Source organism: Puma concolor, chromosome B4 (assembly GCF_028749965.1).
Source record: "Puma concolor isolate L17-30 chromosome B4, mPumCon1.1.hap2, whole genome shotgun sequence".
NCBI lineage: Eukaryota > Metazoa > Chordata > Mammalia > Carnivora > Felidae > Puma > Puma concolor.
Window position 1 is genome coordinate 137,010,666 of NC_141673.1, and position 71,808 is coordinate 137,082,473.

The 71,808-nt window shown below is 47.0% G+C and overlaps 2 long non-coding RNA genes across 2 annotated transcripts; both read left to right on the top strand.

Annotated features, from left to right (window-relative positions):
- The first annotated feature begins 41,458 nt into the window (after window positions 1-41,458).
- On the top strand, window positions 41,459-45,039 carry LOC147579540 (uncharacterized). The gene is made up of 3 exons (XR_015253187.1): window positions 41,459-41,871; window positions 42,064-42,499; window positions 44,748-45,039. It is a non-coding gene; the product is annotated as an uncharacterized LOC147579540 (long non-coding RNA).
- A 10,455-nt stretch (window positions 45,040-55,494) lies between these two features.
- LOC147579541 (uncharacterized) lies at window positions 55,495-60,253 on the top strand. The gene is made up of 2 exons (XR_015254058.1): window positions 55,495-59,024; window positions 59,750-60,253. It is a non-coding gene; the product is annotated as an uncharacterized LOC147579541 (long non-coding RNA).
- The last annotated feature ends 11,555 nt before the right edge of the window (window positions 60,254-71,808 follow it).

Sequence of the window (71,808 nt, forward strand, 5' to 3'; positions counted from 1 at the left end):
GAAAAGGAGGGCTGGCCAGGATAGCCCAGGGTAGTATAAACTATATATATTAAACTATAGTATAGTTTCCGTTTTGTAAGATGAAAAGTTATAGAGTTCTATTGCACAGCAAGATGCATACGGTTACCACGACTGCTGTACCGTACCCTTAAACATGGTTAAGATGAGAAATTATGTTTTATGGGTTTTTTTTATCACACACACAAAAAAAACCAGATTTGGCCTTTTCCTTCCCAATCGTTACTTATCTTTACAGTTTCAGCCCAGATGTTCCCAGATCGCTCCCACCCGCCATGTTCTTTCTCCTCCCCAGACTCTTACTACATCTTATTCTTGGACATCCAGTGCCTCACCGAATTTTGCCCCACTCGTTTTATGAATTTGGATAACTTTCCCCAGGGAGACGCCCGCCTCAGGCCCTGTGTTTTTGTAATCTGAGCCGCGTAGACACCAACTGGGTTGTTACGTAACGATCTTTGATGGATGATAATCTGGGATAGATGCAATCCGGTCAGTGGTAATTCTCTTTTAAGATCTTTGGACAGAGTACATTTGTAACCATCCTGGATGGTCCTCACCTGTAGTGACTCTGCTTAATATTTCATTGGTCCTTAACTTTAGTAGCAAGTTGTTATAGAAACCAACCTTTGCTTTCCCTTCTATATATCTCTAAGCGCCCTTTGCACTCACTACTATTTTTTAAAATCCTTACAAATATTTGGACACTTCTGTGCAAACACCCATTTAGAAATCAACCTCTTGAACTTGAGGAGATTTTGACATTAACAAAATTAAATGATGTTTTCCTGAACTCTCGCTGCTCTTCTGTTCTCTTTCGACAATTCTATTCTAAACACAAATAATGTCACTTCAGGAAAGAGGCACTGACATTTTCCTGACCGAGGCACCTTTAATAATTTATTACCACCAAATATCCTGATATTGTTGAACTGAAAGATCAGAACATTTAGGGATATGTTTAGAGCTAACTCCTCGGTGAAATGAATCATTTATATTTTGTGCCATTTTCGAGAGAGAGAAGAAATGGCCCAAAGTCACAGCATAGGTATATGTATATTTCATATTTTTGCTGCACGCACATTAAAAATCATCAATATTTATTCCTCAGAAAACAAGGAGAAGTTAAGAGTTGATTGGCTGGTACTGAGGAAAATCACCTGTCTTTGGAGGGGTAAAGCAACCACAGACGGTGAATTCTATGTTGTTGGGAAGGTGGTAAATGAGGGTTTTCTCATGAATGTTTCTCCTGCTCACCAAGGTCACTGCCGCCACCTTGTACGTTTTATCAGACACTTTACATTACTTCCAGGATAGAAACTTTGGTTTTGCAACATTAAAACCCTCAGATAATGGTGGAAAACACTATACCCACAAGCCATACGTCTTGTGAACACAAGTGGACAAAATGTTTCAATATCTGGATCTCCTTTCCAACTTGCAAAATACCTTTCTGATCTGTAATTCTATATAGTGTGAGTTGGCTTAGGCTGCATCATCCCATGAGGTCTTTAAGGCTTTTGTTGATATTTTCATTGGCCTTAAGGTTTTAAATCCCAGCTCGAGGGGATCCCTCTTGGACACTGTCACCCATCTGGACTGATCATGACCCAGCTGAGGAAGCCACGGGTCTTTCAGAGACACCACACCAATGTCTCAGGTCGACCAGGAGAAGGAAAAAAAAAAATCCAAGTTTATGGTCCCGTTAGAAAAAAAGACTTTAAAATAGATGTATATGTTAAAACTCTATGTTGCAGATGAAAATGCTGCCAGTCAGAGTTGTGTGGTTTTTGCAATGCCGTGTGTGTGTGTGTGTGTGTGTGTGTGTGTGTGTGGTGAGAAGGAGTTGGTAGAATGATAGGCAGGCGCTCTTACAAAAATATCATAGAGAGATGGACAGACGTCAGCAAAATGGACCCCAGGACACGAGAAACTTTCGGCATCTCAAAAAAATCCATCCTGCTCTCCGGTGAGCTGCTGATCATTTAATGATATAATTGGTCATCCTTTGAGCTCTGGATGACTTTGCCTTGCCTAGTTCTAGTTGTGCAAAAAGAAACATTTACTGGGATCTAATGTGCATCTGGCACTGTCCTGGGTCCGAGACCACGTTGCCTACGGTAATGGAGTTTCTGCTCTCAAGGTGGCAGGTGAGGAAATAGATTCACTGCGCTGTGTGTTCTGTTTCCTCCTCCCAACCAAAACCACACGTATGAAAAATATTTTCCCCAAGTCTTTTGATGGATTTTTAGTTTTGTTTATGGCCCTTAGGTTTTTAAAAATTTATTAGCACCAAATCTCAGAAGCTGGTTCTACAACTGGGAGGCGTATATTCCTTCCCTCTTTGATCACGCGATTTGATTGTTCCTTAAAGGATTTCCTTTCCATCCTTAAGAGCTTTTTCTTAATTTTTTTGTTCTGAGAGATGCCGATTCTATTGTGTATCTCAGATCTAAGAGAGAGTGAAGTGACATTCAGATTCCCAGTCCACTGGGGATTGTCTTCCTGCCATGGCCCAGTCTCCATGCATGCTTCCCACAGAATTACCACATCTGGACTCCCCTGTGCTCTTGATTTTTCTTCGGGTTTTTTGATTTGCTCATGACTTTGTCAGTTTACCAACCTCTGATTCTTTTCGTGGGGACTCTGTTCTGCCCTGTCCCTTGTAGCGATTGTTTAGGATTTATTCACCAATGGCGGCTACGTCATCATGACCACAGACTTCCCTTAGCACCCTTAATTCACCCGTTTTATAGGTGGAGTAAACTCAGTCCCAAAGCCTTCAGCGAGCACATAGGGGTCTTTATGCAGATTAAATTAAACAATATTTGTGCAACATCGAGCGCTATGTTAGTCCTTTATATCGTCTTTATATGACATGTTTCTGAATTCCAAGTCAACTTGGACCCCATGCTCAAAAGCATTCTCATGGGCCCCCTAAACTAGGGTCAAGGGATCTGTACTCACTGATAGGAAGAATTAAAGCATCAGGTTGTCTTTCTGGGATCTCAGTCTGGCTCCATCACTAAATAGATTTGTGACCTTGAGAAAGTTACTTAAAAAAAAAAAAATCTCTCCGTGCCTCAGTTTCCCTGTCTGTAACTCCTGAGAGTAACTGCTCAGCAAGGATAGTTTATAGAAACCTCTTTGCCAAGTGGCTGCCACACAATAAATGCCCAGTGTATTTTCACTCCACATCTAATAAGCAGGGTGATGGTATCGTGGATGGAAACGTTGCTTAAAAGTGAGGTTGTCAAACATTTGCAAGAGGCCTACAATGTGCAAGAGGTAAGCTTCTAGAAAAGTGAAAGCGCACCGGTCAGTCTCCCTTTCCATAAGCAGTTTCCCATTTATTTGGGGGAACAGTTCGATGACAACGTAAGAAACAATACAAAGCAGGCCAGGAAGGGGACCAGATCGTTGGCCGTATTAGTGCCGGATTACCATGTAAATGCGGGAGTAAGAGAGTCTTCTGGATAGAAGCTTCTCACTACATGGATTTTTCTGGTTTCTCTCTCGCCCGCTGTGTTTTTCCAACAAGAGATCATTTGAGGATCAATTGGTAGCCTTTCCCAAGAACCTCAAAGTGACCATACCATGTCCAAGCCGAGGGGCGTGTGGTATATTCTAAAATGGTGGAGAGTTTTTTTTTTTTGGGGGGGGGGAGCTTTTTGGTTTTTAGTATTTTAATGAAGAAAATGTTGAAACACACAAAATGAAGGCAATAGAAAAATGAATTCCCGCAAATGCACCAGATTCAACCGTCATCGTGACGGCACCACATCTGTGTCATCTCTCTCCCTCTTCTGGCCTTAGCTGAGGGATTTTAGAACAAAGTCTCCCTGGCATCATGCCGTCTCATTCTTACACACCTTGCCCTGCAAGAGGGCCTCTAGTCCCACACCCATCCTGGGCACGCCCCCAGCCTGTGTTACCGGGAGTCATATGGCTGGGCCTGGGAGGAGGCGGGGACACCGGGTTCCTCTAAATAATGAGAAATACATCCAGAAAACGCCAAGCCCAGGAATGATGCTGGAGTGCACGCAGGGACCGGGGACGGGCCTCACCTGGAGCGAGTGCCGGGTCACCCCCAACACCCGGCTTTTCCACGGCCGATCAGCCCGCTCCCTGAGCCAAGCTCATCAGGGCCCCCAACATGGAGAAGGAAATGAGTCCAGATTCGGTTCTCATTGTGTCTCTGACAAATGAGGGCATTGTTCGAACCACAATCCTTGGTATTATCTAATGCCCTGTCTGTGATCAAATCCTCCAGTTAGGCATCTTTTCAGCTGGGCGTTTGACTCGTTGGGGGCCATGAAATCAATGTAGTGAATCAATGTCAGATTAAAAGAGAGATATAAAATATCAGAGTGCCTCGGGAGCCTGGGTGGCTCAGTTGGTTGAGCGTCCAACTTCGGCTCAGGTCGCGATCTCGTGGTTCGCGAGTTTCGAACCTCGCCATCAGGCTGACGGCTGTCAGCACAGAGCCCGTTTCGGATCCTCTGTCCTTTTCCCTCTCTGCCCCTCCCCTGCTTGCACTCTCTCAAAAATAAAATTAAATTAAAATATCAGAGTGCTATGCAAATGCAAAGGGGATTTTTTTCCCCCCAAAATACTGTTTCAATTACATATGTAAGTGTACCAGGCTTGAGAAACAGCAGTCTAGGGAATGTTGACACTAGTCCCTCTGCCCCTACTTTTCTATATCCTGTGTTGACAACTCCTACTACAATTCCGTCTTTTAGCATAATGAAAGGGTACTGACCCTTACCTAAAAGCCCTCGAGACTTGGTGTCCTCAAAGAAAAGTTCCTTCATGAGATCCATAGTTGATAAAGTGATAAAGGTCATGAGTCAAGAGGGCCCTGTCATGGCACATTTGGTCTCAACTTTGAAGGATTACTATGTTAACATTCACTGCTTTCTAGTTCACCTGGAAGGTCGGTGTTGGGAGGGGGGAAAAGCCTGGCCTTTAGCCACTCAAGCTTCTAGTCTTGGAGAGGGAATCTAGGACAATATGGAAGGTGAAAGGTCAGGGTTCAACAGCTACTCTAATTTTGGATTCCCACAGACGGAGATCGCAGAATAATTCCATATTCAGAAAGAACCCAGCCCGTGTTCACAGTATGACCCATATGTCCACTGAAGTTAAGAATTGCCTTCCTCGGGCAATTTTCTGGAATCCAAACCTGAAGACGAGTTTGCCGTATTAGCGTCATGGGGCTGCTGTAACAGAGTACCGCAAAAGGGGTGGCTTAACGCAACAGAAACTTCTTCTTCCGCAGGTAGGGAGGTTATCAGTCCAGAACCAAGGTGCCCACAAGGCCATGCTCCCTCCAGAGGGAGAAGCTTTTTCGCCTCTTCCAGGTCTGGTGACCTCAGGCATTGCTTGGCTTGTGACCGTTTCATTCAATCCCTGCATCTGACTCCAGTGGCCTTCTTCTCTCTGTGAGTCTGAGTGTCTCTCTGTGTCCCCCGTTGTTCGTTTAAGGACATTAGTCTTTGCATTTAGGCCCGCCCCGTCCATATGAGCTCATAGCAATCCCTGACTAATTACGTCTATAAAGACCCCATTTTCAAATAAGGTCCCATTCTGAAGTTCTTCATGGATATGAATTCAGGAGAGGGGAACACTGTTCAACCCACTACAGTCACAGATGGAAAATTTGACAGCTCTTCAGATGATTCTCACATAAGTCAACGTTGAGAATCACTGGGTTTTTTTCAGGTGCCTTTCAACAGAGTTTGGGGGTCTAAGATCTTTTCGTATATGTTGGTCCAATTCAATGAGAATTGAATGTCTCCTGCCTGGGTTTTTAAACTCTTACTTAGTCTCTCGTAAAGTAGAACATCTTCAGTCTTTCTCATTCCATCTCTCCATCTGCGTAGGACTTGGGACAATAGATCCAGAAGCCAGTCATAATATCCCAAAATTAGAAGTGAAGCAAAAATAAAGATAATGGTTAAAGAATGGTTCCATTTTTTTAAGACTGGCTTTCACTACAAAATGTTTGTCAGACTGAACCGCATCATAAAACAATGTTCACATTTTCATGAAGAACTTTTTGACAAGTTGTTAATCCTCACCGTGATATTTATGAAACGGTAGGGACCTAGTTTGCAGGGACAACTTTCTCTGCTTCTGAATGTGGAAAAAACCCCAACTCATGCGGAAGTAAGTGGAGAAAAGAATCCTTGAGCTGTTTGAAAAACACGTACAATATCTTCATTGGCAAAATGTTCTTTTAAGCGTCGAATTTATAGCTAACCTCATTGTGTGGACACATTTCATTGAGGTTAAAGATTATCGTTTTAAATGACTGCACATGATCTGATTTAGTCCACTGAAAGGAAATTTGGGATGTTGTATCTATTTAGAGGTGCAGAAACGAGGGCTGAGACAGCAGGTGGGTGCGAGAGCGAACCACGGAGCGAGATTGTTCTTGAAGGCCAGCCGCTCTGGTTCTGTTCTCCTGGCTCTAGAATGCCTCCCACTGTGTGGATTACAAGGACTTGGAAATATATTGTAAATGGCCCCAATACTGCAAAAGCTGGTGTGGTTAAGGAACGAAGAAGAGCCTGCCTGCCCAGGGCACCATACAAGGAGTCTGAAAAAGTCTGGATTTGGATCTAGGCACTGAAAGTTCAGTGGTTCTACAAATTGGCTCCAGGACTTCATAAACCTTGGGAGACACAGATGTGTCTTTATGTTAGCTCTTCAGACAATCTGCTGTGCTTTGAAGACTTCGTCCACTTTCTTTTTTTTTTTTAATTTTTTTAAAACGTTTATTTATTTTTGAGAAGAGAGAGAGCATAAGCGGGGGAGGAGAGAGGAAGAGGGAGACACAGAATCCGAAGCAGGCTCCAGGCTCCGAGCTGTCAGCACAGAGCCCGACGCGGGGCTTGAACCCACGGACCACGAGATCATGACCTGAGCCGAAGTCGGACGCTTCGCCGAAGGAGCCACCCAGGCGCCCCCCCCCTTTCTTTATTTGTCATTTGCATTCATCGTATGTTTAGATCACAATGACTTTCGTGTCTACGGATATTATCACTGCTGTGAAAGCTCGTTCCTGGTCACGAAGAATAAACCGCTAAACGTCTTCCTTTATGTTCCGTCTGGGTTCTTGCACACTGGTCGGCGCATGGAAATGCCGTCCACCTGCAGCCTGCTCCTTGCGGGCTCCATTCCACGGTGCCGCTTGCTTCACAGCTCTGCTCTTGGAAGCCCCTGAAACTTCCCCAAGCAGGGGATCCTAATTTTAATGTATGAGCTTGGCTCTCTTCACCTGTAAGGAGCCGTCGTGCAGGTTAATCTTTGCAGAGAAAAAAAAGCTTTGCTGGTTCGGTCATGTTGGAGCGGTGGGGAAAGACGGACATCCCAGCGTAGGGTCCTGACATACCTTAGTTTACTCAACATCCTTCCGTTAGACGCCACGAGACCCCTGACAGCAAGAGGCGTTTCACTGGACCCAGTGTCCAGGCGGAGGAAGACCAGGTGAACAAATGATTTCTTCCCGCCTGTGTCATAGCCGGAAGACGGCAGGTGCAAGAAACCGTGGCTGCTTTCATCCAGGAGCAAGCAGAAAATGCACCTGACTTAGGACGCAGTCTAGCCCCTGAAACAAATCCAGGGACTTGATTCTCCTCAGCCTCTGCAGCTCAATTTGGAGAAAATACTTTACCTTAGAAACAGGGTGTCAAGAATGAAAGGAAATACTGGATTTAGAATTCAGGCTGCGAGCAAGAAAAATGACTTTCCGGTTATCTTCGCCATTTTCCCCAGTAGTGCTGGTTGCTATATGAATTCAGTTCACGGCTGAGGGCATTGAGGATATTATATTTCTTAAACACCGAGGACCGTGCCGTGCTTGTGTTAACCACGATTTTACGTGAGCAACCAGAGGAGGATTTTAAATTCTTTGACTCCAGCGAAAAGAACGCAGAAAGCGGGGACCGGTGCATCCCCTGGTGGACTTTGTTTGGGAATCGTGTGCGAGGGAAATAGGTCTCTTGCAGGTCTGAGCGGCTCTGTGTCGTGATCCCTACCCCAGCCAGGTACTTCAAAATGAACAGTACTGATTTGTAGCCGGACCAGAGTCATCGGGATAGTTTTCAGGGCTCAGTAGCTAAAGCCAACCATCCAAGTAACCAACCAAGCTACCAATCAATCCGAACTCTTCTGTTCTCTGCTGTTGGGAGAGTCATTACGGATGATGGCTGCCATTATGGAAGCATCGTTGGAAGCCAAAACACAGTGACCTAACATGTAAGTAAAGGACAGAGTGCCGGTTGACTGACTTGACTCCATGAGCCCAGCACGACAACTGGTTACATGTGGGTCGCATGAGTCCCAAGGATTAGTGGACTTATTAAGGAATGGAGATGGGGAAATGCCTGAATGTATAGCTTTCCTTTTGGTAATAAGTTAATGTAATAACCTTCCTTATATTTACGTTTTCGTCTCTAAGTATGGAGGCATAAGAGGAAGTGGAATTAAGGGAGATTGCACAGGTGAGGTGAGGTGAGGTGAGGGTTTTGGGAAACCAGAAACCAGATGGGGAGCTGGACCGTAAGCCAAGAAAGAGGAAGGTGCGACTCAGGACAACCCGTAGAAGTGCTTCGCACCCAAAGTCCTGCATATAATTAGAACAATTTGCAGAACAGACCCTCAGGTTGATAAGTCTTGAAAAGCGATGAGCAGGTGGCAAGGTTTGTTTTAGTAAACAGAAGCCAGAAAGGGGATTAGATCAGCTTGAGGGGGTAGCTAGGTAGGGGGGCATCAGGATATCTGGACTGATTTTATTGGGGTTAGGAAGGAGTAGGATGATAAGACCTAAGTTCCCGGTTTTGGAAGACGGTCTGATGGAAACTACACCCAAGGTCTCTGTGCCTGAACGAATCAGTTCCAGGATTTACATGCCTGGCTGGTTCTCCTGCTACTATGGTCACACAGTGTGGCACGTGTCCAGTGGGGCCATGCCTTTACCAAGGGCTCCTTGAACCATTTCCCAACAGGCAGGTTGGATTAAACATTCCACAGCCAGTTCCTTAGACCAGGATTGGGGCTTGAGAGACCTCGGGAAATAATACGCCTCTTCCCCACGTGAGTTCTCCACAATTGAGAAAGAAGACAGAAGACTCAGGCAGATGCAGGTTCCCGAAGTGACTTTTATTACTAAGAAAGTTAATAATATTGGAGAATGTGGCTTCTATGCGCAGGTCAGTGGGTTTCCTCACATTAACCCTGTTGGAATAGATTTCTCCAGAGTCCTGCACACCTCCCACTGCGAGAAGGTATGCTGTCTGCGGCGGCTTCCTCCCACGAGAGGGATGTTTCTCTTTCCGGACTCCCAGACTCTTACCCTCCTTCGCCGAAAATGAGTGAGGTGTTAGGGGAAGGCCAGAGCGTTGCGTGAGTGGTGCCTCTCCGCGTGGATCGGGGAAGGCCCGGGGAGGAACACTGCCTCTGCCATCAACACCTGCTAGCTTTTGAAATTGAGCAAAAATACATGATTTAATTTTTAAAAATATTTATTGTTTTAGAGAAGGGATAGAGACAGAGCATGAGCGGGGGAGGGGCAGAGAGCGCGGGAGACACAGAATCCAAAGCAGGCTCCAGGCTCCCAGCTGTCAGCGCAGAGCCCCACGCGGGGCTCGAACCCACCAACCGCGAGCTCATGACCTGAGCCGAAGTCAGGTGCTTAACCGGCTGAGCCACCCGGGAGCCCCTAATTTAATTCTTAGTTTTCTAGAGTTGATTCACGGAAAACTTACCTCGGAAGCCTCACTGCCTCCCTTGAAGAATCGTAAGGAGCGCATAGACTGGACTGGATTATTTGAACCTGCAAAAATTAGAGTATCAGCAGGTGGGGGACAAGGTGAGCTGGGTGATGTCAGCAGAAGACCCCCAGGTATTCTTGTCAGTTGTGCCTCTGTTCGTTGTTGACATTTTATTTGTATAATGCCACTCACAGAATAGTTCTTTGAGACCAAAGACCTAGCAGAAAAAATGTAAGCACGTCAGAGGGCCTATGAACTTCACAAAGTGATTTGCAAAGTTTTGCCAGTGTTATTCTGGGGGAAGAGGTGTAGTGTGTCCATCTGATTCTTTTCTTTAAATTTGTTTACGTTTATTTATTTTGAGCGAGACGTAGACATTGTGAGCAGGGGAGGGGCAGAGAGAGAGAGAGGGAGAGAGAGAATCCCAAGCAGGCTCCGTGCTGCCAGCACAGAGCCCAGTGTGGGACTTGAACCCACGAAACTGGGAGATCGTGACCTGAGACAAGATGGAGAGTCGACGCTCAACCGACTGAGCCGCCCAGGCGCCCCTGTCCGTCTGATTCTTTTTTTTTATTTTTTTATTTTTTTATTTTTTTTATCTTTTTTTTCTTTTCGTCCGTCTGATTCTCAAGTGACCTAACGTGTCCATGCAGAACTGAGACACCACTGAGAAGAGGAGAAAACAAAACCCTCAAGACTGAGAGGCGAAGAGGTGATGTCTGCAGAGAGGGATGCTCCAGACCAAGGCAAGGGGCAGGCCCCACGGTCTTGTAGACGCTGCACCCCGAGTCCGAAGAGCGCCGTCTACACGGTTCTGACCACATTTACATACGTGCTTGTTACGTTTGGCAGGTTGTGTGTATGCGTCTCTTGAACGTGAGATCCCAGGACCGGCCTCCTTCGTTTGCCCTGGGAATTTCCATAACTATTCTTCCAGAATTGCTTGGCCCGGGTGGTGACTTGGAAGGTAGCGACGGTGACTTTCTGGGATTTGTGCGGCGGCCCTTGTTTAACAGTGGGATTCGAGGACCCACTTACCTCCCAAAGCCCCACCTCCCACACCATCACATCAGAGGTCGGGGCTTCAACATATGAATCGGGGAGGGGGGGATGTAGGCATTCAGTCTATAACAAGAGTGACAGCCACGGGGGCTGTTGTTGATGGTATTGACATCCTTGTCCGGTGTCAGACACTGTTCTGGGTACCGAGGACATACCAAGGAACAAGCAGACTGACTCCCTGGCCTCTGGGGGTTTACAAACTACTGGGCGTATGTGTGTGTGTGACTGTGTGTGTGCGTGTGGAGTTTAATTTACACGTGGATCAAGGGGTGAATGAACTCTGTGAGTAGTGACATTGTAATGTCCCTTACCTGGGGACACTGATAGAAACAACCCAAGGGGAGTGTTTGGCAGGCTGACCGTTGGGCCTGGGAAGCTCTGATGGGAGCTGCAGACAGAGCTGTTTGGACTGGTCACTTGCTAAGCGATGAAATCCTAGGTTGGTGCAGCCAATCCTGACTTCCCTTCGGACCGCTTCTGGCATGGTGCCCAGGGGACCCGTCCAACCACACACTCACAGACCCAATCCCGCCCCCATCGAGCCATCTACCCGACGGCAGCTCAGCTTGGTGCTCCGCACAGATGCTTCCAGTTCATTTTTACAGCAACCCCGCAAGGTAGGTATCGTTGTTGCCGTCTTGTAGACGGGAGCACCGGGAACTCAGGAGGTAACTGGCTGGTCCCAGAGGACACTGCCAACGATCGGCGATGACGGTTTCCTAACCCAGGTCTCCCGACTTGAGCGCCGTGTGCTTCTCAGTGTACCGTGTTTAAGGTTTTAGGAATATTTTAAACCATCAGCCCTGTAGGAGGGCTCACTCCCGTGCCGGCTCACCCCTTGATTCTCTGCTCGCGTGTGCCAAGGCCGCCTGAACGCTAATCTTGTTAGAATGATAGTTGGCAGGAATGCGCTGAGAGTCTTCCAAAAGATAAACGTCCTCATCGTAGGAGGATCTTTGCTGAGACCTAGGAGAGCGCAAAGCCCTAAAGAGTGCGTGTGCAGGAAGCCTGGGTGGCTCAGTTGGTTAAGTGTCTGACTCTTGGTTTCGGCTTAGGTCATGACCTCGCAATGCATGGGTTGAAGCCCTGCATTGGGCTCTGTACTGATAGCAAGGAGCCTGCCTGGGATTCTCTCTTCCCTCTCTCTCTCTCTGACCCTCCCCTGCTTGTGCTCTGTCTCTCTCTCGAAATAAATAAGCATGTTTTTTTTTTCAATATATGAAGTTTATTGTCAAACTGGTTTCCATACAACACCCAGTGCTCATCCCAAAATGTGCCCTCCTCAATACCCATCGTCTCCCCTCCCCTCCCTCCCACCCCCCATCAACCCTCAGTTTGTTCTCAGTTTTGAAGAGTCTCTTAAGTAAGCATGTTTTAAAAGAAGAGTGTGGGGGGTGGGCGACACCTGGGTGGCCCAGTCGGTTAAGCTTCTGACTTCGGCTCAAGTCACGATCGTGCAGTTCGTGGGTTCGATCCCCTTGTCGGGCTCTGTGCTGACAGCTCGGATCCTGGTCCTGCTTCTGATTCTGTGTCTCCCTCTCTCTCTGCCTCTCCCTGTTCGTGCTGTGTGTGTGTGTGTATCTCTCTCTCTCCCCAAAATAAATAAACATTAAAAAAATTAAAAGAGGGGTGCCTGGGTGGCTCAGTTGGTTGAGCGTCCAACTTCAGCTTGAGTCACGGTCTCGCAGTTTGTGAGTTCGAGCCCCACGTCAGGCTCTCTGCTGACAGCTCAGAGCTTGGGGCCTGCTTCGGATGCTGTGACTCCCTCTCTCTGCCCCTCCCCTGCTCACCCTCTCTCACACATGCACGTGCACACGTATGACATACACACAGGGCCTCATAGAGACAGAAAACGCATCTGATTGCTAGATGGTCTCTGGGGATGGGTCAATAGATGATTCTTGGAAGCAGAAGGAAAGGGACGGGGGTCAGCAGGCTCTGGACACCTGCCTGCCGACACCAGTGTTGGGTCCTGCTGGGTGGGCACCGCCGGTGAACGGTCACAGCGGACGCAGGAAGGGACTCCTGCTGGCTCCTTGCTGGGACTCTGTGCTGAGTCGGTACCTGCTGCAGCCCTCCAGGGTGGTGACAGCCGACTCTTGGGTTCTCTGATGGCCAAAAATCCTCCCAGAGCAGCCCCGGTGAAGGGAAGGTCAGCAGAGTCACGGGCATTGTCACTAGGATCAGATCGTACGTGTTTGCTACGTTCCCTTAAGCCACACGTTTAAAAATCTCATGGATAGAAATTTCTCTGGAAGGAACTCAGTACCCGGGTTTGGAAGGCGAGGCCAGCTTAGGGCAGTGAAATGTCTGGACGTGCCTGTAAGAGAGCGAAAAGTGGTCTAGAATTGAGGACCCTACCTCCTCTCTGTCCATGGTCTTTTGTCCAGCAGTGCACTTCTCAACGCGGGAGCCCCATGGCAGTGTTTAGGAAGTGGCGGGGGGGGGGCGGTGTCTCTTGTCTCCGTCTCCAGCATCTGCCTGGATCGGGGGTTCCTTCAGCTCTACGGGGAGCAAGGCAGCATATGTGGACATCGTCCTAAATGCGTTTTTAGAATATGAAGCAGGGGCGCCTTGGTGGCCCAGTCGGTTAAGCATCCAACTTCACCTCAGGTCATGATCTCACAGTTCGGGAGTTTGAGACCCGCGTCGGGCTCTGTGCTGACTGCTCAGAGCCTGGAGCCTGCTTCAGATTCTGTCTCCCTCTCTCTCTGCCCCTCCCCTGCTCGAGCTGTCCCTCTCTCTCTCTCTCTCTCTCAAAAATAAATAAATACTTTTTTTAATTTTTAATAAAAAAATTAAAAAATTTTTAAATAAAAAAAAAGCAAATGGCAGAGTGGAGCCCAGTGCTCAAGGCTCCGCTGGAGTGCCCTTTGAGGCCGTTCCTTAAAGCACATGGATGGCTCACCTCCTTCAGACCCAGGTCTGTTTGGCCCACGCAGCTAAAAAGAACTTGCTCCTTGGCAGGTGTACTGGGTCGGAGAGCGTCCCCCCAAATTTGTGTCCACCCCAAACCTCAGGATGTGACCTTATTTGGAAATGGGGTCTTTGCCGACATAATTAGTCGAGTTCAGATGCGGTAGGAGAGACACTGTGGTGTGGGCTTATTGAGGACGAGGGACAGAATAGATAGTGTGAAGGGAGAAGGGACCTAGAAAGGGGCACCTGTTCCAGAATCATGTCCAGGGTTAGAGCTTTCTTACTCCTGTCCTGAGAGTGTTATTTAGTTCACAGATGTGCCAAATAGACCGTGAGGAATTTGTGATGAACCTGGGGTCAGTGAAGAACTGGAATTCCTAGAGAAACGATGTACGGGGGCATCTGGGTGGCTCAGTCTGTTGAGCATGTGACGCTTGATTTCGGCTCAAGTCATGATCCCAGGGTCATGGGATCGAGCCCTATGTTGGGCTCTGCACTGAGTGTGGAGTCTGCTCGGGATTCTCTCTCCTTCTCTCTCTGACCGTCCCCCCAACCTTTCTGGTAAAAAAAAAAAAAATAAAGAAAGAAAGGATGTCATAAAGGATGGTGGCAGCCATGGGGAACATGACACTTTAGACATGCCCAAGTGATGGTGACCCATCCCATCAAGGCTTGGGGAGGATGGCAGAGATGGCTGAGTCCCCCTTGGCCACCTCTGGGCACTGCCACCAAATCCAGAAATCCTCGAAGGTAGCACCCCCTTGAACTTCAGCACCACGGGAGTCTCTTAAATCAGTGTAGCCACATGGGCTGGGATGCATGGGAAGCATGCTGCCTGGCAATGAATCGTGTGGCCTGGCTTTGGGGGAAGGATACGGAGGGAACAAGTGATTCATCAACAGATCTCAGACAGTTTGGTCCCGTCAGGAAGCCCGAAAAGAAAATAGAACAAACACAAGGGGGAAATGCACAGGGAGGCTGGGCCTTCCTCCCAGAAAGCTACGATCTTTAATAAGAAATGGGGAAATGGATTGGAAATGGGGATAAATCATCTTCAATGGCAGTCCAAGGAAATTGGTTTGTAGTTGCTCAGGGGAAACAACTACAATAAAGTCTCCGATGTAAGAAATGTGTTCCCCTTGTGTGTGTGCATGTAGATTTTGAACCTCGAATGCTGACGAAGAGTTAGTCAAGGCTATACGATGTCTGATACAGGGGCTGACGCTAGATCGCAAGGGCACTAGCCCTTTGGGACTCATTACGTTCAGAGAATTCTTTTAGGATTCCAAAAGGCAAGGACTGACATCTTGAACCATTCTGTCTTACCTACGGTCCATCCATAGCTGAGCTGATGTCTGCATGAACTGGAGACAAAGACGCTTTCTCTAGCCCCAAACTAATTAATTATCCTCCTGTTCAGGCCTTTCTCTCTCTCTCTGTCTCTCTCCCCCTCCCTCTCTCTCTCTCCCCCCTTCTCTCTCTCTCTCTCTCTCCATTTGCCCTCACATCATGGAGGCATCCTGTCACCTTTAAGATGACAGGTCATTTTGAGAGTAAGTTTCCCGTGTCAGGGAACATTTAAAGATCACCAAATCTAGCTTCTGAGAATTTCTAATTATCTTTGATCATTTTGGAGGGAGGACAGAATATCTTAGTTTCTGAATATCACAGAGCAACCACTAGGAGGCATTTATCAAACTGTCTCAGCAAATTAATTTATCAAATTAGCTTTCCACCATTTTTAAAACAAACTTTTCACTGAAATATCCTACAGAACAATGTGTAAATTGTTTATAGGCAGTTTGTGGAATTTTCACAAAGTCAACAGCTCCAATGTGCCCAGATCAGAGGATTCAGTAGTTAACAGTACGCCAGAGTCCGCTCTGTCCCCCCAGGTGACATGCTGCCTTTCCCCTGTCCCCCCCCCCCACTTGCTGCCTTTTTTTTTTTAATTTTTATGGAGAGCAGGGGAGAGGGGCAGAGGGAGAGAGAGAGAGAGAGAGAGGATCTCAAGCAGTCTCCATGCTCAGCACAGAGCCTGACACAGGGTTCGATCCCATGACCCTGGGATCGTGACCTGAGCCAAAATCAAGAGTCAGACGCTCAACGGACTGAGCCACCCAGGCGCCCCCAAAAAAAGTCTCCTGATTCTTATCACCTGCAAATATTTTTGCTGAATTTTAAACTTTATATGGATGGGTTCACAAAGTGGGTGGCTTCTTTCCTTCCAACTTCCTATTTGTGAGATTCTTTCCAAGTTGTTGCATTTATCTGAAATGGTTCATTTTTTTTTTTAATATCAGTCCCTTTTATGACTATCCTATTTATTCAGTTCTACTGTTGATGAACATGCAGGTTGTTTCCACTTTGGGGCTGCTGTGAATAATGTTTCCGAGAACCTTCTCAAGCAGGTCTTTGGGGGAACAAATTTACATTTGTATTCATAGGAGAGGGGTTGCTGGATCTAAGCATAGGTAGAACTTTATTAATAATGACAAACAGGTGTCCAGTGTGGCTCTATCATTTTCCACTCCCATTGGCAGTGCTGGAGAGTTCCAGGGCGACGTGTTGTCACTAAAACTGTTGTATTGTTTTGTTATGTTAAATGTAGCAATTCTAGTGAATGTGTATCTCATTGTGGGTTTCATTTGCATTTCCTTGAGGACAAATTGTGTTGACAGCCTTTTAAATACACTTATTGGGTCTCTGCTTTGTAAAATGTCTTTTCAAGCTTTTTGCCCTTTAGTAAAAAATTGAGATAACTGTTTTATGTATTTATTTGTAGGAATTACTTTGTATATTCTAGGCACAGGTCTTCGGTTAAATATATGTATTGCAAATATATTTTCCCACTCTGCGGCTTGCCTTTTAACACTCCTAAAGTCTTTTGATGAGTAGACTTTCTTAATTTTAATGAGGTTCAATATATCAATCTTTTCTTTATCCCCAGGGCTGTCATATAATATAATAAAGAGCAGTTAAACTCTTTGCCCTCATTCCTCCCAAATCCACCGCTCTGGAAAACATAGGAAAGTCCCTTTTCCAAATTCTTAGTTGTATATATGACTCTCTTTTTGCTGAAGGGGGGATCAATCTATGCCAAGCAAAGCTATTAAGTAGAAATGAAAACGAGCATCATTTTGCTGCAGTAAAGGATGCAACATGATAGCATCAGAGGGAAACAGGGGCCAGATACTTAATCAAATGGGTTCTATGCCTTTTGAAAAGCATTAACATTTTGCATAGATGAGAATGGATAGGAAGGGTAGCCCAGAAGACAAAATGGAAACAGTTCAAGGGTAAGGTGGCGGTGAAGGGTACGGAATGAGTTTGCAAAGTGTCCTCTTTTGCCTTGAGAGAGAACTGTTTACCTGTGTGTGAGTCACTGTCTGTTCACCTGCATATCTGGGTCCTTGGGCACACAGTCTGACTTGGGAGACAGCCACAGCATGGTGGAGGGGCCATTTCACCGTCGCCAGGGTCCAGCACTGGCTCGAGCTAGTATTCAATTTGCCTGAGTCTCGTTGGCTGTGTTCTAATACTTCTTTCTACTTCCGTCTACACGTATGCCTTCCCACACACAGGTGCCCACCCCCCACCCCCTGCCCAGAATGGATTTACATGAACTGAATTACTCCTCCGTGCTTCACACACAGCAGGTCCATGATATTTATGTGGAGGTGTTCTGTGCGGCCCTACCCGTGTTGATGAACCTTGGTGTCCTATTCAATAGAGTTCGGTCAACAGTCAGCAAGTTCTTCCAGTGTGGAAGGTCCTACGGTGGTGAGACAAGGTCCCTGAGTTAAGGCAGTTGATGCTGACATTTGAACTTTTCCCCATTGCATTGAAGTTTGGAAGTACTGTAGTAGCTGTTGCAATTTATGGACAAAAACCAAAAACAAAGGAAAGATGAGCAAGGCGAAACAACACATAACGACTCAACGGCAGAGTTGTGATCAGAGATGAAGTTTTCTTACCCGACACCCTTATTTCTGCTGCTATTCCCCTGACGACCCAGTGCTATGTTGTGCCAACCTGATGGTGGTCATTCTCGGTTCCAACATCATCTTCCCTTCTAGGACAGATGTGCTCCATATCTTTCTTCTTGCTTCGCATCGTGTACCTACTCTTGGTTCATCTTGCCTTTTGTGAATGAGAATCTTCTCTCATAAAATACTATCAGATATAGTTGTTGGGCTTTATGCTTTTATTCAATATTTTCTGAATTATGTGCTTTTCTTGGGAGAGCGGGGAGGAGAAAACCCCCATGGCCACACTTAGCGTCTCCGGAGCATCTGATGGGGAATGCAGGCGCCAATCTAATGTTGCACATTTCGGGTTTTGAGAGCCCCGCTTCCACACCACGTGCAAATCTGCCACTTGCATTTTCAGTATGTTCAATGACCATGACTGTTTGTGCGCTAGACCAACGGTCTCCAAACTGGAGTTCACAGGTAGTTTGGTAGATTAGGAAATAAAAATTTACAATGAGGAAGGAGCCGTTGGGTCGTGCTTCTTTTGCAGATGGAGCGATGGCCAGTCACATTCTCTTGGGTAAAGGGTCCTCCAAATATTTTAACATGTTTTTTGTGGGGGTGTGATAAACAACTTTGTATTGAGGTTACATAAAAAACTCTTCAACTCAATAAGGAGAAGACAAATAACCCAAGTTAAACCTGGGCAAACACTGGAATAGCTTGTTCACCAAAGAAGACATACAAATGGCCAACAAGCGCATGAAAAGATGCTAACATCATTAGTCATTACGAAAATGCAAAGTGAAACCGTGTTGAGATGTCACTTCACACCCACAGAATAACTAGGATCAAAAAGAGACAATTACAAATGTTTATAAATTATAAGCATATGAAACTCAGACTCTCATATATTTATAGGGGAAATGTAACACGTTTCTAATGCACATCCACGCATCTATGTGTCTTTATTCAACACTGTTAGCACATAACCACTGGCGTTTCCAGGGGCCGGATCTATACCAGTTAAAGTCAATCCCCAGCTCCAAGCATAATTTTCTTTGAAGTCCACGCAGAGTCGGTGAGCGTCGCCACGCTCCTCGGTTCTTGTCCCCAGAGTGCCGGATGCTTGTGCTAATGCGCCTAATGAAAATCCGCACACTGGCCAAAGCACCTGGTGCTCCGTGACCGGGCCAGCATCGCACAAATAAACACCCCCGTTCTCCACAGGTCCTCTGAGATCCACCCAAGTAACACAAACTTAAAAGCTCCCATTGGAAAAATCAGGAAGACTGCCTTTTCCTTTGCAGTGACTAATCTGGCCATTTTTAGCCACCAGGCTTCAGTGCCAGGTTCTCAGGGGTCCTATCCCCTTGGGCTCCCAGCCCCATCTTTCTGAGCGCCGATGTTGACACTTAGATTAGATCAAATCAAGACGAGATAAGCTGTTATACAGGATGTTATACAGCACGGATAACCTAGATGGAGTGGCATCTACGAAAGGAAGAGGTCATTTAGTAATGAATTGTCAGTAATGTACTCGGGGTATAGAGCAATGTGGTGAAATTTCAGTCTCCACACTGCAAAACAGGTAGAGAGAATTCAAGATAAAGTTGGCCACATGCTAGATTCTTAGGTAATACAATCCTGATCATCGTGTACCCGCCAGACGATTTTCGGGTCTTTCAATTTTGCCGAGGGGTAAGTGATCAAAGGCCTGTTGATTGGGAAATAAAACCCACTTTGATCGCCCCAAAGGGACGTGTGTGTGGACACAGCATTTCCATCAGCGCTCTCGGGGTCTTTGCCACTCAAGACACGTTGTTGCCCCCAGATGCATATTTTGTCTGAAATTTCACACCAGAAGACGCATCCCTTCACATTAGAGTTTCTTTTAGAGACTACAGAAGGGTAAAACGGACCTATGCATACACGCTAGGAAGCCACTGGGGAAGCCAGCCATGAAGATCCCTGACAACATACCCCCGGATAACACCCGTCTGGTGTGGTGCTGCCCAGCAGGTGCAGGAGGCAGACGACCTGGGTTCAAATCCCCACTCTCACACCTGCCAGCTCTGTGACCCCGAGGGAGAGCCTGGACCTTTCTGTGCCTCCGTTGCCTCGTCTATAAAGAGACAAAACCGCCTTCCCCGTGGAGGTGATTTGAGGATTGAATCAGTTAATGTGCACCAAGTGCTGAGATCATTCCTGGACGTGATAAGTGCCGTGTTCATCCTGGTATTGTTAACGTTAGCTATTGAAACAGAGCTGAAAAAGATTCTGAGGCAGAAGGAGGGGACGGTGATTTTTGCCCTACTTGGCGGTGACAGTGAACTATTGGGTTGGTTTCTTCCCATCACCTGAAAGGTAACAATTACAGGGTGAATCCGGAGAGGGTGTCGAGGCCCCGTGCACGTTCGTGGTGAGGGAGAGCCGCGAGGGTGCGCACGACGTGTGGTTTCTTCTTTGACTTTTGTTCCTGAGGTTAATTGTTTTCCTAACTCAACTTCACTGCTCGTCATGATGTCCAGAAAGGAGGGTGACTGTTAGGTCGCCATCTTTTTGAATTTCACGAGCCTACTGAGTCACCCAAGAAGGGTGTCCGAGGAGATGTAAAAAAAAAAAAATTGTAAATGAATTTCTTCATTTTACATGAAATCTTACATAAAAATAACCCTGGCAAGTAAGAAAATGGACAGTCCCAGGGGCATGTTCAACAGTTTGGGCCTCACGAGTTTGGATGTAAGCTCTTAGCTTTGGCTATAGCTGCAGAGGCCATAGCGTGACTTTGTGTAAGAGGCCACCGCACAGAAATCTGCAATCCAGGAAGATGTTGACGTCTCCCACATCCAAATACCCTTATCAGCAACCTCCCTTTGTACCGTCACCTGTAGATTTTCCCCTGAAGTACACAACCGTAGCACAAGACTCTTGTCTTTAGGGACATGTCCCCAAACTCTTTGTCAGCAGAACCCAAATGTCGAGGAAAAAGCTTGTGTTGCAGACTCCGATGGACCATCATCCATATTTCGTACCCTAAGTGTCACATCTTGTTCACCTCTGTTTGGGATCAGTTCACGCAGCTTCTGAGGAATTTCCCTCTGGTCACACGTCGGTAGCTCGCGAAACGTGTGCTTACTCCTGGTTGTCATTTAAAATGACAATGATACAAATATTGTCACGTGGGTTTTAATGGAGACATTATCTCTGTGTGCAGCCTTCGATTCACAGCTCTGTTGCCCTTAATATCTTCCTTCCTTAATTTGCTCATCCGTCAAAAGTTTCCCCCCTGCGACTTCCGTCTGCCACGAGCAATTTACGGATAGCTCTGGGTGTCGAAAAGAAAAGGCTGATAGCTAAATACGACCATGTGATGCATGTGTTAGGATCCTAAGATGTGAGCTGTTTGTGTACATTATGTAATATGCTTTATAAGATCAAGAAGAGAAATTATAGTTTCATGGGGCGCCTGGGTCGCTCAGTCAGTTGAGCACCTGACTTTGGCTCAGGTCAGGATCTCGAGGTTCAAGCCCTGCATTGGGCTCTGTGCTGACATCTCAGAGCCTGCTTCTGATCCTCTGTCTCCCTCTCTCTCTGCCCCACCCCCGTCTCAAAAATAAATAAATATTTTTGTGAAAAGAAGAGGAAGCTATAGTTTCACAGTGTGTTAGATTAGCAAACAATAAAAATTCATAGCTTCTGTGCCTGGATTCCCAATGGCTTGACTCCTTGGTCCAAGAAACCGTCAGCAAAAATCCAAGTGGACTATTATCCCGTCATGAGGGCTTATTGTGGAATTTCCTGCCCTCTCCCTTGCTGTCTCCTGCAGTATGGAATGGGGAGGAAGAATGACCACTGGAAATCCCAAATCTGCCAACTCCCCGGAGCTAATATAATTCTGTTGCCCAAAGTCTTGGCAGAATGGTATCAGGGATTATATAATTGTTATACTTTGATAATCTATCCTGTAAGGGATACAGAGGATCCCAGTGAGACGCTGAACCCCAGAATGGTGACGAATTTAAAGCTGGAATAAGTTTCAGAGGTCAGTTACATTGTGAATGGAAGGCTGAGACCCAGGATGTAGGTGACCTCGGCAAGGTCGTTCAGTAAATTAGTGAGAAAATCAGGAGACAGAACTGATACCCCTGAATCGTGGCTCACTCCACAAAGTTGCCTCTTTGCCCAACGCGTTTATTCTTTTTATAGTCTTTAACCATTTTTAATAAACCTTCAGACATGTCAGCAGCTGTGCAGGGTGGCGGGGCATGGGTTTGGTGGCCAGAGACAGGGTTCTGGAACTGGGCAAACTGAGCTACAGTTTTGGTCCCACGACTTCTAATTTTTTTTTTCATCGTGTATTCATTTTTGAGAGACAGAGACAGAGAGTGAGCAGGGGAGGGGCAGAGAGAGAGGGAGACACAGAATCTGAAATAGGCTCCAGGTTCTGAGCTGTCGGCACAGAGCCGGACGTGGGGCTCCAACCCACGAACCGTGAGATCATGACCCGAGCCGAAGTCGGACGCTTAACCGACTGATCCACCCAGGCGCCTCAGTCCCATGACTTCTTAGCTCTGTGACTTACAGTCACTTAAAATCTTTACTTGAGGGCCTCTGGGAGGCTCAGTCGGTTAAGCTACGAACTCTTGGTTTTGGCTCAAGACATGATCTCTCGGTTTGTGAGTTCGAGCCCCTGTCAAACCTGCATCTGGCTCTGCGTTTAGGATTATCTCTCTGTCTGCCCCTCCCTTGCTCTCTCTCTCTTTCTCTCTGTCTCAAAATAAACATTTAAAAATAAAAAAAATAAAATAAAATCTTTATACATATTTTATCCGTAAAACGAGGACTCTGAATTCCAAGTGGTTTTATGCACGCCCAACACCATGCCTGGGACATCTGATTTTTTTTCTTTTTAAGCTAGAATTTGTAGATGGCATCCGATGCAGAAGAAAAGATCTTTACAAAACACCTGCTTTGAACAGACACAGCATCTAGTGAGCCTTTCCCTTCCCAGCTGGGTTGTGCAGGGAGATGCTGAATATCACTCCCTGGCCTCAGGTGTTGTCTGGAAACATCTAAAGCCCGGATGTTTCAAGTTCTAGTTCTTTGCATGTCTACAAGTACCAGTGTTCTTGCATGTTACCTACTTCTGTGAATGCCCCCGTGCGACAGAGTTTGAGACACAGGTGGGACCCCTGTGGCTATCTACATGGGAGGCATAATGGTTGAAGACATATTTTGAAATGAGACGGTCTGCTTTTCATGTCTCACCTCTGCCGATTGCTACCAGTGCGGCCTAGAACATGTTACTTAAACTCTTAACCCTGGGGCGCCTGGGTGGCTCAGTCGGTTGAGCGTCTGACTTCAGCTCAGGTAACGATCTCGCGGTCCGTGGGTTCGAGCCCCGCGTCGGGCTCTGGGCTGATGGCTCAGAGCCTGGAGCCTGTTTCCGATTCTGTGTCTCCCTCTCTCTCTGCCCCTCCCCCGTTCATGCTCTGTCTCTCTCTGTCCCAAAAATAAATAAACGTTAAAAAAAAAAAAATTAAAAAAAACAAAAACAAACTCTTAACCCTCAGGTTCCCCGTGTAAAATAATGCAGCTAATAACAGAACCCACCTTACGGGGTTATGACAATAATGAAATGAATTGGTACATATAAAACCTATTCCTCGGCAGCTGGGATACACTGCCCCAAATGGGAACCGTCAGTATTCATGTCCCAACTCCTTGATCCTTCAGATATTGTAACCATGGCCCAGAGACCGTCAGCAGCTTGCCAAAGATCACACAGCCAGTTAGTAGTAAAACCAGAGGCATAACCCAGATTTCCCGTATATGAATAGGAGATTTAGCCTTGCTTCTGGCCAGAAAAAAAAGTCAGCTGAAGAATACGATATAATTAACCAGTGTTCTCGAACAGCGATGATATCTCTTGATTCTAAAGAGCGCCACAAAATGTAGGCGTGGTTACGGGTAGCACATTTTTTTCTCAAACTCACGTAAGGCCGGAAGAACTCTGCTCGAAGGCTTCAACCTCGCAAATTAGAGAACTAGGCCCCAGGGAGTCCCGAACATAGTAAATAACATTATAGTGTCACGGTCCCCTCGGAGGAATCTTGGCCATAAAAAGGAACAAGGCATCTCTTGATAAGAAGACGGAGCTTCAAGAGAGAAACGGCAGTTGGGTTCCGTGCGGCCAAGCCTTACGGATTCTTCGTTACAGAGGGTTTCTGAAGAGTGGAGGAGAAACAGCTTTCTGTTTCTTGTACATCAAAATAGCGGTTGTCCCTAAAATCACAAGGTTACATGACTCGTGACCCTGCCACCAGACAGAGTTTAAAAAAAAAAAAAAAAAGCCTTTTCTTGATTGATGCGACTCTTCTCGAATTCATGTTCAGTGACATCATGTCGGCCGCTGGAAACCAGCCATGGGGGCAGAATTTGGCCAATGCTACAGATCAGAGGCTTTTCCCTCACACCACTGAGGTTATTTTTATTGCTGTCTGTGTTGAAACCATCCTAATCAGGTGGGGGGGGGGGGACAGGGAGAAAGAGAGAAGGAGAGAGAGAGAGAGAGAGAAGTCTTGATAGGTGGCCTGGTGCTATTCATGTGTTGTAATTTAGAGATGGCTTTTTAAAAAAGTGTGCTCCCTGAAACGAATTCTGAAAAATCCTTTCAAAGTTGAATTCTCCGTGGTTTATTAATCTTCTCGAAAACAAAACAACCCAACACCAGAGGGAACCCCTACGTGGGAAAGAAATGCTAGCTGGTAAAGCACAAAAAGCTCAGATAAGGAAGTGGGAGAGGGAAGGAGCTGTCTCGGGGGGGTGTTCTGGCTCTCTGCCTTCTGGGACCCCCAGCCTCTGGTGGGGGGCACGGTGGGGAGGAGACCCACAGCCTCGTCACTTAAACTACAGATGCCCAAATGCGTTTAAAAGAAGCTCAGTAAATAACACATCATGCCCCATGCTCACGGAGAATGTACCAGGCAGGGTCCCAGGGGCCATGCGGGTGGAGAATAGTGTGCCTGCTTCATGACTGACACAAGGCAAGGGAAGAACACTGTTGCTTCTGCTAATTGGCTGAGCTCGATTCTTCTGCGCTGGGACAGCGTGGGCCCCCCCCCCACCAAGCACAGAGCCACAGGAAAGAACCATTGCTTCCTGCAGACCACTGGGTCCCCGCAAAGAGGGAAGAGCTGAGCCCACAGGCAGGCCGGTGCCTTCTCCCCAACTCTGATCCAACAGGCGTGCCATTAAGCTCTTCTTAGAGAGACAGTAGGGACAGGAAGAGGGTGTTACCTTAATGGAGGATCCCTCTCTATGAGACGACACATGAGAAGTGGGGCATAAATGTCCCCCCACCTCCAGTGTCCACTGGGAGGAAATACGTTATGAGCCCTACGATCACAGGTTCTGGAGAAAGAAGGAGAGACCCGGGTTCAAATCCTGCTCCCTGACTTCCTCTTTATTGGCCACACGTGGGTTGCACAGGCTCTCTGGGCCTCAGTTTCCCCAGCTGGTTATAACGCATACCGCCTTGGGATGAGACTGGGGGTAACCCAGCTAGTGGTGGAGGCAGTTTGTTCAGGGAAGGCCTCACTCTTGTCCAAAGGAGAGGTTGCAGACCACACTTTAAGTCTGAATCCGGGGTCACGAATCCCGTGACAAACCAGGGAAAAACTAGCAAGCAGTGTTGTTTTCTGTGGGGCCCACAGCCTTTGAGTTGGAGGATGTTACATTCTCTCCAGGGTCTGCATGTCATCGATGCCCGATTTGAGGAGAAGGTGGAGATTCAGCAAGGCGGATTGTTCTAGAGCCTCACGTCCTGCCTATGGAACCCTCCTACGGCTCTGCACCGAGCCGGCAGACAACTGAGACTTCGTTCCTTGGAGCTCATTGGGGTCAAATGTAATTATTTTTTAAACGTTAATGTTATGGACCTGACTTACCCCCACATGATTTCAAGCTGGAGAAATATGGGCTCCCGGCGCCACTTACGCATGTGTGACTGTGGGTGCGTCGCCCTGTCTGAGGCCGGATGTTCGCTCCGTAACCCGGGACAGTGGCCTCTCCTGCAGGGGCCAGAGGGTCCCTTGAGCAGGTGTATGGGAAAGCATTGGACACCTGCACCAGGAGGTAGGAAGCACTTCTCTGTCCCTTCTGTTCCCCCCCTGTCAGGTCACGCCTGGCCCCTTACGTGTAGTTGAAGTCCTCAAAGAGTGTTTCAATCGAGCACTTCTCTCGCCTTAGTCTGCAGACCAGTCTGTAGAGCCCATGTGTTGATTTTCCGATGACAGGCAAAGCGTTGCTACGGTAAATTTCATAAAGTGCTGGAACCACTCTGACCCCAGGCATGGTGTGCAAATAGTTGTCTGTCGTATCCCTACAGGAAAAAACAAAAAACAAAAAACACCTTTAGCTACATTTGTAGAGACCACTGACAGGTATTAAGCATCAGGGTAGCAGAGGGGCACGTGGGTGGCTCAGTCCGTTACGCGTCTGACTTCCTCTATGGTCGTGATCTCGCGGTTTGTGCGTTCGAGCCCCCCGTCCGGCTCTGGGCTGACAGCTCGGAACCTGGATCCTGCTTCGGATTTTGTGTCTGGTCCCGTTCTTTACACATCACAGGGTGTAGGTTATAGAAGATGATGATCTTATTATAAAATATTGATAAAACACCCCCCCCCCCGGGGTGATAGAGACGATTGTTAACCTATCTGCCCAGGGTTAAAGCCTGTGACTCAGTGAGCTCTGAGGCCCGTTCTGTGGGATGGATTCAGCCCTGCATTTTAACGCTATGCTTGCGGAGACAAGTGCCTGCCATACAGGAAGAATAAAACTGTCCTACAGCCATTCATATCATAATACACATCCGCGGTACAAAGCAATTCATCCTTTCATCATGAAGGTGATTTCCTGGGTATTATTTTCAACCGATTGTTAAAACAAGTGCCTGCTCTCTACATTAGGCTTTGGGGAAGAGGGCCGCTGCTCCGACGATCTGAACCGCGTCTGAGAACCTTCTGTGTAATTTACACATTTCAAGTTTGCTAATGGGCTCTTTATAGCAAAACTACCACAGACAGACGATCTTTCTTTGAATCTTCATCTTGAAAGAGGCTTTGAAAGGAATACGTGAAACCCTCCACAGGTGCTACTGGAGAGAAGGTGAGGTTAATCCCGGACTATGTTAAATAGAGCGCACTTTGGAACAGTCAGATCTTAGAAACTTAATGACAGAAGCAAAGAGGATATCACATTAAAATTCAAATTTCTTTTTCCTCCAGCTCTTTCTGATTAATGCCAAGAAAATGTATATACCATACGCCAAAGAGATAGCCACGTATTTGAACAATATGACATAACAGGTCATGGAATTTCTCATTTTACCGTTCGATAGTCTCACTCTGTAAGACGCTCACGGGAACCCCGGTGGGGAATCGAGCGATGTTCTGGTTCCACAAACCTTTCCCTGCGCGGCTGCTTTGTTTAACTTTTAAATGTGGCTGTTGGGAGTTAAGAAAGCCTCCAAGACGAAAGCATCAGCAGAAACGACAGAATGGTTATTTGGCTTTTCCTTCATCGTGTGGAGCCCATCCTATCAACGGGTTTTTATGGGATTGGGAAGGGGCCTCTCGGGCGAGTAGGGGTCTGAGGCTCAGAGGGATTGGTCCGTGGTTGGAGGCAGGGCCGGCCAAGGTGGGTCCAGAGCCGCATCTGCCCCGCAGCCTGCTTTTGTGAGCGAAGGTTTGTGGGAGCTCAGCCACACCGCCCACGTGGATGCTGTATGTGGCCTCTGTCACCCCCTCACAGCCAGCTGAGTAGCTGCGGCCACCTGGAGGCTGTACGGCCCGCAAGGCCCCAGATATCGAGTCTGACCTTTTACAGAAAACGTTAGCTGCCATCGGGTCTCGGCCATCAAAATTACAGGCCGAAGAAGGTATTTCCTTATCGCCCACAGAGTAGGGGACAACGTAGCAGGTGGCTCTCGATAGCATATTCCCAGAGCTTTATTGCCTTTTGCTGGTGCTAAAGAAAGGAGGGAAGCTTAGCAAAGGAGGTGTTAGATTCAGAAGACAGCATATCGCTGTAGATGCTTAATCACCGAAAGGGCTCAGGCAGCAGCTTTAGAAATGGGGATTTAAAGACACATTTGTCTGGGGAAAGAAATGCCCTTCAGAGGTTCCTTAAGAAGCGAGTTGATTGTGCTAAGAAAATTAACTTCCTTTAAATGAGTGAACTCGACTTGCTTTTCCAAGCAGGTGACTGAATCTTCTATGGTTTTATTTTCTTTCTTTTTTAAAGGGCAAGTGGTGTTTCTCTCCACAAGTTGTTAAATATGTGCTCTTGCCTTTGGGTCACTGCCTTTCACACAGGACCAAGACTGTTCTTTTACAAATGGATTGATTTCCCTTTCTGTATGTCGTGAGTAAATGTGAGGCTATCTGTTAAACACAGAATTGAATCCTAACTTACCGCTGTTCATTTATTGATTCACTCACTATGTGTCTGACATGTGCTTATCACTCATTACATAATGTATGAAGTATCATATGCATTTATACCTTTGAGCTCACTGGTTGCTTCCTTTTTTAAAATGTAATTTATTGTCAAGTTAGCTAATAGTGTATAGTGTGCTCTTGGTTTTGGGAGTAGACTCCCATGATTCATTGCTTGGTTGGGGGGGGGTAGATTCCCATGATTCATCGCTTACGTACAACACCCAGTGCTTATCCCAGCACGTGCCCTCCTCAGTGAATGTCCCTCAGCCGATGAATGGACAAAGAAGGTGTGGTTTGCAGATACAATGGAATACTACTTGGCAATGAGAAAGAATGAAATCCTGCCATTTGCAACAACGGGGATGGAACCGGAGGGCGTTATGCCGAGTGAAATACGTCAGTCAGAGATGGACTGATACCATGTTTTCACTCATATGTGGATCTTGAGAAACTTAACAGGAGACCGTGGGGGGAGGGGGAGGGGACAAATAGTTTCAAACAGAGAGGGAGGCAAATCATAAGAGACTTTGAGTATAGAGAAGAAACTGAGGGTGGGCGCAGGGGGTGGGGGGATGGGTGGTGCGCCTTGAGGAGGGCGCTGGTTGGGATGAGCATTTGTTGCTTCTTTTTAATCTCCTTTGCTCGCTAGTCCCCATCGCCCCAAATTCTTAACGTTGAAATACCCCAGGCTTCCTGTTGAAACGCTCTGTGGACTCGTCTGTCACCCACTCCTTTGATGATCTCATCCGGGTTGGCTTTAAAGCTCATTTACTGATGGCTCACACGTGCACATCTCCAGCGGGAGCCTCTCTCTTGCCCTCTAGCTCCAAAGCTGGAGCTGAAAAATGTGATGGTTAATTTTAAATATCACCCTGGCTGGGCCTTGGTGCCCAGACATGTGGTTGAACGTGATTCTGGGTACTTCTGTGAAGGTGTTTTTGGATGAGACTCCCATTTAAATTGGTAGACTTTGAGTAAAGCAGATTGCCCTCCATCATGTGGGTGGGTCGCATCCAATCAGCTGAAGGCCTGAAAAGAGTATAAGACTGACCTGCCTTGAACAAGAGAGAATTCTACAGCAGACAGCCTTCACGATGGAACTGTAGCATGGCTTTTCTCTGCGGATCCACCCTCCAGATTTTGAACTTCTCAATCTCCTTAATTTTGCAAGCCAATTCCTTAAAATAACTCCGTGTGTGTGTGTGTGTGTGTGTGTGTGTGTGTCCTGTGCATTCTGTTTCTCTGGAGAACCCTGACTGATATACCAATCTCTCCCCTCAAATACCTTGTAGTCTTCCCTGACCCAATTAAGAGCAATTCTGTTCTTCTGTTTGTCCAGGTCAAAAACCCTGGAAGCATCTTTCAGAGTGTGTTTTTTCTCCTATCCCACAGTTGGGCCACAAGCAAATCACTTTGGATTTACCTTTTAAAATATGCCCAGAATCTGACCCCTTCTCTTCATCTCTACAACTGCTTTGGTCCAAGCCACGTGCATCTCTCCCTTGGATCGCTGTGTCTTGTAACTGGTCTCCGTTTTCCCATCCTTCCTCCATGTGCTCTGATCTGACAGTGCACGGCGGACAAGAGTGGTTGCTACTCCCCTGAAAACCTTCCGATAATTTCCCATCTGACTCAGAATAACAGCAAATGTCCTTATGGTGGCCAGTGAGGTCTACACGTTCTGATCCTGCTTCCCTCTCAGACCTCATCGCTCATCAACAACCCCCAGTCAAAGTGACATCTTTGCACTTTCTAGAATATTCCAGACACGGTCCTTGCCCTTCCCACTGCTGAGAATCTCCTCATCCAAAGAGCCACAGGCCTCGTTCCCTTATCTCCTTCAAGAAATTGTTCAGCGGTTACTTTTTCAGAGAGGCCTTCTCTGTCAGCCTGATTTAAAATCGTTCCCTGCCTCTGCAACTTGTATTCTGTCTCCCTTCTGTGTTTTCTGTTTCTCTATTGCATTTATCGACTTCTAACATACCACGTCATTAATTCTGTGCTTATTCTGTATGCATTTTGTGTTACAATAAATATAAACATACACTAAAATACATAAAATAATAACGTAGTATTTCACAGGATATTATTATCTATTTCTGCTGCTCCCCTTTCGGTCCCCACCCACTGAGAAATTAACCCCATGAAGGCAGGGATTTGGTCTGTTTTGTTCATTCTAACCCATTTCCTAGGATGATAGCTAGAAAAAAGTAGCTGTTTAATATATCATTGTTGGATAAATGTCTTTAATTGCCTACTGTGTGCATGGTTCTTTACTAGGGTGTTGAGATTACAAGGGCATTATCAGATATGGCTCCTAGCTTCCAATCATTTGTGACTGGGTTGTGCCACCGTACATTTTTCTAGAACACTGCAGAGGATATCCTTCTTCTATGACTGCAGAGAAAGTGATCAGAGACATGTCCAGCTCTGAAGTGTCAGTATCAGGAAGAATTGGATGGCTTCAAGGAAATCCTGGAGTTCAGAGGGGGTCTAAAATAATAGGGGAAGAACCCAGGAAGGGAGATGATAATTGGCTTGTCTTCTCAAATAGAAACAGCCCTAATAGACCAAAAGAGCACTCTCTAGAAAAGGGGTAGGGCCAGGCAGCGACGTAGTGGTTATCTTTGTATCTTTATCTTTTTTTGCCCTGAGCCATAGGGATTTAGCTCGTTTCCTTCCCTTCTTTCAGGACTGTTACTTCATCGAGAGGGTCTTTCCCCATGAGACCCGATGTTCAAAACAAGTCAGTTTTAGGACGAAAGACCTGACGGTAAGTTAAATTAAGAATGTGCCGGATTTGCTGACTTCTGGCTGTGCTTAGAAAGAGAAGGCGGGGCGCCGGGGTGGCTCAGTCGGTTGAGCGTCTGACCTTGGCTCAGGTCATGATCTCACAGCACGTGTTCAAGCCCCGAGTCAGGCTCTGTGCTCACAGCTCAGAGCCTGGAGCCTATTGGAGACAGAGCCTATCTCTGGAGACAAAGATTCTGTGTCTCTCTCTCTCTGCCCCTCCCCTGCTTGTGCTCTGTCTCTGTCTGGAAAATAAATAAACATTAAGAAAGAAAGAAAGAAAGAAAGAAAGAGAGAAAGAAAGAAAGAAAGAAAGAAAGAAAGAAAGAAAGAAAAAAGGTGAAAGGGGCACTTGGGTGGCTCAGTCGATTGAACATCCAACTCCATTTTGGCTCAAGTCATGATCCCAGGATAGTGGGATTGAGCCCCTCATCAGGTTCCACACACTGAGTAAGGAGCCTGCTTAGGATTCATACTCTCTCTCTCTCTCTCTCTCTCTCTGTAATGCAATTGGTGGGGATGGAGAAGGGAGAGCTGATCCATTTGCAGTCTAGGGTATTCATGGTCACATAAGAGACATATTAAGTTCAGGGTGACTGTGGGACAACTATGTCAGACGGTGATGACGTCTTAGCCCTGGGAGAGAATGAGGGCTTTCCCGTTAGAGGTGATGGAGCAATGGCGGGAGAAAAGGCAAGGATTCAGGGGAAAGGAGAAGTCCAGGACAAAGCTTTCAGGGCTATCCAAAGCCTGTGCTCAGGAGGAGGAAAAGGAACCAGCAGAGAAGTCAGGCAACTGGGCAGGTGAACAGGTGGGTAAGAGTCAGGAGGGGCGTCGCGCGGTGCTGGGTTTCCAGAGGACGAGAACTGAGAAACTGGGAGGTTTGTGAAAGTGTCTAGGCTCCCTGTGGAAGAGCCAACCTCGAGAGGAGGGCTGAGGATTCTTCCTCCGAGGGTGGAGGAACATTATCATCTTGGTGTTAAGGTCCGAGACTGGCGACCGCAGGAGAGGAAGTGATCTTGTCAGGGGTGGATAGTCACCCGGTGGTGGCAGAGAGACCTGAGCGGACATCTCTAACCCCAGACAGGAGGCTCCAAGGCGCAGAGTCTGAATGTGTGATTTTTATCCTCAGCTCTTAGAAACTTAGAGCTAGGCAGCCGAAGGAGGTCATAGATTTTCCTTGTAATAGTGGGGCCCCATCCTTGCAGCTGGGAGGAAATGGAAACATGAATCCTATCATCACTTGGAAGCACCAAAAATCTCTGGTGGGTGTTTCTCAGCAGATGGGGCAGTAATGTACATATTCTCACCAAAATGCAAGCTAAGAGAATAAATTTCGTCTGCATTCTCTAACCCCACCCCCCCTTCCCTTCCTGTCTCCAGCAAGCTTCCCAAAGTCCTTTGCTGGAGCGGGGAAGAATGGGCTTCGAATGCCACTCGAACACCTGAACATTTGCTCAAAAGCAGTTCACACGTGATCCTGGGGGAGAAAAAAAGAGAAAGAACATATATGCATCCGTCGTCTTGCTCCAACATCTCCTTTCCATGCTCCCGACGGACTGGAATTCTGTCTTATTTCATTCTTTGGATTTTGATTGGCCTGCATACCACCCCAAAGCCATCTTCTGTGGGACCCAAATGGGAGGGGGCGTTCCCTTGCCCTCTGTGCCTGCACTGAGATTAGACTCCGAGTTTTCCCATATCCTGCCGGACCCCCACATCTGGTTCCATGAATGGAGACAAGCAATGGTGACTTTTCTGATGCTCGCAAGACGTTAGAACACCAGAATGCGTTACACAAGAATCTTCCTAAAATTACCTAAATAAGTTCTCCGTCTTTTCTTCCCTCAGGGTTCTTTTCTCTTTGAGAAACCTTTTTAGGATCCATTCTGGCTCAAACTTCCTCTGGCATCACCTTTTTCCATATTCCTTTCCGTAAGAGAATAATTTAGCTGTCTCCGCTTCTGTTATTTGCTGAGGCTCACCTTGCTGAGCCAACAGTGGGTGTTCCTTGTGCTAAGTCCTTTCTAGGAAGCAGAGGGTATTGTCAATATCCACTTTTATCCCCACTGTGCTTGCCGGGGGTATTGATCCTCAAAATCCCTTTAGAAGCTTCCTACTCTGGTGACAAGTCTTTGTTGCTGAACTGATGTCAGATTTTCACTCACTGTTGGTGGACAGGGGACAATAAGGCAGTTAGGAGAATATGGCCATTGTGTTCAGGTGAAAATTACACATTTTTGAGAAAAGCAGTCACAAAAGCATAGAGGATCAAGATTTCTTGCAATGGATTAACAAAAAACAAAAAGCCAAGACATTTTATTTTTATAACTATTGGGGAAGACAGATCCGGGGCAAACGCAGGGATATAGGGATCAGTGTTTATAAAAATGATGGGGTCTTGTTGCATTGTAGTAACATTGAGGTATGAAGTAACTCACAGGTGCAAATTCATTTATTTTTTTTTGTATTTAATTTTAGAGAGACAGAGATAGCACGAGTGGGGGAGGGGCAGAGAGAGCGGGAGACACAGAATCGAAGCGGGCTCCAGGCTCCGAGCGGTCAGCGCAGAGCCCCAGGCGGGGCTCGAACCCACGGACCGTGAGACCATGACCCAAGCTGAGGCCGGACGCTTAATGGACTGAGCCACCCAGGTGCCCCTGCAAATGCATTTTTAAAAGCGACACAGGCCAGATGACTTCTGTAGAACACTCTCTTATGTGAAAGGGCCTGGGGGTCTGTGGGAAGCAGAGATCACAGAGCTCAGTTTCTGGGATCCCGTCTTCCGGTGACCACGCCCACAGCACACACAAGCCAGTTGTGTGGCCCCCCGGCTTCGAGTGTGCACACGTGTATGTCCCAGTGTCATTTGGTCACACCCGCATCCACGCTGTGGGCGCTTGTGTCCTTTCCCCATAACCCCAGCTTGCCCTTCAAGGTCAAGATGCCACATAGTGATCAACGTGTAAAAGAAGGTTCATTATGCCTGGGAGCACCTTACCTCTTCAGGTGGAATCCTGAACTCTTCCGGGGATGTTAGAGTAGCAGTTTTCTACTTGTGGACCATGACATCAATTCGTTGGGTTCCAACCACTTACAAACATCAAAGAAACTAAAATAGCACGTATCAGAGTGTATTCCATATAGAAAGGAGGTGTGGTTTCAGGAAACTTCCGTCTGTGTACAGCAGGCCGTGTGTTTTCTCACTGTTAGGTGTGGTTGAAAAATTTGACCAACACCGGGTGCAATACCAGTCATGCATTTCCATAATATGCAATAAATTTTGCCTCTTTAAGTATGAAATAGAGGGTTTTTCAGTGTACAAAAAATGAAATCAGTTTTGGTGGATCAGAATTTAAAAAAAAATTTTTTTTTTAACATTTATTCATTTTTGAAAGGCAGAGAGAGACAGAGGGCGAATGGGGGAGGGGCAGAGAGAGGGAGACACGGAAACAGAAGCAGGCTCCAGGCTCTGAGCTGTCAGCACAGAGCCCGACACGGGGCTTGAACTCACGGACCGCGAGATCATGACCTGAGCTGAAGTCGGCCACTTAACCAACTGAGCCACCCAGGCGCCTCTGATCAGAATTTTTTTAATGCTTTATTTTATTTTGAGAGAGAGAGAGAGAGAGAGAGAACATAAATGGGGGAGGTGCAGAGAGCGAAGGAGAGAGAGAATCCCAAGCAGGCTCCGTGCTGTCAGCGTGGGGCTCGAACTCATGAGCTGGGAGATCATGACCTGAGCTGACATCAAGAGTCCAACGCTCAACTGACTAAGCCAGCCAGGCGCCCCAAGACCAGCATTAATAAAAACAAACAGAAAGTATCAGGGTGCTTTTACGCAACTCTTGTAAGACTTTTGTTTCTATCATGCACACACATGTAAGCCTAGGAGTCTACTGGAGACCTGACATAAATTGTATTTCTTACTGTGGATCATGGTCAAATAACCTGTGAAGCCACCATTGTAGAGCATTCAGAGCAATAGACAGTTGGACTCAGAGAACAATGCTACCTTGAGCACGGACACCATTTTATCTCTTCGGCAAACTTCCAGAAAGACTGTTCAAAAAGGCATCGAGCGCGCAAAAGGGCTGAGACCCATTGTTGTAGACAGAAAGGGAACCTGCTGCCACTTTTCCGACTCAGCCCTCTCTCCCCAGAGTTGGTGAACGTGGAGGAAATTCCAACTGCTCTCATCACAGTGCTAGCCAATGCTGAAATAACCGATGGCCTTTTCCGGAGGTTGACGTTAAGACCGAGTTTGGGGTGCAAAAATGCTCGTTAGGGTCAGCCCTTGCCTTTGCAAGGGGGAGGGGAGGGGAGGAAGGGAAGAGAAGTCAAGTGCGTTGCAGCCCAGCAGGGGCTCTGGAAGCTCCCGTGTTGGGCAGAAATGGCAAGTCCTTTCCACCTGGTGCCCCAACTCAGTCATTGGATGCAGGTGTCCCCAGAAGGGGGTGCCCTCAGCTTGAGGTGCCGTGTGCAGCTGAGGCCACCAAGCCTGGAGGACCACACGTCACGGCAAGCCCCTGGTTGAAGGGAATCTGAGTGGCGCACTTCCACAACCAAGGAAACCATGCGTTTTCCTGCCCAATCTTGGTTTGCTTTGATAATGACTTCAGCCAATCTGGCTCCTATTCGTTCTGCTTCTGGTTCCCTGGAATAGTCTTCTCCTAGGACAGGCCATGAGAGGTAGGAAACTTTGGACTACTCTATATTTAATTTTGGTACGACTCTTACTCTGTATGGCATACATTGACCTCCTTGTCCCGTTGGGAACCAAAAGTGTAGTTGAGGAGTCTGAGATGCTTTGTCTGTACCACCATTTTTGTGTACCCAGTTAAGATCTTCAAGTTTTTGAAAGATCGTTCTGTAAATATGAATGAAACAAAATCTGGAAGCTAGTTTCTGCAAGAGTATCTTTCAGGAATATCTGGTCATACCCTCAACTGAGTCAAAGCTGTAAATCTTGAAGTGAGCCCAAAGTGGCAAATTTTAAGACATAAACAGATACTTAATGAAGTCAACTCCGTCTATAATGTTGGGGAAGGAAAAGGAAAAAAAAAAAGACAAAATTCTGGAGAAACATTGATGAGCGGGTGTATCCAAGTGGCAAGGTATAATTAAGAATTTTTTAATGTTATTTAGTTTTTTTGAAGTTAAATTCCCTTCTCATTTCACTTTCAAATGCGTTTTCAGAAATGCAGGAAGGGGAGTCTTCCTGAACCCAAAACGAATGACGGGCCCATTAAGTGATGTTGGAGGCATGCAAAAAAGTATCCACGAGTCCGAAGGAGGGAGGTGTTCACTGGGATGTTGGGAATTAGAAAGGGCATGTGACAGTTGTGAGTCTCCTTGGAAAATGGGTAATGTGGGGTTTCTCGGGCAGAGATGCAAGAAAGAGAATGTGTGAGCGAAGTCATAGAGGCAGGAAAGGGTGGGTGATACTGCAGATGGTAAATGGTTAAGTTTGGATGCGCTTAGGGCACAGGAAAGGACGCACGGTAGTGAGAATCGAGGCTCCGGAAGGTCAGAGGGAATCTTCCTATGGAAGAAGCCATTGCCGGTGCTGAAAGGGCGCCAGCCTGATGACAGGTGTGCCTGTAGCACATGTAAGGAGAGCCATTTGAATTATCCAAGATGAATGACTTCTGGGCCTCGAGCAATCCAGTATCAGGTGAGAAGCCTGGGCTGGGAAAAGTGACAAGGTTTTGCACCTAGGAGCCTGCTAGAATGTAAGTTCTCGGGCCTCACCTCACACCTACCTTTGGGGGGTTGGGACCCTGGACTGTTTTTAACGAGCAAGATTTCCAGGTGGTTCTGACGCATGGTGGAGTTTGAGAAGCTGTGGCTATTGAGGGAATCAGAGAGGCCCCGGGGACGGGGTAGAGGGGCCAGTCCAAGCTGGGGGCACACAGGCACATCCACTGGGCCAACCCTTGAAACAGAGTTCACATGTCATCACGTGGGCACATAATCCGGGGCCAGATGGAAGCGGGGTTTGGGACTACTGAAGACTGGGTAGAAAACCAGCAGCAAAGAGGTCAACAGGTAAGTGAGAAAAGCAGGGCAGCAGAAATTCAGGAAGAGGTCAGGAAACATCCCCGAAAATGAAACCAACTATAAGGTCCAGGCGTTGGAAGTGTCAGTGTCTTTTATGTGATTCTCTAAAGTTGTATGTGATATTGAAATTAGCAAAAAAAAAAAAAAAAAAAAAAAAAGGGACAAGCGATGTAATTTTTCTTTTCACAGTCTTGCTGTCAGCCACGAATCTCTACAAAGACCCAAATCATCTCAGGGCGCCTGGGTGGCTCAGTCGATTGAGCGTCCGACGCTTCGGGCTCTGTGCTGACAGCTCGGAGCCTACTTGGGATCCTCTGTCTTCCTCTCTCTCTGCCCCTCCCCTGCTCGTGCTCTGCCTCTGTCTCTCAAAAAATAAAATAAAATGTGTAAAAAAAAATTCTTTTTAAAGAATCAAATCATCTTGAATCAGAGAGATCTTCCTTCCTCTCAACACTTTCCTGCACCTTTGCTGATTTAATCACACTCCCTTGCAGTCAGTTACAGGGACCGCGGCCTCCCCACTGCCCTACTCGGTGGCTTAAAAACAATAAAATGTACGTTTCTCAGGAAGTTATCTCCTGGGCGGGGCTGGGGTGCGGGGGTAGCTTGCTTCTGCCTCGCTCCACTTTTTTTGTTTTGTTTTGTTTTAGGCTTCAGCCTTTTGAAGCTGGGGCAAAAAACCGAAGGCTCATACATGTTCCTGGCACCTGCGATGGTTAGACCCCAGGAACTGGGGGCTCCGAGGTCAGGGGCCACCCAGGCATAGCTGCCTCTGTGTGATCTTTGCAGCGTGGTGCCTCAGGGCTCCCGGGATAAGTGTCCCGAGAGAGACAACAGAAACCCAGCCACGGAAGTCACAGAGCATCACTTCTGTGCATTTCTTCCTCACGAACACGTCACCGAGGCTGATCCATAGTCTCGGAAAAAGAAATTAAATTTCACCTCCTGTGGGAGGAGTGTCAAAGGATGTGCAGGTAATTTGCAAGCCATCCGTTTTCTTTTGTAGCTGCTGCTTTTTATATACTCCCACATTTTGGCATCAATGTCTTCCCTGATATGATTTTCCAACTTCCAACCTACCAGCCGACCCCGGGTTTCTGGCTTCTCTTCCCCTCTCGTTTGATACTGTTCAACCTGCCTGTTTTATTGATTTGGCTTTATGACCCCCCCCCCCATTATGAAGAGTGGTTTCTGATGAGAGTATCTACGAGCGGGTGAAGGGATACATCTTGTCACATTTCCTCCCCTTGGGAGCTCTCAACCGGTGAACAGTTGAGAAGCGGGGGATACGGGCAGCCATCCCACACAAGGTTCTGAAATTATCCGGAAGCTCCTGGCCCCACAGACTTGGGCCCTGAGCCTGGAGGGTCTGGCGGGGGAAGTGCGCAGGTGCAGGTCTGCAGGTACGGGCACTCCTTGCGCAGAGGCCCCTCCCCAGGCTTCCAGAAGGTGCCCGTCTATCTACAGAATTGACGAATCCATCTCTGCTTGAGGTGATGGAGATGGCCGGGGTCCGGTTTATTTCACGCCAGCGCAAGCTCTTACTCCTTGCTCTGCGACTGTGCACAGGCCGGGAACTATTGACACGAAGCATGTTTAGTGCAAAGAAAGGGACTCATTGAGTCCAGCTCTCCCGTGGTTAGCGGACAGCAGACCTCGGAGAGCCTCCTGTAAACAGAACATAAACAGCCCATTCAAATTAAGAGCTTGTTGAGAACCCACCCTCCCATAAGTGTGACTGCAGCAGCCTCAGAAAAGAAGCGAAGATTCTATTCTTTCCCTGACATTCGTGCAAGGGCCACTGTGATCTCACCACGTGGAGAGTCTATTGTATTTTAAGTTTTAGAGCCGACCTCTACAAACAGACAGTTGAACGGATACCTGTGTGTCTGACATCAAGGCAGGATCTATGCAGTGTTGGGGGGTGGGGCGGCGCAGAGGGAGAAAAATGAATGTTTAAATGGCGACACAAAAGAACGTAACCGCCTGGAATGCCGTTCCCGATCAAGATGGAGAAAAGGGATCTTTAAAGAACAGCCCGTTCTTTTTTATTGGGTGGCCCAAGCCCCGGCGCTGCTAACACAAGGCACGACGCGTTTTCAATGGCCCATTGTGGAGGACGGGGGGTGCGGGCGGAGACTGTGCAAATGTTGTGCTCTGCCCCGTCTGTCCTGGGCCCTGGGCGACTCTGGTTTCCTACGTGGACTGGAGGCTGAAAAGTGGCTTATTCATTGATAAACAAAGCCAAGTTTGTGAGCAGGAGATGATTCTGTTCAAAACGCTAGAGAAGAGGTCAGAACCTACCAGAATTCAACTCACTGGAGACACACGCTGAGGGCTCATTCAGCTCTCCCCCAGCCCCTCCTACGCAAGTTCTCCTCATTCCCACCAGAGGTACCGACACCGATGCGGTTTGGCCAAAGGCTGGCTGCGTGGGGGTGGGGAAGAAAGAACCCATGGCCCCAGGGAGCTGTGCTGTGAAAACCAGCCACAAAAGCTCACTGGAGAGCGAAGGACATTACACACGATTGCATGAAAGGTTTTTGATGTTAAAAATATTAGGGACCCCTCTTTGTCCCCAAAGCCACTTAATTTCTCAATACTGGGGAACGCGAGTTCTTCCCTTCCTTCAGCGTCTCATCTGGAATCACAGAGGACCGGAAGGCTGCGGTGTCCGTGAGACCTTAGGCACCTGTTCTGTCCGCAGCAGGGACAGACTGGAACCTGAGATGCGTGGGGCCCAGGGCGGGGCAGGGTCCTGATGCGGACGGAAACCGCAAGCAGCCTGGTGCGTGTAGGTGCGTGTAGGTGCGTGGCTCGCCCTCTGAGCCACTGGCAGCAAGCACGTGTCCCTTTGTCCAGTTCAGATGGGGCCAGACCTTGTCCACGCCTTTTCTCGACTGTCTTCCTGTGAGGATGGGTATAACTCAGCCCATTTGTTTTTGTTTGTTTTTTTAAATTTTTTTTTTAACGTTTATTTATTTTTGAGACAGAGAGAGACAGAGCATGAACGGAGGGTCAGAGAGAGGGAGACACAGAATCTGAAACACGCTCTAGGCTCTGAGCTGTCAGCACAGAGCCCGACGCGGGGCTCGAACTCACGGACCGCAAGATCATGACCTGAGCCGAAGTCGGTCGCTTAACTGACTGAGCCACCCAGGCGCCCCTAACTCAGCCCATTTGAACGGAGCTCTGCAGACGCTCCGTGTCCTTGTAAATGTGTTCTCATGACGCACGACACCCTTTCTGGATAGTGACCGAGGACCGCTCCACGCCAGTTTCCAGAACTTGCCTTGGTGTGGACTCTTTTGCTGCCGAACCTCACGTGATGGATGAGATCCCCTGAGAACATTGAACTGTGGGCTCCTGGCTACCCTTGCCCTTGGGAGCTGGATCCAGCGTGGGAGTGTTCTGGCACCAACCCAGCCTACAGATGCTGGCTTTTCCCCGTGAACAAACATGGATAATAGAAGAAAATGACACTTGGAACTCTTGGTTCTTTTTTTTTTTTTTTTTTTTGCCACTCTACCTGTCAGAGAATGCCTCCTCTCCCGAAAGAAGGTTCGATTCCCACTGCCCCTGTTGGACGGGACACCTTCCGACTTGGCTGGGTTGTTTGGGGGCTTGACTTTAAGGTGCCCATGCCATTTTTATATATTAATAGAAACGACCGTGAAGACCGTGTGTTGTTAGTGCCCCGAGGCGTGGGCAACAGCTGAGTATGAATGCCCCCGCTTTCCTCATTGCCTTCCACACCTTCCGCTCCGTCCCCCACAAGGTCTGACGCGGGCGAGGCTTGTAGAGGGGTGGGGGCATCTCACTCCCAGCCCCCCAGGGAATTTTAGGGAGGGCCCAAGCCCACACCGACTAAATCTGAATCACCAGCTGTGCTGCCCAGAAAAAATCAGTTTTGAAAACATTGTTTCAAAGCCCCCCCCCCCCCATGAATGAGAAGGAAGGCCTCCCTTGAACAATGACTGGAGCCCAGACCCGCTGGATTTAGTCCCAGCTCCCAGGTGGCCCCGAGTTTCCCCTTTCCCTGCTACCCCAGGCTCCCAACAATTCATATTTCCTTTTTGCCCACCATGGTGTTTCATTCCTTTACTCCTTTGAACGTGCTGATCAAATTGCCTGTATTTTGAACCTCACCTTTTCATAAATTCTATTCATTCTTCATTCTGTCTTTGATGGAAAACCTTTTTAGGTGCTCTCCTGCCTCCGGGATGGCCTGTCTACAGGACCTTGCATACAATGGGCACTCAATCAAATGCTATTAAAATAGCATTGAACTGTGTGAGAATGCAGCCAGCCTACCTCGATTAACATAGCGGAAGAAGGACGATTTTCTCAAATACCGAAAGAGTTACGGAAAATGAAAGCATCTACCTCTTTGTTAATTAAAGATAAGAAATTGAATATTTCTTAAAACGGGACTGTGAGATTGCCCACATGTATCTTCCAGATGTGCCTTCTCAACCTCAAAGCCCTGTAGGCCGTCTGGAATTCTCTCCTGTGCCTTTAAATCTAGCACAGGGCCCGCAGCTCAGCCGGGGGGCCTCGGTTCCTTGTCCTGTGACATCAGCCCAGCCGTGTCTTAGGAGACAATTAACCTAAGGAAAAGTTTCTGTGTGGGGAACACGTACCTCCGCCCACTGGATGAACCGCGTGGGGCTGGACTTGCCAGGACGAGAAGCATCGGGTTTCAAACGCGGTAACAAAGACAGAAACAAATTCGCACGTCAGCGAAGACAAAGCCAGGTTTGTTCAGACGTCTGTATGTTCCAGTTCTGTCTCCTGGGAGAAGCTTACTTTCTTTCCGCAGCAAAATAGCAAAGGCCTGGGAAGGGGGGGCTCAGGTGAATGAGGCTGTCTGCTAATTTACCAATTAGCTTCAGGGACTTAAATTTTAGTCGCCCTGCGCGCAAACCTTGATGCTTCTCTTTGTGCCAGATGCTTTCGCAAATCAAACCCTGCAGACAGGAATAAGTTTTCTCTTGGGGATGCATTTTATGCGCTGTTATATTACCTTCTACATCACGACTGACGTCTCGGGGTTCCACAGATCAGGTAACCCAGGACTCGCTCTGCCAGGGTAGGACGAAGACGGCCCGTCAAATGCAATTCCAACACTTAGTGAATTTAGCTCCGGCTCCAACTGGAGTCTGAAGTCCCAGAGGCAAGAATTGTCTGCACTTTGTACCTACAGCGGTCGCTACAGGGCCAGGTAGATCGCAGGTGCGGAAAGAAATAGTTGTGACATCCTCGATGACGCATAGACGAACAAACGGAGGAGGCTGGCTGAGCAATTCGCTACCAGAGCTTCTGTCTGCGAGAAACGCAAGCTAGTGCCGAGGTTGCACCCTTAGGTGTCTACAGGGCCCGGGAGGTAAAAATAAGCCAGCGAGACGGATTGGGTGTAAGAAAAATCGGCTGCCAGAAATATCCTCAGTCTTGCCCTGGTTTTCCAGATGTGTTGTTGTAAGGTCGCACTCGAATTATGCGTGATACGTAGAGATCGCGTTATCAACTCGAAATTGAAACATCGAAAGAAAGATTCTGCGAAGTAATCTGTCAGTACACTTTAAAATTCATATTTCATCCTGTATTTTTATGTAGCCCTCCCTTACGCTTTGGGGGAGGGCAGAGAAACCTGACAGCTTGGTTGTTGTTTTTGTGTGTGTGCGTGTGCGTGTGTGCTTAGGTGACCATGTTAAGTCTTGCGTTCTGTGCTCAACCTGAAGCCCTTTCACAGGGAGTGACATTTAGTTTTATTCGGTTTCATAATGAAAACCAGCTGTTCCCAAATGTAGGCATTCTCAATGTGGAGAGATTCCCGTGCAGTGATTGGTTGTTTTTTTTTTTTGTTTGTTTTTTGTTTTTGGTGAAAGTAGCTACTCTCGAGATATTTGTGATGTTTTGCTCTTTTCGCGTCCGGCCACGGGGGTCCATGGGCAGCTTTTAGCCAAACTTCGAGTGTTACACCAGAGCGTGAATCAAACAGTCGTTTCGTAAAGTTTAAAACTGAGAATTATTATTTTTTTTGCTGTTCAGCCTTCAAATGTCTAATTTTGGAAATGTCTCACTTTCGTTTCAGTAGTTGGATTTCGGGTAAGGAAAGTGGGATCTATCACTCCTTACGAAGTTACACACGCGAGCAGCTTTGGAGAGTCTGAGGTTTTAGGGACCGGTCAGTGCCAACCTGAAAGGCTAAATCTGTCTTCGCTGTTTGCTGTTGAAATGTGGTGACATTTTTCTTTGGATTGCATCGGCGTCTTTATTTTTTTCCAACAATTAATAAAAGTCACCAGGACAAAGCCAACCCCTCTGAGCTCCATGTTATGGCCCCCTGCCACGTGGAGTCCAGTAAATATGAAGTGTCTGTGACATTAGGCCTATAGGCAGACAGTGTTCACGTTGTTGCATTTAAAGAAAATTTTTTTAAATGTTTATTTATTTTTGGGAGAGAGAGAGAGAAAAAGCGTGAGCGGGGGAGGGACAGAGAGAGAGGGAGACACAGATTCTGAAGCAGGCTCCAGGCTCTGAACGCTCAGCACAGGGCCCGACACAGGGCTCGAACTCACGAACTGTGAGACCATGACCTGAGCCGAAGTCAGACACTTAACCTTCTGAGCCATCCGGGTGCCCCGCATTGTTGCATTTTTAAAGTTTTAGTTCTCTGCGGATGAATGAGTTAACTAACAAATGTCTAAATGCAATGCCCTTGCAAACTGTTACCATCTTGGATCTAAGTACTAGGCAAGTCCAGCGTTGACTGTGAACATTCCAGAATCCGGGTCTGTCTGCACTCCAGCTTACTAATTTGGACCAGTGCCCATTAACCTTTTCCACATTTCAACACTGATCTCAATACATATAATACGTCGTGTCCTGATATCACAGGCATGATACGCTATGTCCAAAAGTTTTTACCACACTTTGGCCATTTCAAAATTCTAACCGAAAGCATGAAGAAATACAGCTTTCTGTGTTCTCATCAGTTATGAGAGGAAACACCACGAACCATCTATTTTCTAGTGACTTCTCCTACAAGGTCTCAGCCTTGTAAGCATTCTGAGCAAATTGTTTCTGGTTACACTTACGTTTGTAAACACCAGCTTCTGTCTCATACACTGCTGTTGTCTGTAGGTGTTTTTAAATTTTTTTTTTCAACGTTTATTTATTTTTGGGACAGAGAGAGACAGAGCATGAACGGGGGAGGGGCAGAGAGAGAGGGAGACACAGAATCGGAAACAGGCTCCAGGCTCTGAGCCATCAGTCCAGAGCCTGACGCGGGGCTCGAACTCACGGACCGCGAGATGGTGACCTGGCTGAAGTCAGACGCTTAACCGACTGCGCCACCCAGGCGCCCCTGTAGGTGTTTTTATAAATCTGAAAAGGTTTTGATGCCTGATCAGATTTTTTTTTCACTTAATTATATAGTTTGTTTTTTTTTTTTTCTCTCACAGCAACCTTACTTGCTCTACTCAGGTTATAAATAAGCAAGTTGAACTTTCATTTTTTATTTCACTTGGCTTTTTGTTGTTGTTAAATCGTATTTTATTCCGGGAGAACTTACCCTGCCTCGTGGAAACCAAAATAAAGGCTGTGGCTCACATTTTCCCCTCCTCCCTCAGGATCCTGACCGACCCTGGTGCCGCCCTGTATGGCCCCGTGTGACGTGATCGCTCCTTCTCTTGGAATTTGTGAGTATATCGAGTCATCTCTCAATGGCCATTGTCTCCCGATCTGATGGTCTCACCATACATGAATAATGATAAAATAATAAACCATATATTTAAAAGCAATGTAGGTCTAGAAGCACCTGGGTGGCTCCGTCAGTAAAGCGTCTGACTCTTGATTCGGCCCAGGTCATGATCAGCAGGGTCATGGGATCGAGCCCCATCTCAGCATGGAGCCTGCTTGGGATTCTCTCTCTCTCTCTCTCTCTCTCTCTCTCTCTCTTTCTTATTTTCTCTCCCTCCCTCCCTGTGCCTCTCTCCCTGCTTGTGCTCTCTCTCCCTCTCTCTCGAAAGAAGTAAAACTTTAAAAAAGTAAATAAGAAATAAAAGCAAAGTAGGTCTAGATGTCACATGAAAAGGGATACAAATTCGTACCTTAGCAACTAGGTGTACATCCAAGTCTTGAACTGCAAATAATTTTATTTTTGTAAAAATGTTTTGCAAGATTTATTTAAATTTCCTAAAGATGAAATTTTAAAATTTCATCGTAACAAATAATTTTCAATAAATATGTTTTCTTTTTTGTTTTCTGGAATAAATATATTGATGCTGATTTATAATTAATCACTTTAGAAGGAAAATAACCTTTTGGAAAGGTTAATTTGTCAGTTTTTCTTACAGTTTACTTTATGTTTGTAATGAAAATGTGTTTAAATTGTATATACCTTAAGTGAAAATATATTTTATTTTTAATCCATTAGATCATTGCTGCAAGGCAAATTATGTAAATACAGATTTTAATGATTCAGAAGTGATTTCACTGAAATAAAGCCAACAAAACAAGTCTGATGGAATGAATAAAAAGTCATTTATAAATTATTTATGTTCTTTATTTTATTGCCCATCCAAGGGTCATCGGTGCAGCAACGCATGTGTAATAATAATTAATTAAATTCAGTTGCCACTGGTATTTTGATGACTTTGTCTCAGATAGAGACCATAGCTTTACTCTGATTTATTTTATTTTATTCTGTCTTATTTTGTTTTATTTTATTTTACTCTTTGCTTTGCTTTGCTTTGCTTTGCTTTTAATTTAAATCTAAGTTAGTTAACAGGTAGTGTAGTATTGGTTTCAGGAGTACAATTTAGTGATTCACCACTTACATAGGACACCCAGTGCTCATCCCAACAAGCACCCTCCTCAATGCCCAGCCCCCATTTAGCCCATCCCCCCACCCACCTACCGACCAGCAGCCCTCAGTTTGTTCTCAGGATTTAAGAGTCTCTGAGGTTTGCCTCCCTCTCTGTGTTTATCTTATTTTTGCTTCCCCGGGTTGTTAAAGTAGAAATGTAGAACATATATTCTTTCAAAGTTTGCTTGATGTACGACTTCTTCACCGGTGCTCCTGCCCCAGCCTTGTGGTTGTGGGGAGCAGGCTGCCCACACCCCAACTTCCCTTCTCAGCGTGCTGAGCCTCCTCCGGTCATCCACCCAGGCCTCTGTGAGGCATGCCCTTTCCTGTCAGTCTTCATGCAGTGACCTCTCGGTTCCTTGCCTTAGCTTCAGTGTCACCTCCATGGGACACTCTTCCCTGGATCCAGACTGTACAGGATTACTCTATTTCATGTTCCTTACATTTTGTATCACGACCCAATATTTTGTAATCTACAACTTTGTTTATTTTCTTTCTCTTCTGTCTATCACTAGAATAGAAAAATACCCTCGACTGGGGGGCCTGGGTGGCTCAGTCGGTTGAGCGTCCGACTCCGGCTCAGGTCATGATCTCACAGTTTGTGCGTTCGAGCCCCGTGTCAGGTTCTGTGCTGACAGCTGGGAGCCTGGAGCCTGCTTCGGAGTCTGTGTCTCCCTCTCTCTCTGCCCCTCCCCTGCTCGTGCTGTATCTCTCTCTGTCTCTCAATAATAAATAAACTTTAGAAAAAATTTTATATAAAAAAAAAAATAAATTACCTTGAGCTACAGAAATAACGTGGGATAAATCCCCCAAACACAAGTTTGAAAAGCAGGTTAGAGAAAGATATGTATGGTGTATGGCAGGGCTTATTAAAAGGCTAAGAAAGATGCAGAACAATGCGAAACTGATGGACCCATACGTCGGCAAGTAGGGTCCGTTTTTTAAGAAATTCCTAGGATGAGTAACCTCGATTTCCTAAAAGTGGTTATTTCTCGAAAGGGAGAGTTGTAAGGATTAAGTACAGAAAACAAGAGCTTCACTCCTATCCTTGAGGCTTTGTTTAAATGTTACCTTTAATGGATTTCATTCTCTGTGTTTTTCTGTGTCCTTGAAATCCTTTGCCATTTAAAAGAGGTAAGTTTTCAGTGTGTTTTTGGAGGTGCCACAGAGCTTCATGATGATTTTTTGTGAATCTTCTGGGCTTTTCGCATTTTCTGGCAGGTATCCTCTTAATTTGCCTCTAACTCCATCTCAATAACTAAGAATACAAAGAAAACGTGAGAGCCATCTGGGGCTTCTTAGCACTTTAATGAAGAAATTTGTCCCTGCCATCTTGGGTATTGACGAGTCCTATTTAAGTTCTTCCACTTTCAGAAAACTTCTCAACACTCTTCTTATCCCCCTCCTCAGGGCTCATCCATTAATCCATTTGCTTATTTATGCAGTGAGGATTGGTTGAGCACCCTTGAGAAAGGCAGGGATGTGGGTCGCGTGTTACTCTGGGACACACTCTTTGTACCCTGGTCCCCCGTCTCTCTCTCTTTCAGGTCTGAAATTAAAATATTACTTCTGCTGTGTGGATGGCAGGTTTATTTCAGATAACTGAAAAAATGCCACAGTTAGAATATCTTTCATTTTTATCTCCTCAGCCCGTTTCAAGATGTATGATTTCACTTCCTCAAAGTCCCCCCCCCCCCCCCCGCCACCACCAGGCAGTGTGAACAGGGCCATGTACAGAGTCACACAGGAATGGACTGGTGAGCGGGGGGTGGCTGGCACTCATGAGGCCAGTTCCAGCTGCCTTGAATCTCCAGAGAATCTTGGAGACTTGTTATGATTTATGACAGTTGGAGTTTCTGGAGGATGCGGAATGTGTCTACCTCTTGCCCACATGCGTCAGTCCGTCCATTCCATTATTCAGGTTTTTATTTCCCGGTGACTTTCTGTTTCATGTTGTTGGGTACGCGGCTGGCTTGAGACATGTAGATGATTGGATTCACCTTCCCTTGTCTGGTTTCCAATCTGCTTTCAACCAGCTCCAAGTACATCCTTTGGCTGTATTTTTAGCTCTCAAAAATGTGGCAAAGGAACACTCATTTTAAAAAAGAGTCACCCAGATTCCAGTTATTCCTAAATTCTTAATTAAATTCTCCCACCCAACCCCACAGAAGACGCTCCGTGGAGTAAGCCATACAAGCCTTCATAAAGAGCGTTTGCGTCCTCTCCCCATAGCTTAGTGAGACACTCGTGCACGAATTAGATGGAACCCGCGAAATTACAGGTTCAGGAGGGGCGAGGGATGATTCAAGTCAAAGACGTTCTTATCCTTCACGTGTGAAAAGAAACAAAACTTTTCAGGACTAAATTGGCTGGAGGGAAATGTCATGCCGGCGTGTGTAAAATGACAGGGGACAGCTGGCGAGAAGAAGGCATGAATCAGAAACCAGCCTCACCTCCTCGTTGTGGCAACTGCCGCCAGAACGCTTATAAATAGCTCTCTCTGTTTCCGAGCTCTGTCAGGAACAGCAGTGGGTATTTACATGAAAGTCACCACTGTGTCCCTCTCGGAAGCAGACCCGATGGCTTCCTCAGAGAAAGCCTAGAGATGGAGGTCTCATGGCCAGGGAGCACCGTGGCTGTGTCAGAACCTCCATATTAGGTTTGTGGGGGGAAAGGGGCCCTCTGGGGCTCAGGATGAGGGCTCCGGTGGCGTAACGGCTCAGCGTGCAAACTGTACAGCCTGCAGTTACCCAGCAGAGATGACTAAATGTAATCCGGAGTTCAGAAAACCAGAGGCCCACAGCAGCCTGTGAGCCCAGCTGTGAGTTAGCCTGAGATTTCTTTAGGTCCCTCCGCTATTGTTATCCTCCTTTTAGAGATCTGGGCCAGGCGGTCCCCACGGGACGTTCAGACCATATTCCGAACTCCGGTGCTAACTGCAGCTTTTGAGTTCAGCTAAACCCTGGAACCACTCTTGTAAAGCTGGAGGCATCTTTGTTGTTAGGGAAGCAACATGGAGCCCCCAGATATTTCCACTCCATTGGACTGTACCCTCTTCGATGCGTGAAGCTGCGGCTAGCCTGTCACTCATTTCCTTCTAACCCTAAATACGTACTAATAGTAAGTGCTCAGTAAACGCTTGTCAAACAAATGAATGGCCTTTTCTCTTACCTTTGCCCAGGACCCAGAACATCACCACTGTTCCCAAGAGGGAGGCCCACCGGGTGGGCTGGGGAAGGAGCTTCTGTTGGGTGCACGGTTGGCTCAATTTGCAGCCATGCTGACTTCAGGGAAGGAGAGGAACAAGCTTCTGGAAGGAGGAGTCGGTGGAAGGCAGAGACTGGCATCACTCACTGATTACAATGCAGCTCCAGCAAATGAAACACAAAGAACGCTGGATGTGGGGCCCACTGAAGCCTGAAATCATCCCATTACCACACCGGAAGTCACCAGGAAGTACTAGTGCGTTTCGTCTCAAGATGGTGATGGCACAAAGCACAGCAGTATAGCTTCCGAGCCCACCATGGGCTGCTAGGAAGGCTGGAAACCTGGGTTGTGGGCAGTGAGCAGTTCTTTCCATGAGTCTGTGGTCATTCCCTTTGGCGATGCGGGCCCATTTGCCGTGCGAAAGGGTGAAGCGCGTGAAGGAGGTGAGGCCCGGGGCTCTCCCATCATTAATGTCCTCTGGTTGCAATTCGTCCTTCCCCTGATTTCTTGTGGAAGCCTGCAGAAGAAAGGTGACCCAGGCTGGCATGCCCACCTCGCACCTCTTTTCCCTGCTGGTGGCTCCCACCTCCCCCTGCACATCCATTAAAGCTCGGTGTTGGAAACTGCTGAGCAAAAGCAGCTGTTTGCTTTGCTGACTTCCCTTCCTTTGGGCTGTCGACATATGTACTGCTTGCCATTGCTCTGGGCGGGACGTTTATGTTTGATTAACTCGGTTTTAAAACACGCCATCCGTGGAGGCACTAATTCTACTGGATTTATCTGCCACGTCAGTAGCTTCCGATGAATAACGTGGCTCTTAGAAAGTTTAGAGGCTGTGTCCGAAATGTGGCAAGAAGAGAAAAGGCAATTAGATAAGGTTTTTATGTGCTATGACCCACACTGCAGGTTGGGGTGGAAATCATTCCGCGGGAGTGCTTTTAAGTGGTGTTATTCAAGGAAGAGAACCCATCTGTATTCAGATGCTGACCAATTATGTTTTCACTCAGTTTATCTTTCTTAGATTTTTAAATACTTTTCTATTAAAAAAAAACACTTTTAAAATGTAGTTTTATGATGTCTCAAGGACTACTGCTGGGCCCGAAGCTAGAATGGAGCACCCAGAATACATTTAAATGAATTACAAAGTGTATTATACTCTGAAAATCAGCATTAAAATGCACATTAATTTTTGCAGCTCTTAAATACTTTGCTGCAGAACTGCCTCCATTCTATAATTGAAACAGCTCTTCAGATGCAATTTAGTTGCTGATTGGTTTTTAAGTATTTTTTAAAAGCTAACAGCTCAGATAAAAAAAGGTGGTGTACCCTTGAGTTTTAAATAGGAACACAGATGTCATCGCGTGGGGACGCATTAGGCCACTGGAAGCCACACTCATTTCCTACAGAGAAAGGGTACTCCTTCCTGTCACGCTGTTAACTGTTCAGGAGAACACAGAGTTGGCTCGACCTCAAATAGAAGCTCTTGGTTACGAGGGAGTTCTCCTCTGAGTGAATTTATTAACTCCGCTCTCTGATTCAGACATTCCAAGACTTGCTTCCCTGGTCTTCTGTTACCTCCTGGCTTGTCAGTTTCAAGAAATGTCAACTAGGAAAAGAGCAGGCGAAACACCAAAGCGGGTCTACGTTTGCCAGCAGGGCGATGCCTCCAGGTAAGAACCCGGAAGAGGCTGGAACGAACTCAAGGCCCAAGTCAAGCATTGGAAGACGTGCCGATTTTATTTTATTTTTTTGCCAACGCCGGACAGCGAAAAGGATATTGCAGGGGGGCTGTATCCCCATAGCAACACACAATAACTTCAAGATTAAAAAAAAAAAGTCTAGGGATTCTTAGCTGTGTGTCTGCCTCCTTGGAACTAATAAGTCGGTTTTGACCTTGTTACGGGGATAACGGCAGGTGCCAGAGAAAGAATGGCAGAAATGATTCTTTTTTTTTAATTTTTTTTAACATTATTTATTTATTTATTTATTTATTTTTGAGACAGAGAGAGACAGAGCATGAACAGGGGAGGGTCAGCGAGAGGGAGACACAGAATCTGAAACAGGCTCCAGGCTCTGAGCTGTCAGCACAGAGCCTGACATGGGGCTCGAACCCACGGACCGCGAGATCATGACCTGAGCCGAAGTCGGACGGTTCACCGACTGAGCCCCCCAGGCACCCCAAGAGTGTCTCTTTTTAAAATAAGTGTCAGGAGGCCATAAGGGAAGGGGGGGGGGTGGTTTATGAACATCCTCATCAGAGAAACCGTGAACTTTTTCAAAAACCTTCCAGCCAGCTGCAAACCCTCAGCCTGGGCTTAACTCTGTCTTCACCATGACACCTGACTCAATGGCCTCCTTCACCTTTGAAAGGAGCCCAGGAGACTGGGCGAGTTTCAGTTCCTCATTTGTGTATTACCCCAACCAATTCCAGTCAATTCAGTGTCAATCCCTGTGTGACATAGAGGATAGCTGCACTCATAGCTTTTCGCCTACATAACCCTTCCCCCACCCTTCGTCTTCCTCGGGACATGAGTCTGGCTTCTACCTGAGTGTCTTCAGAAGCACAATTCTAATTGCCAAAAAAAAGTGCCTGTTGGCTGAAATGTTCCATAAATTCTTTCTTGGTCAACACAGACATACCGCTGGGATGTTTTAAGGCGGACGTGTAAAATAATAATGCTTAAAAACCAAAAAGCACTAGGATGAGGTAAAGTGCATGGCTATTGGAGAGTTCTAGAGATTGAGATGTGGAAGAGGGCGCCAGCGAGCTCACAGAAGGGAAGCCTCCCAAGTCTCTGGAAACCTCCGGTTACCCCATTAAATCGGTTTGTAGACCGCCTAGGGCCAAGGTCCGGCCGCCCCAAGATGGACCTTTGGTATAAAGAGTTATTTTGAGTTAAAAGCAATCAAGACCCAGCAGATTCAGGAAAAGCTCTTCACCTTTCGCTCAACTGCCTGAAAGGAATTTAGACAGAGGACCCGCTCCAGGAAGAGAGCTACCATCACAGATAGCTGCATGATGATAGGAAGCAGGTATGCTGGACAGAGAGGAGCCTAGCAAGGCCACTTGGGTCCAGGTCTCTTTGCCCCGTGGTTTCTGCGTGACCCAGCAAACATTCGTTTACCGACCATTGACTCTTTTTCATTTTCCTGTGAACTGCATTTTTTCTCTTTAAAGTGCCAGACCCCTACTCCCTTCTCCTTAGTTCAGAATGACGTATATCCTTCTTCGTGCCCGACTGTCTTGGCAATGTCCACATCTGTGTGGGTTCCCAGTAGAGATGCTGTTCGATTGGATTTTCTCCTTGAATCTGTCTCGTGTCAATTCGATTGTTAATCCAACTAGAATAGGACCTTGAGGGGAGAGGAATTGTCCTCTCTGACTTCAGAAATACATCCAGATTCAAAGGGTAATTGCGCTCTGTGAATTCTGTGTCTCTGTTTAGGATCGCAGGCAAAAGTTGGGAAGGTAAATTGTGAGAGCGGGGAAAAACCTGCTGTCTGTACTTTGTTCTTACTTCTAGCTTTCTGGGAGGGAGAAGAAAATGCAGTAATAACAACATCTGACTACCATCTATCGTCTGCTTAACTGAATGCCCAGCAATGAGCCTCATACTTTATATTCATTTTAATCTTCGCAAAACCCTATGAGGTAGATACTATAAAGATCTCCTTTCATAAATGGGGAAACTGAGGCTTAAAGAGGTTAAGCAATGTGCTCGATCTCGGATAGTAGCTACATATTGCACTATCTGTGATAGCAGCATACGGTCTAACGTGACTTTAAGTTAAAGAACGTTATGTATAATTCATAGATTGCTGAAAATTCACGACAAACTATATCTCTCTGTGTTTCCTTCACATGAACTGTCGTCTACTGAAAGCCATGCTTGTTAAGAAAAGTCCTCCAAGTATGAAGCAGAGAAGGGAGAACAGCTTTCAGGTAATAGATTTCTCTTTTTTCTGTTTGTGATAGGTAGGGCAACGTCTAGTCTCCTCATCTTATGAAAAGAAAGTCACACTAAGAAAAATGTGCTCCTGAGTCCATTAAGAAAAAAGAAAAACTCACCACTGATTAAAGATCTCATGAAGAGGTGCAGAAATGAATCACCTTCAAGTGTGTGATTATTTAATTCTCTGAAACAGATCATTATCTAAATGATACTCTCAAAATTTGCATAAAATATGCAGAGACACCAACGGCATCTCCTCCGTGAAAAGCTCAAAGGAAGTTTGAAAGATGAGCACGCTATCGCCTCTGTCCCTTGCAAATATATTGATGGCACCTGGAGAATGAATTTGAAACAATTCCCCCAATTTCTAGGTAGGAGCTTGCTTCTCCGGCTGAAATTCTCCAAATCAGGTTGCTTTCTCTCTCCTGATGCTGCAGGGCTCGTGAGTCTGAAAACATCAACTAATCAAAAAACAGGAACAAAAGGGGGATGTGCAAATGGTGGGGATAAGGCGGCTGACGGATCTTCATAAAAAGATCTCCTTTAAAAACAAACAAACCCCCCAAAAAAAGACCTCTTCTTTCATGATGGAGGACCCCAAGCGTGCTGATGGACAAACGCCAGTACTGAGACCGCGGGAGGTAATATACCCCAGAAAGTGCTAGAAGACTACTGTGATAAGGATTTCCCAGAGCTATGGTCCCTGATGCTGAGCTCAGGTACCCCCCCTTCGGATCTGCCGTGTGTTGTCTGCAGCTAACAAGCGTTGGGCTGAGACGTGGAACCCCGCAGAATCCCGGGGTTGGGGGGGGTGGCTAGCTGTCGGAGTCCCCAGCCTCCAGAGCCAGGCGGGGCTGGGGAGACATCTCCAAGGAGCAGAGAGGAGGCAGAGCAGAAGTGACTAGCCCAGGGGAGGGAGGAGCCGGAGGACGCCCCAACATCTGCAGCCAGGATCTGAGTTCAGAGAATCCTGGAAAGTCTGTTTTCTATGCATGATAGGGCATTCATGGGTTAGCACAGTTTGAAAGGTTTCAAAGCTCAGTGTGTAGCTGGACTAAAATAGATCCGTGCAGCAAGATTGCCATCCTGGCTTTAAAAAGAGGGACAGAAAAGAAGAAAAAAAAAGACGAAAGAAAGGAGAGGAGGAAGGGTACCCCCACCAGGGATGTCCAAATGAAGTAAGCCCTAGCCCCACCTGCTGCTGCATCCAGACGGTTCCAAGGATGATATATGCTCTCTCTGTTGTGTGTAAGATGCATTAGGAATTTGGCTTTCTGCAAATCTAAGAGATTCCTTATGTCGCTATCCGTGGTTTCCTTTCCAGCCTGCCTGCTGGCACCTCGCAGAGAGCTTTCCAAAACCACCTGCGGCCTGGGTGAAGTTCACACTCGACGCGTGTGGGGTTAGCATTTTCTGTTTGTTTCTTTTCTTTTAAAATTCCTCAGTCGAGTGTGGCTTAGACTTGCATTGAGAAATGCTGGTATTGGCTTATGGATGTCTTTTTAAACACCTGCCTTGATTACTTTTTGCGGGGGAGATGTTTTCGGTCCCTTTTTTTTTTTTTTTTTTTTTTTAAGTTTTGCGTGGAATGTCAAATCCCAGCCTCGGGAGCTGGAGCTAGGAACCTCCCAAGGAGAAACCCAGATTGAGGCTAGGGCTATTTCTGTGTTTTACAACTTCTAAGGTGTGCACCCCCACCCCCCACCCCCCACTTAATGTGGCAGAAAGCAGGCTGCAACTTACACGGCCTGGGCCCTCAGCGGCGGCGGGACCGGGCAGCCACCTCCACTGCTACTCACGCAAGCCCATTCACACCTCTCCTTATCTCGGCCACTTCCACCCCGTTCTGTGAATTGCAGCAACCATTTGTGTTCAATGGTGTCATGGGTGCTTAGAATGTCTCCGAGACGACACTATGATTTGGCATGAAGACGAGATCCAGTGCAGAGAAAGACAGAAGGAGGCACACATTTGGTATCAGGCAAACAATTATTTGTCGTTACAGGGAAGGCTGCGATTCCTTATGTTCTCCCAAAACAGCAGGCATGTGCTTTGGGAATCTAAAGGAAGACCCCTATGTGCAGAGAGAACAGAACTCCCATCCCTGCCCAAGACGATGCCAGGGGCCACCTGTTACACCTTCCAAGCGAGCGAGTCCGAAAAAAATGCCCAGACAATAGTGGCAGGACTTTTTTGTTTTGTTTTGTTTTGTCTTTAAACAAAAACCGTGTCATCGTTGCTTTTCGTTTTTATTTCTTTTTCAGAGTTTCTTTCTTTATTTTGGGAGAGAGGGAGAGAGCATGAGCAGGGGAGGGGCAGAGAGAGGGAGAGAGAGGGAGAGAAAGAATCCCAAGCAGGCTCCGTGCTGACAGTGCAGGGCGACCACGGGGCTCGATCCCACAAACCTCGAGATCGTGACCTGGCCTGAAATCAAGATATCGAGTCGGATGCTTAACCGACTGAGCCACCCAAACACCCCTCGTGGATGCTTTTAATGGCACCCATGATGCTGTCATGATGGCCTATCGATGACAGAGTGAAGAAGCCATATAAAAGCATCATTTCCTGAACGTGAAGAAATTTTTAGAAACTTCTGTGTAAACAGTACTTTTCTTCTTAGTACCGAATAAAGTACTTATATGCATGTCTTACAATCAACTGGTATCTAAGATTTGGGGAAACCACAGTATATCAAGTCTCTGCTAGCCAACACAGGGAGGGAGACTTGGATCCTGGCCACTCAGATGTTCTGGGTGTTAGAGACAAGCTAGAGTCCATGGCAGGGCTGATGCTGTCACAGACAAGCAATTTATAAAGATCCGCAACGTAAAATACTGTAAAAACGGAGTAACGTGTTTCCCCAAATAAGTAACTTTACCTCTTCAGACATTAGATTCCCCGTATATACAACATAAAGGCGTGAAACAAAAAATGGTTTCCAAGGGCCCATCTGAACTACCACTGGAAGCAGGATGAAATTCGAACAGCGGGGCCCAAATCAAGGATGGACAGACACAGGGGCGCCTGGGGGGCTCAGTCAGTTAAGCGTCTGACTTGGGCTCAGGTCACGATCTCGCAGTTCGTGGATTCGAGCCCCGCGTCGGGCTCTGTGCTGACAGCTCGGAGCCTGGAGCCCGCTTCGGCTTCTGTGTCTCCCTCCCTCTCTGCCCCCTCCCCCATTCATGCTCCGTCCCTGTCTCAAAAATAAATCACGCCAGGACTGTTGTCAGTCATTCGCTCAGCTTGTGTCGCGTGCGTGCATTCCCGTGACACTGAGATGACAGCATAGACGTGGCATGCCCGGGGCCGTGTCTGCCCTCTTGGAACTAGAGGCGGGGGCAGCAGTGGCTTTTATTGCTTCTGTGGGGACAGGCAGCCACCAGCTCTTTCATAGCCCGAATCTTACTTTGAACTGAAATTAGTGCCCAACCCTTAGAAACAGGCAAGCGAAAGCCCTGAGGCTCCATGCTGCTCTCTGCCCGCCACCCCCTGCCATCCCTGGAGTAACACAGAGCCTCTGATGGATCAAAGAAATGCCTGGGACACCGTGTTGTTTCTTCTCGATGAGTCCCCAGGGAGCGGCGTCCAAGAAGGATCTGACATCAGAGCCCGCGAGTGGATGTGAAGGTAGCGATGCTGGAAGTAATTGGGGTCCCAGTGTTTCGGGTACCGGCTGGGACGAACCCAACTCACTCCCTCTAGCCAGAGCAAAGCAGCCACCACCTCCCATGGGATTATGCTAATCAGTGGCTCCAGACTCGCCTGGGGTTTGAACAAACAGGGGAACAATGAAGAAGTCTGGATTCTGGGAGAGGCTCCAGCTAAGCCTGTTGGCAAATTTAGGTGTTAAGTGAGACCTTTCACTGGCAACAAGGAGGGCAATTTGCATTTAATGGCCTTTAGAAGGGATTCTTTTTTCTCCCCCTGGGTATGGTAGTCTTTCATTTTTGATGATGCCAAATTCTTTCTATTGTGTTTAAAGGAACAGAAAGAACCCTTTGTTTTTTTTGTTTAGAGGGCGTTGCCGTCCCCGGGGAGGGTTTTTGATAGGCACAGCTGGTAGGGAGATGACTCCGGGCTTTCTCCTTGGGGATCAGGACCCAGGAAAAGGTCCCTGGCTGAATGGGTGGCGAATGTCAATGACTCGAGTCAATGACTCAAATGAGTAAAAAAACCAAAAACACAACAAATAAAACACAACAAATAAAACACAAACCAATAACACAACAACAAAAAAAACCCAAAAGCAAATTGTCTAGGTTTTTTTTTTTTTCTGTATGATGACAGATGAAATGAGCCATAATCCACTCCTCCTCTTCTCCCTCCTCTCCTCTCTTCTCGCTCCTACGATAGCTGCCGTCGAATCCACAATGGCTGGTTTGATCTTCCTGGATATCGTAGTATAAAACATGGCTGTGACCGATGGAAACAATACCCATGGTGGGGCGATGTCACACTAATATTTGCTGCTAACGACATCTTCTGGGCTCTTAGGGGGAGAGGATGCCGCGGACAGCATCCCCGCCAGTGCTTTCCTCCATGGAGAGCACCCACTAATTCTTTAGTGTTCTCTCCTCTCCTGGAGACAGCAGTCGAAGGAGCCAACACAATACATGCGCACGCTTTGTTAAAAGCGATGCTATTTGTGGGTGTGTGCATTTGATCTCATGAGTGTGTGTGTGTGTGTGTGTGTGTGTGTGTGTGTACATGTTGAAGACTTTCAAAGATGATACGCCAAAAAGGGATTGAGGAAGAGGGAGGTAATTGTGATTCCGTTACACCAGTAGATGTCTACCATAGACACATATCTTAATAACTAAAACCTAATATAAAAAAGAAACGGTGGGACCCCAAGCACATTTTAGAGAAAGCTTGACCCTGTTGACTGTGAAATACGTAATCACCCAGGACAGTGCCTTCTAGAAGCCTCAGTTCCACATAGGGCCTGAGGAAGTGAGAATCATGGACCCGGGACACTGAACCCTACTCTGTGCCGGACCCCACAATCACCCCTCTGAGCTGGTACACGCCTGAGGCTCATTGTCTAGACGGAGAAATTATGGTTTCTGATTTTGTATTAAGGGTCTGATGTTTCATATGTTAATTAAACTGACCCATAAGGACGGGTCAGAGCTATTTTCAGGTACAGGAAACAACATTAGGCAAGGCCTTATCCAGCCTTCCACTGACACTTTGTGCATGGAGCAAAGGCCATCAAATACTTAACTGTAAGAGTGGTGGGTCTTTTAAAAAAAAAAAAATGTAATGTTTATTTAGTTTTGACAGAGAGAGACAGAGCATGAGCGGGGGAGGGGCAGAGAGAGGGAGGCACAGAATCTGAAACAGGCTCCAGGCTCTGAGCTGTCAGCACAGAGCCCGACGCGGGGCTCAGACTCACAGACCGTGAGATCATGACCTGAGCCGAAGTCGGACGCTCAACCGACTGACCCACCCAGGTGGCCCGTGGTGGGTCTTTCTGATGTGGTTTGGAGTGGTGGGGTTCGGAGCTGAAGGTCGAGAAAGAATTCTTGAGACGTCTTCCGTGCAAAAAGGTGGTTACATTAAAGCGTGGGGACAGGACCCGTGGGCAGAAAGAGCTGCACTGGGGTTGTGACGAGTGACTGATGACAAGGTTTTCTATCTCATGGAGGGGAGGGTGACGTTAGGGCTCCAGGAAATTGAGTCTATAGGTTTCCGGAGATTGCTTTTTTCTTCTGAATCATTAAGACGCTTGCAGACTGATGGAGACTCATGTCCCACAGGACGTGATCTGTACCATTTGACGCTTTGTTTTTCCTCCAGCAAAGCATTAACATTACGACAACTGGGCCTTCCTGGAGGAATGTCACGAGGCTGTCTCTTGGACTTGTCAATGGGCTGTAAGTTGTAAGGAAATTTAATTTTCCATTTCCCTTTGTTTTCCGCGTCATTTTTGTTGGGAAAAAGAAAGGGGGGGGGTGCGTCCAAAGCTCTCAATTTTCCATTGCACGTTATCTGTTTGGTCTCATCTGGTGTGGCATGAGGTCCCTTGAAATCTCTGTTCAAATATCTTTCTCTAAATTATTTTGTAGAGCTGCGTTTTGTGTAAGGGATAGGGAAAGGCCTTTCGAAGAAACAGATTCACTCTAAATCTGTATCAAAGACCAATGTAATCAGAGGTTGTGACTAGAGGGCTCTTAGGGCAACCGGAGATAAGCACTGGAAAATTGTTTATAAATAAGATATTGACCAGAGGAGTGAGTAGAAAGTTGGATATTGGCCTGGGAAAAAGAAAAGAGCAATCCCTACACAGAAAAGCACAGGCAGGCGACTCTCTGGCCAACGGAGACCCATGGAAATCAGACTCAGATATGGAATACTCAGGTGGGGGGGGGGGAGGACACTCTTTCCACAGCTTTCTTGCGTCTGCTCCCAGCCCATGGAAGGAAGGGCTTAGACACTAGGATGTGGAGAGAGGAGAGAGGGCCAGCTGACTCTCTGAAACCAACCAAAGTGCTGCCTACAAAGTGACACAGGGATTTGACACTGGGTGACTTAGGGGAACTCTAGCAGCTAGCAATCTCTCTCTCTCTCCCTCTTTTTTAAATGTTTATTTATTTTTTAGAGAGCGAGATCATGAGCAGGGGAGGGGCAGAGGAGAGCAGGAGACAGAAGCCCAAGCAGGCTCCATGCTGCCACGCACAGAGCCCGACGGAATCCAACCCATGAACCGTGAGATCATGACCGGAGCTGAAACCACGGGTCTGACGCTCAACTGACTGAGCCGCCCGGGCACCGCACCAGCTAGCGATCTCTAAAGGACAAAAGAAAATCAGGAGATTTAAGGCTTTCTCTTTAGGGCCCTGTCAAGGGTTAAAAGAAAGAGGGAACTTGGAACAGAGCCAGCTACATGATGCGTGGGACCCAGTGCAAAATGAAAACGCAGGGCCCTTGTTCAAAAAGCAGAAGAAAGGGTCATTAAAGGCACTAAAACGGAAAGCTGTTTCTTTCCCTCCACGGCCTCTCTCTCTCTCTCTCTCTCTCTCCACTTCTCATGATTTGTTTTTTAATTTGCTCTTTAATGTTGATCTAAGCAAAGAAAAATTAAAAATTTAAATTATTAGCATGAGCGTCGGTGTTCATCGTCATATTGCGCGTGCCAGTTTGAATGCAAATATCAGTGCGTTTAATTCACGTACAGCCTCAGGAAGGTTACGCAGTTCATATTTCATAGCTTATACATTCATGTGGGTCTTTTTTTTTTTTTTCTTCTTGACAAAACAGTATGAGGGGGGGAGAAAGGCAGTCCTTGACGTCTGGGAACCGGATTTGACGCTCACAGCTTCGGCCTCCGTGTTCTTGCAAACGGATCGGACACTTACTCTTAAGCCCTGCGTTCTCCTGTCGGCTGAACAATCTCACGGAACGTGTCCGGAGACCGGGTCCCCGCGCGGCCCACAAAATACTTGCTGAATGAGCGACGCTACGTCTTTGCCTATGACAGCTATAGCCTCACTCGACCTGGCCCTTCTGATGAAAAAGATTTATTAGGAGACCCACTCACGGAACTGCCCCTGCTTTGTGACCACATCCGATCTAGAGCAAGCCTCATTCCTTAGATGCTCCCCCAAGTTACCCAACCAGAGCCCCAGTCCTGTAACGGGGCCTGACACCCTCTTACTAAGGCTGCCCGGGATTCCCACGGCCGATGCGAATTCCTCGCCGTGACGGGGGTTAAACCCGCCTTGTTCTGATGCAGTTGTGTTCCTGCGAGGCTTGCGGCCCCTGACTGACTCGACTGCTTTTATTGCGCTTCTCGCTATGCCCACGGTCCATGGGCACGATCCGCCCGTAGCCTCGGATGGGTGGCAAAGCGGGGAAGGAAAAGGACGTCTGGGAGCCTGTCCGTCCCTCCCTTCTGTGGCGTCACCCGTGGGCCTTACATGAGTAGGGAAGGGGACGATGGGGTTCCTCCGTTGCTCTGTTTTTCACAGTTTTCCTTCTGTGTTAGGGGCCAAGTTCTTTTTCACACAGGAGGGATGGCCTCTCGGGGGCAGTCGGCATCTCTGTTTACTCGGTCCCAGATGTGACACAGTGGCCTTGCCCTCACTTTGCGTCCCACCGAACCCTACAAATTATGGATCAGCAGGTATTCTGTGCTCTGGGGGCCCCCTGAACGCTACAGGTCAACGGATGACTGGATGGTGGACGTGCCCAGCGGGCGACTATTTTCTGCTCACGTGCACGCTCCATTGTCCCCTCAGGCCTCATTTACAAAACGCCAGTTGAAAGACAACGTTAGTAAGAACACCGGGACAGCGACAACAGATCAGCAAACCAAGCAGGGGGCCCTTCCCCATGGGCCCCATGCCAACGCACGGGTGTATGTCCATGAGGATGGTCCTGCCCAGCAATGAACTTAAGAGCGGTGACAGAGACCCTTGGTTGTGCTTAGTGAATTGAACCCGAATACTTATCCCTAACCTTTTGTTCCACTTGTCACGCCCGAGGGCTATAAAACAATCCCATCAATGACGTGGAAGAAAGGATCCCTGGGACAGCCTGTCTTGTTCCGGAAGGTCCCAGCTCAGCCCACCCCATTGTAAGAATCCCTGTCCTAAAAAAATTCTTTGATTTTTTTTTTTTTTAAGTTTAACTGTGATAACATTTTATTTGTGGTACTTTTAAGTGTGGAAGAATTATGGCCGAGATCTAGTTTCAAAGCGATAGCCTAAGTATCTTAAATAAGTGACAGACCATGTTCTACAACTCCCTTGAAGAAATAATTCCATTTTTACCAAAGACAGAAAGGAAGGCAATTTTGATGATAGCCTGTGAGATCTCCTCGCCTTCCGTGAAGAATGTCTCCCTCAGAACACATTCTTGACGTGTGGCAAGATTCTCCACGTCAAAGCCCGCTCTCTTGGCCACGTGCTCGGTGATTCTGTAACTCCGGGTCAGCACCAACCAATAGAAATAGCGTAGGAGTCACAGAGGTAATCTTGAGTTTTTCGGGAGCCACATCTAGTTTAAAAGTTAAAGGAAACAGGTGAACTTCACATAAATATTTTTTTAAATGGATTTTTTTTAAAAAGTGTGTATTTATCTATTTTGAGAGAGAGAAAGCAAGCGTGAGCAGGGGAGAGGCAGAGAGAGAGGGAGGGAGAGAATCCCAAGCAGGCTCTGGGCTGTCAACGCAGAGCCTGACACGGGACTTGAACCCACGAGCCATGAGATCATGTCCTGAGCCGAAGTCCGACGCTTCACTGACTGAGCCACCCAGGCGCCCCATATAAATATTTGATGTCAACCAGCGTACCCTAAATATTATCTTTTCAACATGTAACTGATACAAAAATCATGAATGAGACAGGTACCTTCTACGACATTCTATCTGGTGTGGATTTCACTCAAGCACACCTTTGCTCGTCTGTCACGTTTCGGATGCTTGGAAACCACACGTAGCCAGCAGCTACCCACAATGAACAGAGCTCTCCACGTTCAGGTGTCCCGGCCACACGGCCTGAATAAAGCGACAGCCATCATGGTGGCTCCCAGAGAGAAATGGTTGCTCGGATTCTGGGACGATGGTCTGGCAATTCAGTTTCGGTACCGTTAGATACACGGCCGTTGAGCAGACTAAGTTAAGACTCTAACGTAAAGTCCGACCCCCAAAGTCAATGTGATTTGAGAGCAAGAAGTGAACACAAGGTGAATACCTCAGCTAGCCCTCGGGGCCAAGGTTAGGGAACACGGAAGCGGTTTGAACATTAGAGGAGACACAGTAAACCCAAGGAGACAGACCATTTCTGCCCCATGGCCTCGATTGCTCAACGAATCATTTTTTCTTCGGGGGGGGGGGGGAATTGTGCTTTTTCCCCAACAGTGATTGTTGGCACCTGTTTGGCCCGTTTCACCGAGAGCGGAGTCTGCATCTCCCAATCTGGTCATCTTGGAGCTGGGGACGGGGACAGCGTGGAGCTGGGGATGTGGAGCCCGTGAAGTCTCCGGTGCTTCAAGCAGAGAACTAAGTCCCCATCGTGCAACGGCGTCCAATTTCCATGGGAAAATTACTCTGCAGGAAAACGACACTGAGCCTGCTCTCTGTTTTGCCAGCCGATTATCCAGGCTCTCAGGCCCTGGCTTATGATGACGCGGGAGAGCCCGGGGTTAGGTCGAGAGAGAGAGAGAGAGAGAGAGAGAGAGAGAGAGAGAGAAGCCCCAGATAAAACCGTGTCCTGGCTTACATTTCAGAGCTGACCCTGCAGCTGAGACGGAACAGCAGGGGAGAGATGGGGGGGGGAGGGGGAGAGGGGCGGGTTATTGCATTAACCCGCGGAACATTCCGAACGAAAACTTTCATTGGGGTATCAATAATTCAGACTTCTCCATCTGCTAGTCTGAGCAGATGACATTTATTTTAACAGGCCCTCTTTGGGAGGGGGCATGGAATTCGACTCACGGTGTGCTTTGTTTTAAAGCACAGAAACGCCTTTGCTGTAGTCGTGTGGTGCTGCTCCGGTGTCTTTAGTCCTTCGCTTTCATGCAAATTTCAGAAACCTAAGTCTTGGGACCTCAGTTCCTCTCTGTTCCTACTGGCCCTCTACCCTGCCTCCAACCCAGCTCTGCGCCTACTTTGTCTCAGACGCTTTGGTTAATTTAATCGTGCCCGGCTAATTTTTGCTCCTAGAAATGTATAACTTGCATTACAGTCATTTTACATTTTTCTACGTTTTCACTCTCTGAGTCTCTGGGCTTTTTTTCTTTCTTTGTTAATAGGTTCACCTGACACCCCTGGCTAGATTTGCAAGATTCGGAGGTGAGCGATGGGGTCTTTAATTTGCCGTTGCTACGTTCTTCCAATTTCTGAAACCGTTTCTGCCATCTGTTGTTCCCACAGGCGGGGATGGACTGACCGCGACCCCAGGGCCAATTCTGGCCCTCCATCTGTTTTTTTTTTTTTTTTTTTCAACGTTTATTTATTTTTGGGACAGAGAGAGACAGAGCATGAACGGGGGAGGGGCAGAGAGAGAGAGGGAGACACAGAATCGGAAACAGGCTCCAGGCTCTGAGCCATCAGCCCAGAGCCCGACGCGGGGCTCGAACTCACGGACCGCGAGATCGTGACCTGGTTGAAGTCGGACGCTTAACGGACTGCGCCACCCAGGCGCCCCCCTCCATCTGTTTTTATCAATAAAGCTTTATTGGAACAGAGCCATGCTCGTTCGCTTCCGTACTGTCTCAGGCTACAGCGCAGAGCTGAACACCTACAACTGTCTGGCCCACCAAGTCTAAAATATTTATTCTCTGGCAGTTTCCAGAACACCTTGGCTGATCTCTGCTGCAGACTTATGCCTCTCTGTCTGGAACATTAGGGGGGGCAGAGGGGAAGAGTCAAGCAGACGTGGCTCCGACTCCCATTGACTCTGTCGCCCCCCTGGGGGTTTCCCTGACCCTCCCTGAACCTCCTCATTTACAAAACGGGAACCATACCGTCAACCTTACAGAACCCCGACGAGAATTACCTGAAGTAAGTGCTTAAAAAGGACACAGCATAGTTCTGGATGGAGAAGATAAAATAATCATAGTAGAATAAATGGCTTCGTAATAACGACAAGGGTCACCGTCATCATTACCAGCTGCCACCTCCTGTGCCAAAGGGAACCTCAAATAGAATGTTTTCCAGGATGACTCTCCAGGGAAGCCCGTCAGATGGGAGAAAATGCTGCTAGAGGGTTCTGTAGGAAAAACTTCTCCCCAGGTCCCACGCCCTCTTTCCCCACCTCTGCTGGGGAATTCTTACCTTATACGTGCTAGTAGCAGTATCTGCCATTACGAGGCACACCCAATACTTGGGTGTAGACGTGCAGTGTTTGCCTGAAGTCAAGTTTACGGGCAGCGTCCGCTTGGGCGTTATCCAGTTAGGGCCTCAGCAAGAAGTAGGCGTGCCCACTGTGTTCCCGTGGGTTCTCCAGAGAAACAGAGCCGATAGGAGATGAACGTCTATATATATCAATCTACGTACATACATACGTACGTACCTACCTACCTATCTATCCTATCTGTCTATCTACCTTTCTATCTCCTACCTACCTATCCTATACATCTATGTATCTATCATCTATCTCTCTAATAAGAAGTTGGTTCACACAGTTGTGGAGGACTTGAGAAGTCCTCAGGTCTGTAAGCTGTAGACCCAAAGTTTCTGATGATTGGAAAAATTCCTTATTTGGGGGATATTAAAATAATGTTGTAGAGGCATAGCTATGGACATTCATAATATAATATAATATAATATAATATAATATAATATAATATAATATAACATAATATAATTAGGCTGCTTGTGGCCAATGGAACCATTGAAGGTGATAACACAGAGCGGTGCAAGGGGCAAATGTTGACTCTACTCCAATGGCTCTGGTGGCGGGGGCCACTCGGGGCGCTCTATGGGAAGAGTCCTGCGGAACCTTCTGGGAACCTCAGAGGCATGGAGCGTGGGCAGGCCGCGGTTCTCCACAGCTGCCGACACAGACAGTGACCCTTTCTCCAACGTGATAAGTTCTTCTTTCCTTCCAGCTCGAAGACCTACTTTTTCCACGTGGATTCTACGTTCTAGTGGTTGTTACTTACTCCGCGATTTGACGCTATCTTACGCAAACCAGGTATTCCACAAAACATTTGCTAAACGAATCCACGATCGTGAATCCCTGTATGTATCTATCGCCTGAAATTTTTTGTTCAAAGCCAAAGATACGTATTTATTTTCTACCTCAGTGGTACAAAGAAAGGATATCAAATATTTTAAAAACGCTTTTGAGTGTTTCGGAGGAAACACATATACCATTTACATGGAGTTGTTATTACTTCCGTTCCCGGGGATGGGGCTATTCTGGCAAGCCTCAGGTCCCCAGCATCGGTTTCCTGTTTGCACACTGGTATTTTCTAGAATCTTCACTGTATTTCCCCCTCTTCTTCTGCCATATTTCATGAGCTCTCCTTCATATCCACCTCATGAGTTGCCTTTGATCAGAGACTGAGGACTCCCCTGACGTATTTAATTTCAAGTTGCGGCTCTCCATTCTGGGAGGTGCGGTAGAAACTTTGCAGTGTAGACATCATGCTGTGTTCTCTTTCCTCAGGGGAAGCTCTTGAATCTACCAAATTTCAACTCTCGTCAAGGCTGTTTCATAACCGTAAGAATGGACTGGAAACTCGCAGACAGTAGAGACCACAGCCTCTCTATTAGTGAGTGTGGGGTAAAATATGTCATCCATTATCAATAAATATCTGTTGCTTGGTGCTGTGGACTGAGTAGCAGCCCCTCACCCCCAATTCATATGGTGAAGTCCTAACCCCGCCCTGTGACTGTATGTGGGGATAGGGCTTTCCTCCAGAGGTGATTAAGGTTCAGTGATGTCACAGGGTGGGGGCCTGACTTGGTGGGATTAGTGTCCTCATAAGAAGAGGGAGAAGTTCCAGGGATCTCTCTGTCTTTGCACAGAGAAGAGGCACCAGAAGGCAGCTGTCCACAAGCCAACAAGAGACATCTCACCAGACACCAACCATGCTGGGACCCTCATCTCAGGTTTCCGGTCTCCAGATCTGTGAGAAAATAAATGTCTGCTGTGGAAGACACCCCCTCTCCCCCCCCCCCTTCATCAGTGACATGTTGTTGTGGCAGTCCAAGCAGAAGTCATAGAATTGCTTCATCGATGCGTCGCCAAGTATTTTAGGCTAATTGTGACGAAAATTATTCTAAATACAATGGGAGGTTGAGTTGGTCTTTCAGAAGAAAGCTATAACATCCCAAAGGCTTCAACAGTGGACAGATTTGGCCAAACTTCACATATAGTGAAAGGTAAAATAAAATTATTTAGAGATTTGGAAAATTTGGAGGAAAAGGTCATCTAAGAGATAGCTTAGACAAGGACTGTAAAAAAAGAGTGAATACAAACTAAAAGGCAAATGATTTATATACATGTGAAGATACGTTCAGCCTCACTAATAAAGGTACACAAGTAACACAAGATAATATGGAGGGATATTTTTAAATAGACTTGATAATTTTATGGTAATTTTATGGAAAAATTGAAAGGATAATGCATAGTTCTCATATATCCTATCTCCAGTTTCCTCTGTTATTAATATATTACAACGGTGTAGCACATTTGTTGCAATTAATGGACCAGTGGTGATAAATCATTATTAACTAACGTCCATTGTTTATTCAGAATATATATATTTTAATGTGTATGATTCACAAACTTTAAAAAGTTGATAATCTCCAATATCAGTGGAATACAGTCTGTCATACATGGTTGATGATTGTTAATTGATATAAATTCCTTGGAGAGCAATTCGACAAGATCTGTTAAAAATTAAATGTGCCTGGGGCGCCTGGGTGGCTCAGTCCGTCGAGCATCTGACTTCAGCTCAGGTCATGATCTCACGGTTTGTGAGTTCGAGCCCCGCGTCGGGCTCTGTGCTGACGGCTCAGAGCCTGGAGCCCGCTTCGGATTCTGTGTCTCTCTCTCTCCCTCTGTCCCTCCCCACTCATGCTCTGTCTCTCTGTCTCCGAAATAAATAAACGTTAAAAATTTTTTTTTTCTTAAATTAAATGTGCCTACCTATAAATTAGCGATTTCACTGATAGGGATTTCCCTTATACCGGTCCTGACTCGAGGGGGGAAGATATTCTTATAGAAAAGTTTCCTTCAGCAACAAAAAACATAAACCACCTAAATGTTGATGGTAACACATAGACACGGTCTTTACAGATAATATTTATGTGTCGATCTACATTTAATATATAAACCTGAGTTCTAAGCTCTATGTAGTAACATAATGTTATGTCCCCCCCCCACCCCCTGTTAAAGGAAGGATGTGTTAAGGCAGGGGGAATGGAAGTTTCTCCTGAGCCTCTTGGGGCCCCTGATTGTGTCTGAAAATTGAACTGAGAACAAGAGAACTGGAGAAAAGCATCACATGTATTTAATAGAAGTTCATGTGACACGGAACCCTCCTAAGGGAATGAGGAACGTAAGAAACTGTTCGATCCAAGTGTTTTCATGCTGCGTTTGATGCAGGGTGGAAAGTACTGGAAAGATAGGATAGGGCCAAGAGTGTGAACTGAGTATAGTGAAGAGGGGAAACGTAGCAAGGTTGTTGCTCATATTCTAGCACCTTGGAGATAAAGGCGTGTCTCCCATGAGGGTCCCCGGACCTGCTTCAGGGAAGAAGGAGGGGGAAGGTCAGAGTGACCTCCTCCTCCTGCTGTTTTCTCAAACTCGTTCATTTATTTATTTAAAAAAAATTTTTTTTTATGTTTTTTAAATTTATTTTTGAAAGAGAGAAACAGAGTATGAGCACGGGAGGGGCAGAGAGAGAAGGAGACACAGAATCTGAAATAGGCTCCAGGCTCTGAGCTGTCAGCACAGAGCCCGACGCGGCGCTCGAACTCACAAAGCGTGAGATCATGACCTGAGCTGAAATCGGACGCCCAACGGACTGAGCCACCCAGGCGCCCCTCAAACTCTTTTAGCTTAAAATATTAAATATGCCAAGGTGCCGTATCTTGGGTTGGCATGTTCCGAATCCTGTCAAAAGCAAGTTGCCAAACAAGCCCATAGTGTAATTTCCACCTGGGTTGTGTGCAGGTACATACGTGGGAATATGCATTTCTTCTGGAAGGTGCCATTCGTGTGCCTTCCTAGGAATTGCGGGGCTATGCAGCAGGGCCAAAACCACAGGGCTCCCGCGAATGAACCGGTTGAGGCAAACACTCAAACGTTTCATCGGGGACACTGCAAACAAAGACAGAAACTTAGACATGAGGCGGCAGGCCGTTATGGGGGAGACGCACCTAAATACCGTAGCAACTGTGGCACTTGCTCCTGGAAACTCGCTGAATTTTATAGACAAGGGGTGGGGCTGGGGGGGGCGCGGTCACTCCAAAATCTGTGTCCGTTGACTCCATCCATCATCTTCTGCTCTCCATCTCCAAATATTTTGGTGGGGGGCGCTCTTCCGAAATCTGAAACTGGAGGGTTTGCGGGCGCCCTCTAGAGGCCAGGTCGCCTTCTGCTAGGAACTCGCCCTTAGGCGCTAGAACCTGGTGCCCAGGGGGTGTGCCAGGTGACGTCTCCCAGCCAGAGTGGGGGGGGGTGTGATTTCTCCCAGTAGGAGGGGGGAGGTGGTCCTCCCGCCAGTGAACTAGTGAGGACACTGAGTCAACCTCACCTGGCTGGAGTTGGAGGCTGGGGGGGTCCTGTCTTGCAGATCTATATCTGCTGGCAACCATGGACTCGCCCCTGCAAAGGGGACCCATCCTAGGGGACTTTGTGTGTTAACCCGAGCCTTATTACTTAGTGACAGATGTGTGCCCTGGGGCTGCAGACTGTTATAAAAGTGATTGCACACTTTTACAGCCAAGACAAGGTAAATGCTTTAAACCGAGTTATTACATTATCCCCAAAGAAACGCTCACTGTGAATATTGAAAAGGTTGTCCAGTCTGCAATTCAAATGAACCCTTTTAACTGTTTGCCGGCACAAATGACTCACTCGTGGCCCCGTGGCCCCGTCAGGCAGCGTCAGAGTCTCCCGCCCGGGGCTGCATGCCTTTCCCCGAGGACCCTGTCCTTCTCTGCCCGGACAAGGGCAATTTCTTTCCAGTGGGCTTCCGGCGCCAGCCTCGTCTCTCCAAAGTCCATTCGGGGCAGGAGCAGCCAGTGTCGCCTCTTAAAAATGGAAATCTAACCATGCTTCTTCCTTTAGCAGTTTTCTGTGGTTCCTGGAATAATCCCCATGCCCTCTCCGTCTCGTTTCCTACAACCTGTCCTGGCCCCTGGAGCCCCCAGCCACTCTGATGGCTTTTCTGACACTCAACACCTCATACTTTTCCAACTTCAGGCCTTTCCTCTCCTGGAGTGTTCCTCCTGAGTCTTTCACGGGGCAAGCCCCCAACCGCGTGCTAACTTACATCACACCTCCTCCAGGAAGCCTTCCTCACCACCATCCTCTAGGAAGAATTGCTTTCTTTCTTTATTTGCTTTCTCCTGCGTTGTCTGTCTCCCCCACCCCATCACACACACTCAGTGGATGTCCCAGGGGCGCGGAGATCTTAGGGCAAAGTGCTCAGCAAGTATTTGTGAAGTCAAGGGAAGGAGGCGCAGCAGATGTGAACGATGGCCAGCTTTGGAGGGAGCAGCTCTGCTTTTCACTGGGGTATTCCTCCACATTGCTTATTTAGCAACAAGAACACTTTTTCTTTCGTTTCTTCCTTTTCTCTCTTTTTTTTTTTTGGCCGCTCGCTTTTGGTATTTTGGGTTCAAGATACCAACCCCAGACCAGTTCAAGATCCTAAGAAGGGGACAGACACACAGGAACAAAAGCAAAATGGCCACAAAGTATGACTCCAGGCGACTGATGGAGACGGCAGGGAACAGGGCAGGAAGGAAGGGCAGGCCGAGTGCACCTGCGTCCAACTCGGTGGGGGCTTCGGGGTAGCCAAAACATTAAACAGATCTGTCCTTGAATGCAAATATCCGGTGCCTAATGTAGGAGGCTTTGGCGCCTATCACTGAAAAACAGCCTCTGGACCCACTGAAGTTGATTTGTGATGATAATTTGCTGGGATAAAAAATGACCAACAAGGGACACCAACTTCTTTAGACGGAAGACGTCATCTCAGGGAAGCCTGGATATTTGAGCAATTCCTAATATTTGTTCTTTTCTCCCCTTGAAAGAATGTTGTTTGTACGTTGTGTTTACCTTAGTGCAAATCCAAGCGGTACTGTAAGTTGTTGGTTTTTTTAGATTTGCTGCTTTTTGAGAAAATGATAATGATAGTAATATAAACATAATTAACATTAATCGAGTGCTTCCCTCAGGCCCTGTGCTAAGTGCTACATATATTATCTCATTAACCCTCACGATTACTTAATGAGGTAAAAAGTGCTGTACTCTTTTTTTTTTTCTTCCTCATTTTTCAGTGAGAAACTGAGGACAAGAAAGATTTAGGAACTAACTTGACATTTGCGGGCCTGTTAATGGTTTGGGAGGTTTCAAACCTAGATCCGACTGACCCTGGAAGCTTTGTCTCGGGGCTCTCTTTCTTGCAAATGTAAAACTTTCAAACTGGATTGGAGGAAAAGAGATCTATATATGCAGATTTAAACCCTAGTTCATGGTAACTCTGATTTTTCCTCAATTTCTGGATTTTTTTTTTTTTTAATGTAATAGTTTGCTGTGAAATGTACTGATAACATACCAGGGTATCTGAGTGGTTCGGTCGATTAAACGTCCAACTCTTGATTTCAGCTCATGTCATGATCTCGCGGTTCTTGAGTTTGAGCCCACGTGCACCCTGCTTGGGATTCTCTCTTCCCGCCCCACCCCCCTCTTTCTGCCCCTCCTTCCCTTATGAAAAAAGAAATGTACTGATAACATTCCAAAAATGCTTCTTGATCCAAAACACAGCTGATTTGGGGTTCTCGTCTTGCTTTGACTTCGGCATCATTTTGTTAACAGTTACTATCTAAGTAAGAAACTCTTGATAAAAATGCCCAATAGGTATCAAAGGGAAAACCCTTTCCCTTCATTCCCAGCCCCATTTCCAAGAGGTGACTGTGATTAGTAATTTCTCGTGTGATCTTCCAGAAATTACTCCCAGGTTGCACGT